The 64,149-nt window shown below is 49.6% G+C and overlaps 2 protein-coding genes across 8 annotated transcripts; both read left to right on the forward strand.

Annotated features, from left to right (window-relative positions):
• Window positions 1-5,586: 5,586 nt before the first annotated feature.
• On the forward strand, window positions 5,587-16,584 carry LOC309880890 (E-selectin-like). 6 transcript variants are annotated; one of them, XM_082766289.1, is made up of 16 exons: window positions 5,587-5,720; window positions 5,991-6,057; window positions 6,489-6,872; window positions 7,629-7,736; window positions 8,673-8,858; window positions 9,298-9,480; window positions 9,937-10,119; window positions 10,581-10,763; window positions 11,203-11,388; window positions 11,834-12,016; window positions 12,478-12,660; window positions 13,294-13,479; window positions 14,433-14,549; window positions 14,997-15,018; window positions 15,127-15,199; window positions 15,551-16,584. In XM_082766289.1, the coding sequence occupies exons 2-15, from the start codon at window positions 6,021-6,023 to the stop codon at window positions 15,182-15,184; spliced, it is 2,199 nt and encodes a 732-aa protein (XP_082622415.1). In that variant the 5' UTR covers window positions 5,587-5,720; window positions 5,991-6,020; the 3' UTR covers window positions 15,185-15,199; window positions 15,551-16,584. The 6 variants fall into 6 exon arrangements, with proteins under 6 accessions (XP_082622415.1, XP_082622416.1, XP_082622417.1 ...); XM_082766290.1 differs by having other exon boundaries at window positions 15,581-16,584; XM_082766291.1 differs by having other exon boundaries at window positions 15,130-15,199.
• A 10,914-nt stretch (window positions 16,585-27,498) lies between these two features.
• Window positions 27,499-58,430, forward strand: RXRG (retinoid X receptor gamma; the record flags this gene model as incomplete). Of its 2 annotated transcripts, none has more annotated exons than XM_082766536.1 (10): window positions 27,499-27,679; window positions 48,557-48,816; window positions 51,531-51,675; window positions 52,270-52,449; window positions 54,323-54,483; window positions 55,242-55,371; window positions 55,637-55,769; window positions 56,552-56,643; window positions 56,927-57,032; window positions 58,007-58,430. In XM_082766536.1, 10 exons carry the CDS (start codon window positions 27,499-27,501, stop codon window positions 58,152-58,154), a joined length of 1,536 nt encoding a protein of 511 aa, XP_082622662.1. In that variant the 3' UTR covers window positions 58,155-58,430. The 2 variants fall into 2 exon arrangements, with proteins under 2 accessions (XP_082622662.1, XP_082622663.1); XM_082766537.1 differs by lacking the exon at window positions 27,499-27,679 and adding an exon at window positions 40,872-41,214.
• Window positions 58,431-64,149: the final 5,719 nt, after the last annotated feature.

Genomic DNA, 64,149 nt, shown 5'->3' on the forward strand with positions numbered 1-64,149 from the left:
AATGAATGTTTACATGTAGATCATATAGTTTTTCTTCCTTACATGTGTTTGGAGGGTGGTGAGGCTCCGAGCCACTGCCATGGAATCCAGCAGTAGAGCTCTAGAAATAATCAGGCTTGCCGTGGTGTCAGCTCCGTCTGCAACTGCAGGCAATCAAGCTCTAGAAGTTAAGCCTAGCCCCACTTTGATCTTAATTCAAGGTGTGAGGAGGCGCTGCCACTCACCAAACTTTCCTTTGTTCCTTTGTGTATTTTCATGTTCAGTGCTCTGAATCACACCTTGCCAGTGCAAGTGATCCCTGGACTCGAGTTAGATTACTGAATGTGAATTTTGGCCTATCTAGAGGAAATTGAGCATGTGAGTCACATTGGAGAGTTCCTGAAATGACAAGTGGAGATAAGATTTTCTGTCTCCTGGGGTTTTGCTCCAGACAGAGTGGAGACTGTCTTAGGAAGCCTGAGAAATTCCAGCTTTTGTAGCAGTTGTATTACCTGCCTTATTCACACTTAATGAGACAGAGGCTGAGGGATGAGTATGTCTTTGGAAATTATCTTTTCCCATCAAGACCTCAGGGAAAACTTGTGTATTGTATCTTTTGTCTCCGAATTTTTAAAGAATTAGTGTTTCAAGCTCCTGTCCAAACAGGAAGCACCTTCAGTACTGGCTCCACAACTCCTTTTCCCTTCAAGGCTGGCTACGGCTCTTATTCTTCCTCTTCTACAGAATATTGCTGTGGGTAAAATTGGAGTTTTTTCTGTGACTTCAAAATTTCAGGTTTTACAGCTCTTTGCCACAGGAGAAATATCTGCTTTACAAACTATTTTGAAATAAATACTTATCAGATTTGTTCATAGTTGAATGGCAAATATGCCTGCTTTAGAGAGATGGAACTGGGTTACTCACAGAGGTGTTTAAGTGTTTTTGTCTGGCATAAAAGCTTCACTGATTTTTTTAAAAGAAATAGTGACTTAGAAATGTGTAAATGCAGGTGTAATCTTTTAATATAGGTAAAGAGCCATTCTTTAAACAAAACGTGGCAAACATCTGTCTCTTTCTATATGTATATACATACAGATATACACTAATGTTATCTAACAACTTACCATATCCTGTATTTGTCTTATTTTTGTTATTCTAGCAAGTTCAATTAAGAATTTCAATCATTTAAAATTTCTCATTGCCTCCCATTTCCATAAGCTATTGATAAAGATACAAAGTTTTCTCAAACCAAGACTTAAATCTCCAAAGGAAAGCTAGTCTCTACAAAGAGCTGTTCTAGCACTGCATGGCCTTGGCATTTAGAAAAATTTCCTTTAAAACTTTATCACGGCAAATTAATCCAACCACTACTTGTTATATATCAGTGGACTTAAAGAAATGTTCATTGCATTACTCCTAAGCACTCTAAAATACTTTGTAGGTTGTAGAAGATCATGTAGACTTTTAATCTATTATTCTTTTTTTTTTTTTTTTTTGGCTGGAGATGTTATAATGGTTAACTCTCTTCAGTTTTTACAGCGAGCAAGCGTATGCATGTGTTGTCAGGGAAGCAAGCAAAATGAGGATGTGTGTAAGAAATAAAATCAGTAATTTAATTTTAAACCTTTTTTTGTTTGAATATAATGCAGGGTATCAGGAGTGTATGAGATGGTCATCAATTCTCTTCTATATGAGAATAAATAAAACTTTGCTCATGTCATAAACGTATCATCTGTCTTGCTCAGGATTTGATTGTATGTTACCTGCCTGTACCTTCTTAAAACTGCAGTTTGGAAGATCAGGTGCAATACACCAGTTAAGATTTCGCAATGGCAGATTGGATGGAGTAATTGCAATATTTGCCTTAAAACATTCTTCTTGTTACATACCAGAACAGCATTTCCTGTTTTTAAAAATGACAACAAATTGTTAAGTTTGTTTTATGTTTGTGAGCTGTTATAACACTAGTTCTTTTTCTACAGTGTTCCTGTCTAGCCAGTGATTTCCAAGTTTGCTGCTATTTTTTTTTGTTTTGTTTTGAAAATAGTGTTTTGTTTTGTTTTTTTTTCTATTGAGTTTCCTCATTTTATTCAGATCATGTCTGTAACTGATCAAATCATCCTGAAGCCTACACTAGTCCTTTGGAACCCTTGCAATTCCTCAAAGCTTGGTGTCTGCAAAATTTGAGTATTTTAGATGATATTTTGCAATCCAGTGCACATTAGGTCATGTTAAGGTCAGCATAAGCCCTTGCACGGCTCGTTTGTACAGTCCTGAGACTGACAGTGGTCTTTGAAAAACTGCCCTTCAAGTAGTGGTTAAATGCCTTGCATGCTCATTTTATGATAATTTCAGCTAGCCCTGTGTCACTTGCTTGTAAGAATGCCTCTTGGGACAGTATTAAGTGTTTTGATTACAGCAATATATAGCACACTGCTTGTTTTTGTTTTGTAGCCTTGAACTACAAACAAAGCTAGATAGCTGTCAAGAAAATTGATATGATTGATTTATTATTGGCGCATCTTAGTATCCTTTTGCTGATTTTTCAGGTTTCTTTAATATTTCTCCAGTGAAGTTCTAGTATCTTTCTAGGTGTTTGTGTGGAGAACCTGACTTGTAATTAACTTCCAGGTGTAGAGAGGCAATCCTTGCTTTTCACCAGCCATCTGACACCTTTCCACATGCTCTAAGGTAATTACTGAGGGTTTGGAGAAAACTTCGTTGGATCCTTGAACACTAATTTGATTGTACACAACAAATGTAGCCTTCACTCCAGTCTTGCCATACTCTGACTTGTTCTCTTTTCCCAGTACACAACACTATTGTAGTGAGGATCTGCTAACCTTTCTCTGTACAGAAAGAAATGAAATTTGTTGTGTTCTCTGTCAATGGCTCTCTCTTTAAATAGCAGACCCAAATGGTTTTAGTTACTCTTATTCCTAATATGTGTATATAGCCTTTCCTTGCCTTTTTGTCCCATGCTGGGTTATCAGCTAAGCTTTCCTACTAGAAAATCAGCTGTCATTAGATAATCCTTGATAGACGCTTCTATCTGTAACAGAAATGAGGTGATCTGGAGTATTCCCCTTCACTTTGAAGAAGCTAGGCTTTCACTTGTGGAAATGAAGGTCTGGTGTGTATAAGAGCAAGAAGTGCTGAGCATTTTTTTAGGACGAGTTGGGAGCAGACAACTGCAACCAGCTCAGTGCAGTACAAGAAATGAAGTTCTTTATTGTGTTCTCGAATTAGTTGCCAAAGGAAGAAAAAATGCAAGCGTGAAAAAATGATGAAAAGAAAATAAATCTGTAATATAGAAACCAGTTAAGAGGCAGGCTGGATAGCATTTCTAGCTTGAATACCTGCAGTTTAAACTAGACAACTGTGTCAGAGGTACATTTTTCCTGAAACACCTGTGTATCTTAGGTTTCAGTATGATCTTTAGCTCACAGAAATCCCAGTCTTCCCGAACAACAATGGAGTTGAAATTTTTAAGTACCTTTAAATTTAACGAGACTTAGACCTCTGAGTTGTATGCCTTTAAATGCTTTTCATGCTTTTTTTTTTTCTGAAAATTTTGTTTGTATTTGTCTTCCATTACATTAAAAGGAGATTAAAAATATAATCAGTGGGTGGCAGAATTCCCTGGGAAAAACCAAAAAGAGCCCCAAGTCAGTGATGCACAGTGAAACACTGCCAACAAAAAGAGGCAGTCTTTTTTTAGGCTGGAGTTATTACAGGCATATTGCTTTTAGGCTTGCATTGTGGTTTTTTTTTTTTTGTCTTTATCTGCTGCAGACACTCAGTCCCAGACAGTCCTTGTGAAGGAAGACTATTGTAAACTGTGAAAACCTCTCTTCCTTCCTCTGGAGATTCCACTGGTAAAGCGATTCTGATGCAGTTTCTTCAACTCAACTTCAGAGCCTCTGCCATGAGAAGGTTGAGCGTTTACCAGTAGGAAGCTTGTAACACAGTTTGAAAAAGTGAATCTCCAGGAAGAGGTGAATTATTTTTCCCTCTTCTGGCTCTGGAGGGGACAGGAACTTCTCTGGAATTGTCTATAATTCTTCTGTGTCTACATCTATAACACCTGATTAATATTTTAGGAGAAGAAAATAGCTGTTCTATCAAAACTTATTATTATTACTATAATAGTGTTAGGATAACACAAACCCCATGGAATTTTGCCCTGCTGTGTGATATACTGTACAGATGCATTAAAAGTACCAGTCTGTTAGAGTTTACAGTCTGAAGAACACTGACAGACAGGTTGGCAGACAAGAAGTGTTTTCATTCCCAATTTCCAGATGAGCAGCTGAGGCTAAAGAAATCAGTTCTGACCTGATGCTAACTGTAAGTCTCTGGAAGTCTGGTGGTTATAAGAAGTTGGCCCAGGCCTGAGGTCACAGAACGTGGCTGTAGAATAGCCAGGAGTTAACCTCAACTTTTCAGAGTTTCTTGACAGCACGTCTGGTTCTAGCTTTCCTAGTTCACACCTGCCTCTCCCTGCAAATATTCAGCATGCTCTTTTTAATTCTCACTCTAATCGGTAGCTGATTTTGACAGGCTTTCAAGGACTTCATTGCAAGTTCTAGGAAACTGGTATTTTGATATGAACTGGTGCCATTTTATACTGCTTACTCTGTTCTCTTTGCCTTCTCTGAATGGGCAGAGATTTATCTAGCTATGGGTGTTCACAAATGTTTTACTTTTTCAACAAAAGTAAAAGCCAGTTCTTGAAACTGCTTTATGCCTTTACCTGACCTACCTGTTCTGCTGTAATATTTACCATTGCCAACTCCAGGTGGAATACAGTGCTGGTAGATGTCAGCTGGTATTGAAAGGCATATCTTAACATAACTCACTTAGAAAGAGGTTGATATATTTCCATTCTTAAGGCACTTGTTGTGCTGATTTTTAAGAGAATGTGCTACGCCTTGTCCTAGTTTTGAGGAAAAGATCTGCTGAAGTTGATGTGCTTCTTATAGATACCCTATATGCCTACCCTAGAAGATAGCCTATAGATACCCTACATGCGTACAATTAGATAATTAGATAATTAGGTCAAAGCAAAGCCTGTGTGCTTGACAGTTATCAGCAGTTGAATTTATATTGTGAACAAGACCCTGTATGGCCACTAATAAATCTGGAGCTGGTGAACTCCACCATAGATGGGAACTTTGCACAGCATGCTGTGATCCAGAAGGAAGGGCTCACCCAGTGCTGCAATTTTCATCTTTTACTCAAACTAGTTAACCAGCTTTTGATTTCAGTGCCTTTCTTACTGAGATGCCCAAAGAGCTGGTGCCTCTTGGGTGTAAAACTTTCTAGGAGAAAAGCTGGAATCTGCTTACTCATGCAGCAAACTCTTCTTGCTCTTTCCTGATATCCCGGAATTGTGTGTTTCTGTCAGTAAAACTGTAATCCAGCACTTGGCAGCTTGTCAGCACAGCAAGTCTTTGTGGGAGGGTTGATTGGCAAGGGGAAACATCAAGCTTAGTTTGTAAGGGTGTGATCCTGGGGTTTTCCAAGAATTTTTTTTCCATGCGGGATTTCCCGTACTATGAAGGACAGGCTGGCTGAGAGAATAAAAGGCAGTAGTAAAGGCAAGGGGCACAGAGTCTGGATGTCTGGATGCTTTGAGTTGAATCTTCAAGTCCATATTCAGCAGTTTAACTAATATCCAGCAGTCCCTGCTAAATAATAGAGGATTTCTATAGCACCTGACCAATACAGCTACACCTGTGAGTATAAATGGACTTTTATTATATTTCATTGCTCAGCTAGAGGAAGACTGGATAGGTAAAATTCTGTTAGTTTTTAAAAAACTATTTTAAAACTATCTTGACGTTTAGAACTGTTTTAGGTGATTAATCTCCCAAGAACTGCAGTCTTATTTAATTCTTTAGAAAGATCGTTTAGATATAGAAGAGATTAAGTGAATGATATTTTATACTGTATTGTAAAAAAGCAGCGTATGTTCCATACAAATGTGTTCCTTTGATCTTTCCCAGCCATCTGCATAAAAGACAAAACTCAGAAACATGACTTGCTTGTGGTTCCTATCTCTTCTTGCTTATGGTAAGTGTGTATGTCTGCAGAAAACTAGATGGATGGTAATGTCAGTGCTTGGGTTTAAGCTCAGAATTAAGCAGATTTTTTTTGAATGTGACCTAATTAGCTTGAGACTGGATTCCCATAGAAAGCGGTAGCTGCAATGGGACGTTGCCCTGCTTACCTGTCAAAGATGTAATTGGCTACTATGATTTACTGTGAAGTCTGCAGAGCTTTGTGTGATCAGACATAGTTTCACAGGCTGAAGTTGCTGTGCTTGATGGTGACATAACCTGTTTTGAAGCTTGCTGATTAATTATTTATAAAATAATTGCTGCTAACTTTATGCTGTTTCAGATATTGACAAACGTGCAGTACTTGTAGAGTTTTATGGATCCTATTCTAGAGAAGGAGGGGAAAAAGTCTGATAGCAACTTTTTGCCATCTTTTTGTTCCAGGGCTTACAATACTGGAGGGGGTGAATTGTTGGATATACATTTATTCAAATACAAACGAGACATTTGATGGTGCAGAGGAGTGGTGCCACAACCATCACGCTAAGTTGGTTGCCATTCAAAATAAGAGCATAAATGGCTACCTCAATGAAGCCTTACCCTTCAATCCGGGTTACTACTGGATTGGAATCAGAAAAATTAATAATAACTGGACCTGGGTAGCAACAAACGAACCACTGAACAACGAAGATAAAAACTGGGCTACAGATGAGCCAAATGGCAATGGAAACGAGGACTGTGTTGAAATCTACATCAAAAGAGGGAAGGATGATGGCAAATGGAATGATGAGAGGTGTACGAAAGAAAAGGTCGCCTTGTGCTATAGAGGTATGATATCAGAAAGTCCTTTTCAGTGAGCCCTTGTGGAGATGAGATAGTGTTGTTTAACCTGGCCTTACATACTAACTACCTAACCCTGTAAACACCAGTACATTTATCCTTACAGAGCTGAGGTTGACCTTATTCCAAGAGCTGGATTGATCTCACCTACCTTCTAGCTCCCAGAATATCATCCATCTTTTCTAAGGGAGTTATTAGACCCTCTCCATAATCAGTGGAGAGAAACAGTCTCTTCCAGAAGATGGGTGATCCTACTCTGAAGTAGGTGACTGAGCTAGATGAGAATTGTCCTTTTGGAGGCATCTGTCTCTGCTAACTACAGAACACTGGTTTAGATTTGTGTAGAGAGAGGTCAAAAAAATAAATCTATCACAAAAATAGCCAAGTGAAATCTGCCAAATCAGAGCTGTGGTGAGTTAATGAAGAATGTCTCTGAGGATTTCTGCCAACCCCATAGTATATTGTTCCTTTTACATTTTAATTATTGCTAATAACTGAGAACAAGTGGTCATGGAGTTTCCAGCTGGTGGAATTCTTTCCCTGTGAGCTAGTTTGTCAAAGCTATTGATTTCTGAAATGATTCTGTGAAATGATGGGATAGCCTTATATAGCAAAATTTCCTGATTTTCTTTTGCTGTACAAAGTGCTTGTTTAGTGCCAGAAAGATAAATGAAGCACCAGCCAAGTTTCAGTAGTGGCCATTGCTGACTCTATTTGATTGACTCTTTTTTTTTTTTTTTGCAGCTTCTTGCAATGAGTTTACCTGCAGTGGCAATGGGCAATGCAACGAGGGTTTTAACAATTACACCTGCGAATGTAACCCTGGATTCTATGGGAGGAATTGCGAACTTGGTAAGGTTGTTTCATCCTTCTTTCCAGTTGGGGAGATGGTCATGCTAACTAGTGCTCAGTTTGTCTGGCTTTATTTGCCTTGTTAGCCAAAGAGAGTGACTGTACCTTGTGCTTCTTTGAAGTTAAGACTTGTGATGAGGTACCGAAATTTGATCATGGGAATCTTGAGTGCAACCATTCATTGGAGAGCTCTGCCTATAACTTGCCGTGCACAGTTTGGTGTGAAAAAGGCTATGAGCTGACTAAATTGGAACCAGTATACTGTAATTTTTATGGGGAGTGGTCTGCCCCTCTTCCATCATGAAAAAGTGACATTATAACACTATGATAGATGGGATTTCCACGTTATACATAGCTCTGTGGATACATATACATAGCTCATAGTGGATACAAACTGAGATTCTGGCCCATTACTTTAATTCTCTGGTGAAGATGCTATTGTATTGCAGCACACAGGTCTCCCTCATCCTAAAGAGATAAAGCGGCCAATGTCCCAATCTTGGTTTAGACTACAAAGTAAGGAAAACCTTTTCTGTCTTTAAGTGGAGAACAGGGAATGGAGAAGATCTTGTCTGACTGTTCACATCAGGCCAAGTACGCCTGACTAGCTATTTTTTGAGGTGTTTGGCATACAATAAGCTATTGTTAGAAGCAAGTAAAAGCATCATACATCACCAAGCAGCAGTCAAACTGGGAAAACTTTTGATATTAACTAGCTGGTGTCATGAGCTGCAGATGAATTTACAACCTTGTCTTAAAACAGTCAGTCTTCCATTTTGAGATCTTTCAACTCCTATCTGCTTGCTGAAATGGTAGGATAATAAGTCTCCTTTCTAAAGCTGCTTCTCTGGAATGGATATGTTGCTAAGCTTCAGGAAAGTAAAAACACTTCAGTATGTCCCAGACTAATGTCTGTGCTGTCTTTTATGCTTTCAGCTGTGACCTGCCCTGCCTTAACACCCATTTCTAATGGCTCTGTGACCTGCTCCGATCCCTCTGCAAATGTCAGCTGGGGTACCAACTGCACGTTCACTTGTGAGGAAGGATTTGTCCTGAAAGGACCAGACACACTGCATTGTGGATCTTCTGGGAATTGGACAGAGGAGCAGCCATCCTGTGAAGGTACCTTTCCTTATCCCTACGCACCCGAGCACTTGGGGCATGCTGAATTCCTTAGATATCTGTGCTGACTGCTCTTGGGATCCTTATGTTACAGCTGTGAAATGTGAGGCTGTAACCTGGCCAGAAAGTTTTGTGACCTGTGACCATGTCCCTTGAGATCTTGTCTATCGCTCCTGTTGTGATTTCGACTGCCAGGAGGGCTGTGTTCTGGAGGGCCCCTCCAGTGCATGGCAGAAGGACAGTGGTCAGAGCCATTCCCAAAATGCAAAGTTAAGAATCCCTGGGTTGGGAAATATTTCTTTGTCAATGTGCAACACACTGAAATGCTATTCCCTGAGGGTCCAGGTTAAATTCAGTCAGTCTTCAGCCTGGTTGGGTGTGCAAGGTAGTGTCATGGCCTCATTAGAGGTTAGAGGTAATGGAGTTCTTATGCTTTCAGCTGTGACCTGCCCTGCTCCATCCATTGCTCATGGCTCTGTGACCTGCTCCGATCCCTCTGTGAATGTCGCCTGGGGTACCAACTGCACGTTCACTTGTGAGGAAGGATTTGTCCTGAAAGGACCAGACACACTGCATTGTGAATCTTCTGGGAATTGGACAGAGGAGCAGCCATCCTGTGAAGGTACCTTTTGTTATTCCTGCGTACCCGAGCTCTTGAGGCTTTCAGCATTAGCCTGTTGAGTTCCTTAAATATCTGTGCCGACTGCTCTTGGGATCCTGATGTTACAGCTGTGAGGTGTGAGGCTGTAACCTGTCCAGGTTTTATGACCTGTGACCATGTCCCTTGAGATCTTGTCTATCGCTCCTGTTGTGATTTCGACTGCCAGGAGGGCTGTGTTCTGGAGGGCCCCTCCAGCACTGTGTGCATGGCAGAAGGACAATGGTCAGAGCCATTCCCAAAATGCAAAGTTAAGAATTCCTGGGTTGGGAAATATTTTCTTGTCAGCGTGCATCATGCTGAAACCCTATTCCCTGAGGGTCCACGTTAAATTCAGTCAGTCTTCAGCCTGGTTGGGTGTGCAAGGTAGTGTCATGGCCTCATTAGAGGTTAGAGGTAATGGAGTTCTTATGCTTTCAGCTGTGACCTGCCCTGCTCCATCCATTGCTCATGGCTCTGTGACCTGCTCCGATCCCTCTGCGAATGTCGCCTGGGGTACCAACTGCACGTTCACTTGTGAGGAAGGATTTGTCCTGAAAGGACCAGACACACTGCATTGTGAATCTTCTGGGAACTGGACAGAGGAGCAGCCATCCTGTGAAGGTACCTTTTGTTATTCCTGCGTACCCGAGCTCTTGAGGCTTTCAGCATTAGCCTGTTGAGTTCCTTAAATATCTGTGCCGACTGCTCTTGGGATCCTGATGTTACAGCTGTGAGGTGTGAGGCTGTAACCTGTCCAGGTTTTATGACCTGTGACCATGTCCCTTGAGATCTTGTCTATCGCTCCTGTTGTGATTTCGACTGCCAGGAGGGCTGTGTTCTGGAGGGCCCCTCCAGCACTGTGTGCATAGCAGAAGGAAAGTGGTCGGAGCCATTCCCAAAATGAAAAGTCAAGAATTCCTGGGTTGGGAAATATTTTCTTGTCAACATGCATCATGCTGAAATCCTATTCCCTGAGGGTCCAGGTTAAATTCAGTCAGTCTCCAGCCTGGGTAGGGTGTGTAAGGTTGGGTGTATCATGGCCTCATTAGAGGTTAGAGGTAATGGAGTTCTTATGCTTTCAGCTGTGACCTGCCCTGCTCCATCCATTGCTCATGGCTCTGTGACCTGCTCCGATCCCTCTACGAATGTCAGCTGGGGTACCAACTGCACGTTCACTTGTGAGGAAGGATTTGTCCTGAAAGGACCAGACTCACTGTATTGTGAATCTTCTGGGAATTGGACAGAGGAGCAGCCATCCTGTGAAGGTACCTTTCCTTATCCCTACGCACCCGAGCACTTGGGGCATGCTGAATTCCTTAGACATCTGTGCTGACTGCTCTTGGGATCTGTATGTTACAGCTGTGAAATGTGAGGCTGTAACCTGGCCAGAAGGTTTTGTGACCTGTGACCATGTCCCTTGAGATCTTGTCTGTTGCTCCTGTTGTGATTTCGACTGCCAGGAGGGCTGTGTTCTGGAGGGCCCTTCCAGTGCATGGCAGAAGGACAGTAGTCAAAGGCATTCCCAAAATGCAAAGTTAAGAATTCCTGGGTTAGGAAATATTTCTTTGTAAATGTGCAACACACTGAAATCCTATTCCCTGAGGGTCCAAGTTAAATTCAGTCAGTCTTCAGAAGGGTTGGGTGTGCAAGGTAGAGTCATGGCCTCATTAGAGGTTAGAGGTAATGGAGTTCTTATGCTTTCAGCTGTGACCTGCCCTGCCTTAACACCCATTGCTAATGGCTCTGTGACCTGCTCCGATCCCTCTGCGAATGTCGCCTGGGGTACCAACTGCACGTTCACTTGTGAGGAAGGATTTGTCCTGAAAGGACCAGACACACTGCAGTGTGGATCTTCTGGGAATTGGACAGAGGAGCAGCCATCCTGTGAAGGTACCTTTCCTTATCCCTGCGCACCCGAGCACTTGAGGCTATCAGCATTAGCATGCTGACTTCCTTAGATATCTGTGCTCTTGGGATCCTGATGTTACAGCTGTGAGGTGTGAGGCTGTAACCTGGCCAGAAGATTTTATGACCTGTGACCATGTCCCTTGAGATCTTGTCTATTGCTCCTGTTGTGATTTCGACTGCCAGGAGGGCTGTGTTCTGGAGGGCCCCTCCAGTGCATGGCAGAAGGACAGTGGTCAGAGCCATTCCCAAAATGCAAAGTTAAGAATTCCTGGGTTGGAAAATATTTCTTTGTCAATGTGCAACACACTGAAATCCTATTCCCTGAGGGTCCAGGTTAAATTCAGTCAGTCTTCAGCCTGGTTGGGTGTGCAAGGTAGTGTCATGGCCTCATTAGAGGTTAGAGGTAATGGAGTTCTTATGCTTTCAGCTGTGACCTGCCCTGCTCCATCCATTGCTCATGGCTCTGTGACCTGCTCCGATCCCTCTGCGAATGTCGCCTGGGGTACCAACTGCACGTTCACTTGTGAGGAAGGATTTGTCCTGAAAGGACCAGACACACTGCATTGTGAATCTTCTGGGAACTGGACAGAGGAGCAGCCATCCTGTGAAGGTACCTTTTGTTATTCCTGCGTACCCGAGCTCTTGAGGCTTTCAGCATTAGCCTGTTGAGTTCCTTAAATATCTGTGCCGACTGCTCTTGGGATCCTGATGTTACAGCTGTGAGGTGTGAGGCTGTAACCTGTCCAGGTTTTATGACCTGTGACCATGTCCCTTGAGATCTTGTCTATCGCTCCTGTTGTGATTTCGACTGCCAGGAGGGCTGTGTTCTGGAGGGCCCCTCCAGCACTGTGTGCATAGCAGAAGGAAAGTGGTCGGAGCCATTCCCAAAATGAAAAGTCAAGAATTCCTGGGTTGGGAAATATTTTCTTGTCAACGTGCATCATGCTGAAATCCTATTCCCTGAGGGTCCAAGTTAAATTCAGTCAGTCTCCAGCCTGGGTAGGGTGTGTAAGGTTGGGTGTATCATGGCCTCATTAGAGGTTAGAGGTAATGGAGTTCTTATGCTTTCAGCTGTGACCTGCCCTGCTCCATCCATTGCTCATGGCTCTGTGACCTGCTCCGATCCCTCTGCGAATGTCGCCTGGGGTACCAACTGCACGTTCACTTGTGAGGAAGGATTTGTCCTGAAGGGACTAGCCACACTGCATTGTGGATCTTCTGGGAATTGGACAGAGGAGCAGCCATCCTGTGAAGGTACCTTTCCTTATCCCTGCGCACCCGAGCACTTGAGGCTATCAGCATTAGCATGCTGACTTCCTTAAATATCTGTGCTGACTGCTCTTGGGATCTGTATGTTACAGCTGTGAAGTGTGAGGCTGTAACCTGGCCAGGTTTTGTGACCTGTGACCATGTCCCTTGAGATCTTGTCTATTGCTCCTGTTGTGATTTCGACTGCCAGGAGGGCTGTGTTCTGGAGGGCCCCTCCAGTGCATGGCAGAAGGACAGTGGTCAGAGCCATTCCCAAAATGCAAAGTTAAGAATTCCTGGGTTGGGAAATATTTTCTTGTCAATGTGAAGTCCTGTTCCCTGAGGGTCCAGGTTAAATTCAGTCACTCTCCAGCCTTGGTTGGGTGTACTAGGTTGGGTGTATCATGGCCTCAGTAGAGGTTAGAGGTAATGGAGTTCTTATGCTTTCAGCTGTGACCTGCCTTGCCTTAAAAATGTGTGATCTTGGCTCTGTGAATTGTTTCCACCATAAATTCAAATTACTTTGAAAGTAGTGTACGTTTACTAGTGCAAAGAGTAGGGTGAAAGACAAGAAAGGCACTTTCTTAAGATGACTTTCAACATTTTTTTCCTGTATTTCCATTTCTTCCTGCATTTCAGCTGTGCAATGTGAAGCACTGACGCATCCTGAGAAAGGCTCTATGGTTTGCTCACCTGATACTAGGAACTTCACTTACAACACATCCTGCCACTTCACTTGTTCAGAAGGATGGAAGCTCAGTGGTTCTCATGTTCTGAAATGCAATAGCTCAGGAAACTGGACTGCCAGTCTGCCCACATGTGAAGGTACTTTATCTATGAATAGACACACAAAAGTGTCACTGGGTTTCTAGTCAAGTAAAGGAGATATGTAAGGGTAGAGAACATAACAGCAACCAGTGAGTTAGAACTTCTAGTGCACAAAGAAAAAAGTTTAATGAAATCTCTGAATATGTTCCTTGAAAATAAAGGAGAAAATTCCTTAAAGGTCTAGGTGGGGAATCTTGGTTTCTTAAAAACAACAAAAGCCTTAACCTGACTTTGGATGTTTTTGTTTGTTCTATAATAAAGTATTTATAATCTTGAGCTATTTGCATATAAATAAGGAGCTTTTCTAGAAAAGTATAACTTTGTAGGGATTTTGCATTCTTCAGTCTGCTTCTCAGTGGAAAAAGTATAGATTTGTAAAGTTGGTGTGATCAGTCTTCAGCTGAGCAGTTCACCCAAGAAACCCACAGAGCTTTTCTGTGAAAGGCTGTAATTTTACAGGGCAAAAGTCTCAGCCTTAGCCTTCCCATCCAAGGCAGTAAGAGCTGTCCCTGTTCTCAGTAGGAACATGCTTGGTCTGCATGAAAAGTCTTTGCTTAACATGCTAAGAGTTCAACTCCACTTTATTTGGGCATAGTTTGGAGTCTTGAATAATTTCATTGGTTTCAGTGGAACTCTTCAAAGAGGACAAAACCACAGCAGGAACCAGAATGTGAGAGCATAAATTTTAGCTTGTGGCTGGAGGTTAGACAGGCCCTGGGATAGTTAGCCTATTGCCTTGCCATTGCTTTGGCAACAGGTGGGATAATTATAATTTTTGGCATGTAGCATTTCATCTTGTGCACAGGATGTCCCCTATCTCAGCAAGAGGTAGAACAAGCAAGTGACAAGCAGCAATACTGGTTTCTTCCGAAGAGCACAAGGAAAAGGAAGAAACAGGGTTTCAAAGACCTCACGTGTGTCCTGGTCTCACTGAAACTTTTTTCTTTCAGCTTCTGAACATGCCAAACAAGTCAATTATGTCTATGTGGGTATAGCAGCCACAAGTGCCTCTGTGTTGACCACAGCATCATTATTCCTTTGGCTAGCAAGACACTTAAGAAAAAAAGGTAAGAGATTGGACTGTTTTATTTACCTTCCTGATTTGTGTGTGTGCGTGGTACCTCCAGATTCAAAAGGCTTTTTGAAAAAGTGAAAGCTCATTTAAACAAATTACCAAATTATTTTCAGAAAGCCTACATATGTGCTACACTTGGCTTTACAATGAGCATTTAAACATCCAAAAGTTTGTTGTTTGTTTGTTTTTTTAAAGTAATAATTTAAGAAAATAATTAGAGGGGAGGGAAAAGAAACAGCTATTCATCAGTAATTACTGCCAGGAAAAGTGAGCGGGAGTTTGAGATTGGGCTAATAACAACACAGTAATAACTGCCTATGAGATTTCTGTTGCTAGATCAATGTTTCTTTATCAAATATACAGTAAAGTTTTTAATTAAAAAAGTTTTCATGAGAGGGCTTTCATCTTGAAATGATAATGTTTTTCTTTCTTCTTGCAGCAAAGAAATTCACTCCTTCCAGGTAAGTTGTATCTCAAAAATCAGCATGAAAAGCATTGGAATCACTTTTCTAAAATCCATTTGATACGTAACAGCTATCGCTAAAGTACTTTTCATTTCTGTTTTATAGCAGCTGTCAGAGCCTTACTATTGAAGGCAGTTTCCAGCATGTTGGCAAGATGGCTTAACTTCAGGTGTTTCAGGTAAGCATGCAAGAGCGCTACACTTCCCAGTTGTCTTCCTTTTAATTGCAGGAGTAATCAGAACTGTTAATTGCTGTACAATTGCAGAAATAACAATATGCACTTTGGGGTACCTAATATGCATCTTGGTATTGCATAAAAGTTCCTAAAGAAGCTGATCAATTTATTTGGAAATGGTTATTCAGCTCCTAAAGGATGATTGTGCTGAGTTGCCTGTCTAGCTGTATATAACATTAGGAACACTTTTGTGCATTTTTGCTGCCTGCTGCATACAAAATTCCTCTGACATGAGAGCGAATACAAATCTATGCCAATTTTCTAATTTATAGTGGAATCTTGTTCTCTCTGCAGGAATTGAAGCCATCTTTACTTATGTCTCAGGTTTTCAGGAAATGAAACTGCATGCAGATCAGCAGCTGTCCAGATGTTTTTACCTCTTGCTGACAAGATGATTCACCTTGTGTATTGCTCAAATTTTGAACTCAAGCTGTCTGGTATTTTCATTGAAGACAAACAAGCAGAGGGCAAAATTCTGGCCTTCTGGCAAAATACTGTCTGCATTCAGTCATGTAGTTATCATAACTGGGAGCTTGCCATCTCTTGTCCAGATGGTGAGCAAATAGTAAGCTGCTGCCTAAAGAGGAGGCTGGTTTCTCCTCTGTTCTGCTCAAAGGTACCTAGGTGAGGTGAAGACATGCATTATTTCACATCACTTACTACACTGCTGGAGATGTCTTCTCTGGAGACATATGGGATATACTTGCAGAAACAAAATAATTGGGATTAAGAAACATTTGTTGAATTGCTTTGAAGTCATTGATCTGGTTTATTGTTGAAATCAGTTTAAGGTGATGTCCCTGACATAAATGGACGGTTACTTGTGTTTCTGCTGCATGTCCCAGAAAGCTTGTGGACTTTTTTGCTAATAGCACTAGGAATGTTGGTGCTTGTAATAGGTACTTCAGTTTCTGAATGCAGCAAGTAGATCTGAAATGATCTCATCCCCATGGGATTACTGTAATACAGGTGTATATTTAAATATTTAATTTGAGTGAATTTTACTGTGGGTATTTCTGTGCTGTTAACAGTAAATGTTTAAAGCACCTGTTCCTGAGTAGGTCTCTGATCACTGATCTGGGCACAGGCCATTTTAAAATGTCAGATATGTTTGTAAGATTACATGCCTGCATATAACTTGCAAATAAAATGGAAGTCTCAGATTTGTATGTGTATATATATATATATATATATATTGCAAGTATGATTTATAGAGCTCTTAAAGGACTTTAAATGAGTCGTAAGTTATGTTTAAGTTATAACCATAAATTAAACATCTGCATGACTTGGAATTTGATATGTATTGTTCTATTTGTAACATTATTTAATAAAACATTTTAAATGTAATGCTCCTTTTCTGAAAGCGTTCATCTTTTAAATGTGCACTGTGGATATGTGGTTTCAGGAGCCGAATATGAGGGTGTGGGGGAAGGACTGGTTAAACAGTAAGTCTGCGGAGCTTGCTCTCTTATTCAGCTTTCCATGTTTTCATAGCAGTCAAGGAAAGAGTAGCCGGCAGATGGCACTGACTACCTGGGAGCCAGCACAGTCATAGCTAGACCCGAAACCAGCATTCCTGGTCCTGAAAGGAAGGAGGAGGGCTCAGTGATGCATCCCATAAAGCAGGTGGTTGGACCAGCAGTGAGCTTGGAGATGGAGATGCTCAGAAGGGAGAGGAGAGCAGAAAGAAAAACAAGTAGTGACCTTGATGCACAGTTAACAGCACAAACCCATGCAGGACTTTGCCATGCCTTTCTGCTGGGACGTTAGTGGGGGGCTGGCAGAGCATGGGCTAGCTGGTAAACACAGCTCTGGGGAGTTGGGGTGACTATCCAGGGGCCTCCACCCCCACTGTGGCTTGGGCTGTAACCAGACTGCCCTGGGCTACTGATGGCTGGGCACTGCTGTAGCTGCCCTTCCCTGGCCCTTGGCACAGCCGAGGGAGCTGCGCTGTAGCTCTCTGTAGCAGCTCCTGAGGAACCATGAGGTGCATTCCTGCCCCAGGCAAGGCTCAAGAGAAGCCATCAGGCCAGGGAGCAAGGGAGATGCTCAGGAGTTGCTGCACCACGAGGGATAGTGCCCGTTCCTGTTTATCCCAAACCGATTAGCAAACGGAGTGGCTGCCAGTGCTTCCCCCCCCGCCTTGGCGGCAAGGTGGGGCCCAACCGTGTGAGCAGATGTAGAGCAGTAATCCTTCAGGTTCCCTGAGGGGACGCAGAGATTAGCCCGAAACGCCCTGCTCTGAATCCCTGCAGGAGCTGTTTTGAGAGTTAAACCACCACATGGGTCCCCCAGCCTGTCCTTGGTGTTGTCCTCTACAGGCACAGTCCTGTAGCATCCTCTGGAGACGGCTCCTCCCCTGCTGCAGTCAGGGCAGCCCTGCTTCTCTCCCAGGAGGTGACCAGAGCTGGTGCTTCTAGCAGCTTTTCTTTACCTCTCCTGGGATCTTATAGGGCCGTTCCTACCAGAAAAGAGACTAGACAATTATCCCATTCCAAATGTTCATCCTGTGTGACTTCGGGAGGCAGCAAGAGTGAGACCCCATTTGGACAGGGTCCTGCATTTCTCCCCTTCTCGCAGCAGGTATTACCCAGGACAGATCCCCTCCACCCCACTCAAGGTCCCGTTCCCTCCAGTGACATGCAGGCTACATCTATCCTCAAAATTAACATTATTCCAGGGTGTAGTTAAAACCCCAGTCTGTACTTGTCCAGGTCCCTTGGTTCTTGGTCCTCTTCTGGCACGGTTTATTCATGCTTCAGGATATGAATTGCCAGCTCTGATGGCATGGCATGTCCAGGCCTCTAGGGTCTTCAGGAAGTCATTTTTGTAACGAGCATGTCTCTGTCACCATGACTGTTAACTCGGCTCTTCTATTGTTTGCTGTCTGTCTAGATCCTGCTCTGGCAAGAGTGGCCATGGGAATGTTTGCTGCCAGACAGTCACTTCATAACTCTGTTGTGTTACTCCTATCAACAGTGCGCTGCCATGCGACCACCGAAGGTCCCCAGTCTCTGCTGGAGGGACTTTCCTTATTTCTTGTTGTTCTAATTCCTCAGTGCTTCCTGGGCCCGTGGCATTGTTCAGAACGGGATCCTTGCTTTGCCTGGCATCTTGTTTTGGAACAGATATCTGCTTGTGCTGTGAGTTATGGAAGCTGTGAAGGTGACATTAACTGGGAGGCCTGTGTGTGTGTGTGCTTTCACGGCTCTGTATGTTTGCTGCTTGGCGAGGAGATGGCTTTTGTGGTACCACTTAACACTTCCCTGATGAGCTGAGCTACCCAGGCCGCTTTAGATTTTTGCATCTGCAGCCCAACGGAAGGGGATTTAGAAACAACCTTTTACTTAAGGCATCAAAGACAAGTAGTGTTTGATTTGGGGTAGGCGTCTCTGGCCTTTGGTGGTATGGACAGCCTAAACCCTTCCCACACTGGGGTTTGCCTTGTATTTTCACAAACGATTAGCCATCAAACAAGCAGTCATTTACCAGGACCTGGCTGAAGTTGCCTTCCAGAGCTCTGGTTTTCAAAGGCTGGACTAGACCCAGCATTTGGCCACTGATTCTTAGCTCACAAAGGTAGGTCTCTTCAACAGGCTCTGGAGACAGCGAGTCTTTGCAGCTCCTTGCGTGTTTTGCTGAGGACTGACAGCAGGGACTTTGAAGCAGTAGCTTCTGCAGGAGTTGGAGTCACGAACAAATCACTAACCTGCTCAGCTCCTGCTCTGGGAGCTGTCAGCGGATATTAGGGCCAGGAGGCCAGACTGTGACATTCAATGTCCGTGCAACATGACATACTCAGGCCTTTGTGAGTCTGTTTTCTGTCTTGCTCCTGTTTGGATTCCTCTGGTTCTTGCAGGGGACTGGCTGCTGCTTCTTGGCTTGAGCACGCTGCTAATGTGGGGCTGGTGGTGGGTACATGGTGAGGGGTCTTCAGTCTGTGGGCCTGGAGGAGTATGTTGCTGCAGTGAGTGTTGGAGCTGTCAGAGACACACAAAAACATAAGACATGCTCCCTGGGAGCCAGATCTCCCATCAAAGGAGAAGTACAACGAAGGTTTGCCCATGTGGTTACCAACCTCCTGTTGGTATTGGGCACAAAAGCCCAGTAGAGGGCAGAACAGCAGGCATTGCAGTCCAGCCTGCAACGTTTACAGTCATACTATGGGGCTCTGTAGCTTGGTTTACAGCCCCTCCCATGCACACATCTAGGGTGAAATGAGCAAAATTGCAGGTTACCTTCAGCCAGTGGAGTCAAAATGGGTGGGTTGTTACTGCTACTCACCTGGTGCTAATAAATCTTGCCTAGGAGGGAGGCAGACTTGGCCAGCACATTTCAGCCATGGCTCCAGTGGTGAGAGAAATCCACAGCCCAGAAAGTGCTTCCACAGCTGATGATGGCCAGTGTTTTTTCCAGCTCAGGAAAACTCCTGCCAAGAACAGGTCTGTGTGCAAAAAAAAAAAAAGCACAAACACCTCCTCAGCAAGGCAACAGATGCCCCCGGGCAGCTGCCAGCAGGTTTTCTACCTGCCTTCCCACTTCAGGGAAGGACATTCCCTGAAAAGCCCAACAGTTGCTTTGACTTTCAGCCTGGGCCAAGTGGGACCTTCATCAACTTCTCGCCTCACCAGCTGCCATGCAAGCAGCGATGGCAGGTGTGAAATTGCAGGTGACTTGCTTGCTTCTGGCACTCTAGTGCTGTCATTTTGGGCTTTTGACAGCTTTTGAGCGGGCAGGAGGAGGGAGTTGCTCTAAATCCATGCCTTTTGGAGCAGGCCTGGGTCATGGAGCTCTTGGTTAGAAGGAAAAGGGTTAAAGAGAAGACAGGAAACACTTTGTTCAGGGCTTATTCTACAGAGCAATTTCTGGGAAAGGAGGGGCTGCAATCAGGCAGGATGTTTTTTCTTTGGGATCTTGGGAAATCAAGCCCAGCCTGGCCTAAACCAAGAGGGAAATACAGCGCAGCCAATGCTGCATGGAGCTGTGACGTCCCCACTTCATCTTATCGCGTGTCAGTGCAAACAATCCAGATAACGTAAAAATCAGACGTGATGAAATGCTAGGTTCACATGAATAACAAAATGCGCCATGGGGAAGTGATATGATTTTAGTAAAAGGCAATGGGAGTGGTCCCACAAACCCTAAGATAGATGGATAGGGTTCTACCCCATCCTCAAGGTTTTCCTTGCCACAACTCATGCCGGGGGCCCTGGGATGGTCAGGGAGGCGAGTTTGGGATGTGTCTGCATCGCAGAGCTGTTCCCAGACTGGAATCTGATCTAGATCACCCTCAAAGGCAGCAGGGAGAAGCCCTGCAGGTTAGTTAGGAACTGCTGGTTCAGTGTCAGAGGACAGAGAAGATTTTTGCTACTTCACAGCTATTCAGTTTTGGCCAAGACACAACTATTTCAAACAACCAGATGTAGCAAAGGATTCCATTTCCCTCCTAATCAGCGGACCACTTGCCACACCATTTGACAGAGGCTGAAGTATTAAGCCTGCAGAGCGCCTGCAAGTTTGGTGGGGACGGGGCCTGAGGTAGAGTTGAGACACTTCACCGTGTGCCTTTGGAGGAAACAGTGGCAGTTTGCATTGCATGGTAATTGGCAAAGCCACCGTGCATTCTGCACGCGCTACTCAGACATCCTCTTCATGCAGAGTTTGCTCAGGCTGGTGGTTTATTTGCACTAGAGCCAGGCCAGCTGTTCATCTGGACACATTTGTCACTCTGCTCTTTTGAACTGGGGCAGGTAGATATCACTGCTGAGGTCAGTACAGATCAGCCTGGTTAGTTTTCTGTTCCTTCTCTTAGCTCTTTCTTCAGGAATATTCAGCGCTGTTTCATTTGCCCTGCCAGAATAGAGAGTTTAGGTTTTGTGCAGAGTGGTGTAAAATCCCAGCTGACACACCAGAAGGTTAAAAGATCCATCTTTTCAAACACCGATTTTAAAATCCGGATTTTAAAAACCTACTGGACATAAAAAGTTTCTTGTGAAGAAACTGTAATTACTCACAAGCAAGCATCTGGCTCGCTGAATGCACGTTAAGTGCCGAGAACAAGTCAGACAGATTACTGTTTTCTCCAGACTGCGAGCAGCATTTGTTCAGTTTGGCTGCATCAGATTCAGAGGCGGTCCTTCAGGCACTGACAAAAGTGTTTCAGATGCTGCCAGAGGAAGCTAATAACACACACGCGTTCCTGTGGGCACACGCACACCAGGCTGGTCATTGCTCCTGTTTTGTCACTTTTACTTCCCGTTTCCTTGCAGATTTTGATTCTTGGCCCATTAAATGGTGAATGACTCTTCACAACATCCTTCCTTGTCTGCTCTGTGGGAGCAAGTCTGTGCCGTCTGGCAGGTGATGGAAATTGGCGACAGGGTCTCTGGGGACTTTTCAAGCACTTTATTCATGTTCCACCACGAGCTGGGGATGGTTGCAAATGGCAAACAGATTCCCTGCTTTCATATCAACGCTGAAGCGTAGCTCTGGGAGATGATTGTGCTTCAGAGAAATGCACTGGGCAGGGACCAGTGCTCCCCAAACTCCTCCGTCTTTGAGGAGTTTGGGGAGCATGGGCTCCCCTGGACTTTGCAATGAGCAAAGCTAGCTCTGAAGGGCAGCTTTTTCCCTGAGCTTGCACCTGGGAAAACAAAACAAAACAAAACAAAACAAAACAAAACAAAAACAACAAAAAAAAAACTTGTCAGAGGATCCTGGGAAATGGGATATGAGGGGCCCTGAGACGTCGCCTACTCCAAACCCCTGTCCCAGGCTGAGAGGGATGGCGCTGCAGGTAGAAATTGGTGCTGTGCACTGTGACCCTGTGCAAAAAGCAAGGGCTTTCTGAGAGGGATCTGGGGGCTGCAGAGATGCTCCAAGGAGTCCCAGGGCTTGGGTCTGCAGGTCCTGGAGGGCTGGAGCAGGTTGGTGTCTGAATCTCTGGCTGTTTCAGAAATCCCACGCTGGGGCTATTAGCTACTCTAATATTGGCTTGGAGGGATGAGTGCTAGGTTTAATTTCCTGGCATAACTGGTGGCTAAGTCCGAGCAACTTATGCCTCCACCTTGCGCCAGTCATCTGGGTTGGCCGTCCTTCTGTTCCTGTGTCTGGTGCAGGGAAATCCAAGCCTTCAGGGTGTTTGGATGCTGTAGGAACAGGTGCAATAGGGGACCCAAAGAACAACAGCTCAGAAAACATATGGGACAGCCCCAGCTCTTCATTAACCTAATTGCTATAGCTTCCACGAAGGTCTGCATGGTTCCTAGCACGTTGTTTCCGGCACAGGAAAGCACCAGGCTCCGAGATAGAGTGCAGGCACAGTCCTGTTATCAGCAGCCCCTTCCTTCCTAGATGGGGCCCAGCAACCAGACCACCTCCATAAAACCTCGCCGCTGGGCCCGGGGTGCGGGTGCTCGTTCCCAGATGTGCTGCCCTCCCCTCCAGAGAGAGCAGGGGGGTGAGGAGAGGGTTCAGAAAGCTCCAAGCTTTGAGCTGTGCGCCTGTCCTCCCTCCGAGGATGTTACTTGCTGACTGCTGCTGCACTCAGGGGCAGCGAGTTGTTCCAGCTGCAGGTGGTTGGCTGCTAAGTGTATCAAGCCAGCTCACCTGCACGTTTGATGGCATGGGAAAACCTCTAGGTATTTATAGAAAGAAATTGCAGCGTGACTGGTGAAAAGAGAACACTCCAAATGCTCTTAGGCTGAAAAGCACAATTGGGCTGTTGTGTTTTCCTTGGGATTTCAGACCAAGCAAAGGAGAGTCAACAATCTTCGCTAAGCTTGTTCAGTGCTCAGGCAACAGCAAGCTTTTTCACTTCAAAGAGTTGCTCTTCCTCACTGAAAGCATTTGGGGAGCAAAATCACTCGCAGGTTAAAGATTTGTCTTTTCATGAAATTGAATTGCAAATAAAGCTGTTGTCCTAAAAACGCTACAATAACCTCAAAGCTGCCTGAGGTTCGAACATGTCTTCTAATAAAAATCCTCGTGTTGTGCTGCAAACTGAAGTTTGAAATGAGTTGTCCAAATGTCTGGTGTAGAGGAGCCCAGCCAGCCAGCACGCTCTGTGCAAGGGAGCAGCTATTCCCACCTAAATGTTTCACTCCAGCAGAGAGCCTGGATCCTCTGAAGCTCAGGGACTTGAAGCACAACAGAAGGGGCTGCCTTGAGAGGTGCAGAGGAGCAAGGAGGGAGAGCGCAGTATCCGATGCGGGCACATCTTGTCTGGCCAGCCAAGCCAAATGTTTATCACCTTTGGATTCGCCATGCTGCCCAAAAAGCAAAACAGACGTGTAGTAGTGTTGGCAATCTCTGTAGGAACCTCCTGTCTGCCAGATTCCCTCTCCCTGCCCTCCCAGCAGGTGCCAGCTGGGTTTTTGCTGCCTTTCATCCTATGATCATCTTTTCATCAAAGCAAGCACAGTCAGGGGACGCAGAGCCCAAAGGCTTACTAAAATTAGGTCTGATCTTTGGCCCTGTTTGTAAGTTGTTTCTAGGCCTGGCGGCACCTGACGGGCAAAAGTGGCTAAAACCAGGGTTCGTAAGTCCTAAATGCACCTGTGTTTGTATTATTGTTTGCAAAGTCCCTCGGAGCTGCTGTGTGCCTGCTAGAAGAAAACAGCAGCGCCCAGGCAGATCAGAGAGCCCCCGGGAAACCGATTTCAACACAGACAAGCAGCCTACGCTATCAAAGTAGCTGACAAAGGAGGATCACGGGAGAAGCACCGAGGCTGTGATTTTGACACAATCAAAGCACGTTGATGCAGTGCCCGTGACTCAGTGCTGGAGTCACGCAGGTTCATTGTGGAGATCTCTGGATTTTCTGCAAAAACAGCTAATGAACAAGACGTTAAGTCCTAATTAAGTTAATGGGGCTTAAACAAATCTTTCAAGTTGGATGTAGTGTTCTGTGCTGTAGTGGATCTGGATCCTGCTAACGCTTCCCTTCCCCCTTCTTCCCATCAAAGCTACTTAAAAAACAGTGGTTAAAAGGGAACAATTAGGAACAGCAGTTCAAAGCACAAAGTGTGACCAGAATAGGTGTTGGGAGTGGTGGTATGAAATATCTTCAGAGAGGAGATGAATAAGAAAAGAGGCAAGGAGGGAGAGCAAAAAGTGTGCTTTGTGCCTTTTAAAATTATTATATTTTAGTTAGGCTTGTGTATTTTTGAACAAAGAGGAAGTGTTGATGTCAGGCCTGTGGTTTGTCTGTGATTACCCAACACACTGCCCAGGAAATCAGTGCCAATTGGCATCGCTGTCCTCACACCTTGATACACCAACCCTGTCTGTCCCCAGGCTAGAGCACCCATTGGTGCTGGGTCTGAAATAACAAATCATCCCAACTCCTGTCTGCAATTTGGTCACCAATTTTGATTTAGCTCAGGTCTTCATGAAACACTTGGGTGGTTGGCAGCGCTCCACCAGACCTGTGCTCAACCTGTGGGCTACAAAACGGGCTTCTACAGAGCATGGAGCCAAGGAGAAATTGGTCCTACTAGACAGCAGCCTGACTTCACCATGGTGCGCCTCTCGTGCAGAGCTCTCTGCGTTTTCCCTTCTATGTGGTGTCCCTGTGTGCTGCAGCGTGTGAGGAGGAAGGGCTGTGTGGGTTATATTGTGCCCCAGGATGGGGATGGAGCTCTGGTCCAGGATCCTTTGGGAGCAGGAAGGATGCAAGTTGAAAACAAACAAAAGGAGGTGATTTTCCCCTCTTCATTCATTTGCCCTCGCAGCACCTCCTTCCACACCCTAGAGAGATGCAGGGGAAACCCTGGTGTCAGCTCTGGCTTGGGGCAAGGGCTAGCTTTTGAAACAGGTTGATCCCAGGTTGTTAGGAGCTGTATAGGCCAAACCCAACATCTTAAACTTCACCTGAAAACAAATTTGCAATCAGGCCTAATGAACACGCTCCCAGGAAGCTTTGCACGGCATGCTTTTATTGCGACTCCGTCTGTAAAGGTCTACAGCCTCTTGCTTGGCAAAAAAAAAAAAAAAGAACAAACAACAAACAACGGCAATTTTTTTTCCTCCTAACAAGGTTTCCTTAGAAATGGATCCACTGCTGAATCCTGAGTCTGCCTGGCATATTCGGGGGGACATCTGGCGTAAATTCTTCATTATTAGATTACATTAGTTGCAGCAATAATCATTCACATGGGATTATTACATCCAAGCTTGTCTCATTGCCTTTATCCTTTCACACATTGTCTTTCCTGGTTCCCCTTCAAAGGGCTGTTGTGAGCCTGTGTTGGAGCAAGAAATTAACTCGTTAGTAATTTATGCATCATTTCCTCCAGCCACATGTATTTAGGGCAAGATCAATAAAATATAATAAGGAAGCGGGTGGGTATTGCCACTGTGGGGCTGAAATAATTCCTTTGGTATCACTGTAAATCCTTCCCTCACATATGAAAACCTGCAGTCCTGTCCATCATTAGCTTATTTTGCTGGGCTGTATCAACAGGACATTGATTCAGCTCCTTTGTGTGCTCGCAGGCAGAGTTCACGTCCCTGCTGCTCCTGCTCACAGCCACACAAAGTGCTCTGCGTGGAGGTTTCTGTGCTTCATAGCCTTTCTTCTGGCTCCTGTCGCATATTAAAGCAGTGTCACCTAACACCACAGCCTGATTCCTGGGGTGGCTCTGCTCTCTGGCATCTGCTGCTGGATATTTGGTCTGCGGAAGGAAAGGGGAACACGAGAGGGATCCGGGCACAGCAGCTCAGGGCACTGGGGCAGCAAACCTGAGTGCATCTGCAAGGTCAGTGATGGGGCCGAGAGGACCTGGAGCCCTGCACATCCCTACAGGGTTTCACCTCCATGAGAACACGAATTTGGGGAATTTGCTGCGTTTTCAGATTATGGGTTCCCTGAATATGCAAGCAAAGTCAAACCAGCAGTTTGGCACCCCTGCTAGCTTCATCTGCCTGGACTCCCTGGGGCTGTTCCTTCTGTGGGAGATGTCCTGGTGGTTGGCACCGATGTGGAGGAGGCTTTGTGGTCCACCTTGGCTTTAGCAATGCTCTGTCTGGTGATCTGAGGGGATGACAGCAAGGCAGGGGCTCTGGTTTCTGAAAGCCTCTGGAAGGAGAAGTCTCAAGATCACTTTGCACTCCAGGACCTGCGTGCTTTGCTGCTGTAAATATGGAGAAATCCAGGAGAGGGAGGGGTTTATAAACCCCTCACAGCTCTGACTCATCCCCCAGAGGAATATTCTCGGCGCGGTATGCTGGGCCGGGCAGCACACGGCGTACGGGATGGGGCAGCACAGTGGGTGCAATCCTGCCCTCCACAACCCCGGTGATGTTGACAGAGCCTGGAGGGGAGCACAGAGGAGATGAATTCCCGAGATTATCAGTGCAGGCAGGGGAGAGGAATGTTGTTTGCTTGTAGCTCTTCTCCGTCTGCTCGTAGCTGCTCTCCACCAGGACTAGCAAAACCGAAACGCGGAGGGAAGATGCAGGCGGACGCCCACGCAGGGTTTGAGAGTGTAACAGAGATAAGCAGGCACAGAGACAGAGCCAGGGGCTCTAGCACAAGAAAAACTGGTTGCAGCACAGGCTGGTTGTCTTCTGAAAGCCTTCTGGAGACAAGGGTCTGTCCAGGTCACCCATACGCAGCCAAGGACGCGGCGCAGGAATGCATATAGGACATTTCTCCCCTGTCACCTGCCCCCACAGTCCTCAGACAGCTTCTCTGAGGCAAAAGCCAGCTATGCCTGGTCTCCCCCAGCATCCAGTGGCGAGGTGGGTAGCACTACGACCTTCCTAACTGCAAAGTTTGTTGTCCTGTAGAGTGGGGATGTTTGCAGACGGGAGAAAAAAGGGCACCTGGCAGAGAGAAGGGAAGAGAGGAGGAGGAAAGCAGAACCGAGATGGGCAACTTATGGAGCTGTGATAAGAGTTCAAAGGACAGCGGCTATCGCAGTGTGAAGTCAGACAGGCTGGGTACAGCCCAAGGCTGCTCATGGTGGGATGACAGTTGTTTGCTTGGTTTTCTTCCATCAGGAGCCAGGGTTAGAGAAGGAATCACTTCCAGGAGGCAATTTCTCAGCAGAGCTGCTTTGGAGCAGTTCCTTTGTGTCGCGCAGCCTTTCGCAGCCAGCCCTCCCCCCGGCATTGCAACACCTCCTGTTGTCCAAAGGGACAGGAGCCCAAGAGCAAACACAGGAAACCCCAGCCCCGGTCAAGGTCTGGGAGGTAAATTTGTAACTTAGGACAGATCGTGAGGATGCTGCTGTGTCATGCACAAACACTTCTTTCTTTCTGATCCTCTCCTTCTCCAACAGCCCAGTGCAGATGGGAGAGCTGATCCCAAACCTCCCTTCATGGTTGAGTCCGCTGAAGAGCCAGGACGCAGGTTGGAAATGCAGCCGGGCATGCAGGCTCCTTATTCCCTGGAGACGGGCTCCTTCCCTCACTTCTGTAAGTCCTTGCTTTGTCCTCGTGCAAATAGGTCGTGCTCAGCTGCAGTGCGGGCTGCCAACTGGGCTGAGCCTTAATGGGAGTTTAATTCAGGTGCAGATTTTGGAAAGAAACTGCTCTCCTGTTCCTTCAGCAATAGTTTCTTCTTGAGCTTGAGGAGGAGAGGTACAGGTGTAGGAGACTTGTCTTTGTGAGGTGCAGCCACGGGGATCTGCAGGAAAGTCGCAAGGATGGTGGGAGGGCTGGAGCTCGGGGCTTTCAAAGAAAGGCTGAGCAGTGAGGAGAGGAGAGAGGAGCAGAAGTCTTCAACACCAGGGACAAGTTATAAATTGATGAACTTGTGTCGTAGGAGGGAAGACTCAGGCACTGGGAAGAGCTATTTAACAGGGGTGGTGGAGATGTGAAGGGACAGCCGGGCTGGGGAGGAGGTGGCAGCCCCATCACTGAACGTCCCTGGTCCTGATCTGGGGAGGGAGATGGGTGAGAGGAGCATGCCAGGTCCCTTCCAGACCTGTTTTCTGTGAGTCTGTGCCTTCCTCCTGAAGTGGAGGGCATTCAGGGTGTGGAAAGGGACACTGCACGTAGGGTTGAGGCCTGCAATGGCTCGTATTAAAGGAGTTGTGGAGATCAGCTCATAAATGTTAAAAAAGGATGGGTGGGAGTTACACGTAAAGTTAGTCGTGAATTTTCTTTGAGAATAAGTCTTTTAACAAAAGGGTGTTTCTCCAAAAAATTGAAAGTCTCCTTGGATAAATATTTTGTCAAATGTATTAAATACGTGTGTGCATATATGTGTGTATATATATATATAAAAATACACTTCCATATATGTGTGTATGTATGGAGAGAGAGAGAATTGAGGTTGAGAATTCCACTGGAATTTGTCAAAATATTCTTGTTCATTTCTGATTTGTTTGAACCTGGTTTGTGTTTCAAATGGACCCAATGTATTTCACTACCTCCACTGCACGTGAGCTCTTTATGGTGTATGTATAACCATATCCTGAGCACAGGGAATATATTGAGTTGCCTTTATATATTTCCAAGTCAAATAAGATTTAAAACAGTAACGTCTCTTGCTTCTTGCTTAGTAAATATGTGTCATGTATCCATATCGATATGGAATTTAATTAGCATCAGATGATACATGGTTCGGATGATTCCTGTCTATCGGGTACACCAGTGGCACAACACTGGAATCGATTTTCCTGGCCATTAATAACAGCTGCAGCAGGAGGTGGATGCACAGCTGCCCTAGGTGTATCAGCTGCCTGCGTGCCCCACTGTCACCTACCTTTGCTAATGTCTGCCCTGAAGGTTTTAGCACCATTGTCTGCGGGGTGAGTCTGGAAAGATTTCAGATGTGTTCCTTCTGCTGAGCTTCCTGCCCTGCCTGGGACAGGGCTTGGCACCCTGTGACCTGCATGGCCTGAGTCCATCAGTTTTGCAAGATTCCCTGCCTTTTTAGTGGAGTGATTCGCTGCATACTTGAGAAACTGCAAGTATATTTCTGGTGCTGACAGCTCCGTTCCTTACCGAACCCTGGACAAATAGGTGTGCGTGTAACTGAAGGACAGGGAGTGACGTCCAAGGCTCAGAGACCTGAAGAGCTGGGTCATGAGAGCCAGGAATCCCACTGCCCTGCTCTCATCCCTCGGGATGAAGGAAGGCTGCTTGGTGCTCAGCCTCAGTCCCAGTCTCAGGCTTTATCCCCAGCCCCTGTTGTCAGCAAACGAGCCACGAAGGATTCATCACTGGCTACAGCCACCAGAGCCCGGAGTTGAAGCCTTGCGTGCACTGCCAAAAACAGCTCACAGGTACTCACGGGTTGGCCCCTTCCACTCTGCATCTGTCCATAAAGCGCGTGTCCTTCCCCCCCTGGCTTTTCCCAGCTGACCTTTTGAAGCACGGCTGCGGGTTCGGCCCCCTCTCCCCTTTGACAGCTCTGAAGATTCACCCTGAACTTTGCGGTGACGACTGGTTTATGGCAGGGACCAGCAGCCTTCCCTGGGTGCAGGGCTAGCCTGCCTTCCTCAAAACTGAACTCATGCATGCCTAAAAACACTTCAGGGAGATGCTGCCTATTCAAAAGGGCCCTTTTCAGCTGGTGAAGCTTGGAGCTGGCTTTTGCATGAGGAAGAAACTTCTGTGTTGAAGTTTGGGTACCAGGAGATCACTGCTGACTGAAATAAAGGGAGCAAATGCTGCTGCTACTACTTTCCTGTAGATCTGGCGAACTTTTGGAGAGAAACCTTATTGCTTGAGCTGTTCCTTGCAGCAGAGAAGAAACAATAAAAGGCCTTTAATTCTCTGATGAGGGGCAGGTTTCTCCTAAGCTGGACCTAAATTGATGTAGTAGGGACTCCTGTAGTGGTAGGGGGATTTCTGTGAGAGTTTGTTGCAGGTGTTTTGAGTCTTGATCTACTCCAGCTGGCAGCTCAGGGGGGCCTCCCAAAGGCTTTTTTTACCCAGAGAAGGAGATAAGAAGGTGGTTTGGAGGTAGAGGTTCCTTCTTTTTTAGGGGTTCTGCTTGGTTTCTCTCCTTGCTCCCCCTGCAGTGGCTAGCTGGGGCGATTCAGGAGCTGAGCTGGAAGCCCTCACTGTGCCCTGTGGGACACCTGGCTCTGCTCTTCTCAAGAGTCCCTGCTTGTGCTGAGCAGCATCTTTCAAGTAGGTTCCCTTGGGAAGGGGCAGGATGGGTGGTGGGGTGGTACCTTGTGGCTCATCCACGTGTGTGACTGCAAGGGCAGAGGGGAAACTTCTGGGAAACTGCAGTATTACAAAAAATGAGAGCAAATCTGGAAATGCCAGGATGGAGAGGTACCGTCTGGCACAGTGATGTGTTGCTGTGCCCTGCTTTCTCCAAAAGCACTGATGGATCCTGAAGGAGACGTTTTGGGGCCAGGTATGGGGTTGTTTGTTACCTGAGAGCAGTGTCAGAAGTGATGGCCACAGGGCAGGGAGGCCAGGCTGCTCCATACCCAGCTGGCAGAGATTCTGCACCTTTGGGGCTTTCACAATGGTTTTATCTCTGCTTCCTGGTGTAGTTTGTATCGCTGTGGCTGTACACACGTATTTATGATGTAAAACCCTCTGTTTTCTGTGCTTTGAGGAGGGGAAACATTGCATTGCAAATCTGGTGGAGGAAGCTGTGCTCAGAGACCGAGTGAGACGTGGGGGTGGATCCTCCTCCCGTTGGCACCAACCCTGCTGGGCTTGAGGGCAGCGAGTCGGAGTGCACGAGGGAGCTGGGGCTCCTCTGGCAAACAAATAAGAGCACGCAGTCCCTCAGCACCCCGAGAGCTCGTGGGGTATGTGTTGCGAGCACAGAGCAGACAAAATTTGCTGGGGGATCTGGCTGATTTGAGGTGCTGTGTCTCCTTGGGGTCCTCAGCCGAAAGGAAAGGATCTGAGCGAATGCCCGTGGTGTGGAAAGCAGCAAGGTTATAGGAGGATAGAGCCTTGTTTTGGGAGGAAGGGCAGCGAAGGGGTTAAAGCGCAGCAATTCTGCCCAATCAGTCCGCCTTGCCCATAATAAGCAATTAACAGAGTGTAATTGTGCAAATCCATATGTGGCAGTAATTACCAGGGAGATTAATGGATTCCTTCCTTTCCGAGCGGACCCCACCGCAGCTTGCCAGCGTCCTCCCGCCACCCAAAAGGACTTGGCGAGGGGGCAAGCGGGAGCTGCTGGGTGCTGGGCACTCCGTGGTGACCCCGGCTGGCAGGGAGGCCCCTGTGCTGGTTTAACAAACCCTTTTCATCTCCCTGCCTTTCCTTACGGGCTGCCTGGCTTGGACCTGGCTTCCCGAGGACAGTTCGTGCACGGCCCGCCGTGTCCCTGCCCTCCCCATTGTGCATTCATTCCCCTCTCCCCCGTTTAGCCCTAATTGCTGCAGAATATCACGTTTGTTTCTCCGCTTTTTTTGGTAGCTTTGTTGTTTTGGCTGCCGTGGGTAAGCCAGCACGCTGCTGAAGGCATACAAGAAGCAAGGAGGGATGGCAGCCAGGGAAGCGGGGTGCTTGGCACTGGGGCTTGGGGCAGGTTTGCAAGCCAAAATGCCTGGTTTGTGTTTGGAGAGGGGCTTTTCATGGGCACGCTGAGCCTGCCACATCCCTCGGGATGAGTTTCCTTAGAGGTGTGTGCAACAGAAGCAGACAGTGACCCTGCAGCAGGCGAATCCTTCCCCTCCAAGTGCTTTTGGGGGAGTGAAAAGGGGTGGAAGGGTATTGATCCCTGCTGGGGGAGAAGAGAGTGAACTGGGGAACCACCCTGGGCTCCTCCACAGCTGCACCTTGGGTACTCGGGATGCAAAATCCCCTGTCTCATTCAGCAGCCTCACGGCCAGCCTTGCCTCTGCACCACGCATGTGGGTCTGAGCCGTGTGGCTCCACGGAGAGCTCAGCCCCGTGCCAGGCTGTGATCCCTGCCCTGACAGCTCGAGCAGGAGCTGGGCAGCGTGATCCCGTGGGGAGCCTGGCGTGCCGGCCGTCTCCGCACGCATGGGGCCGCGGGTGCCCCGGGGTGGCTGGGGAGCCAGGTGCCCTTTGGAGCCTGGGACGGCACGGAGAGATCGCATCGCATCTCGTGTCAAGCAAAGGTCTCATCTCCTCACTGCCGTCCTCATCAGGCCAAAATGGCAGATATGTGCATCTTCAAGGTCCCCAAAGCAGGACAGACCCAGAAGTAGCTCGTGTCTCAGCAGAGCAGTCTTCTTGGAAAGCTTCCCACCTGGCACACCTGCCCTGCGGGGCTCACAGGGATACTTGAGGCACTGAGGGATGTCTTGCACAATTTCTGGGATGCTTGAAGCGTTGGGTCTTGGCTGCCCTGGATTTAGGCTCCGGGGTTGCGAGATTTAGTGGATAGAAATGATGTAAAAGCCTTGCTGGTGGAATGAGCCCGGGGAGGCTGTGAGGGCAGCCTGGCTGTCAAAATTTCCCTGTGGAAAGAGCCCTTGGCCTGTGCTGACTCCCAAACTGCTCTTGGGAATGATCTGATGGAAAATGCCAGGGCCTGTGATTACAACCAGCAGGACAGACCCTGGGACCATGCCCGGGAGCTGGTGAATTTGCTGGTACAGATGTAGCCTTTGGGGCTGGGCTGCTGGGAACAGTTACAGCAAAGAACACGAAACGCACACAAAAAAACTCTGTGGAAAGTTTGAGGCCTCTGGATTTTGCAACTGGGATGTGTTTGTCTTACAGAGACAGGACAGAGCTGGAGAAGCTGCTCAGGCATCTTCAGGGCTTGCTTCATTAAGCAGCGTGTGGATTTGTTAAGTCGGTGCCCAGAAGTGCATTGCTGTGCCTGCATTTCCCCAGCCCCTTCCCCTCCTCCTGCTGCATGGAGCTGCTCCTTCTGCTCAGAGGCTCGAGCTGAAACATGTGGCTGCGGGCAGGCGCTCGCTGCTTCTTCCTCGGCCTTTCTACTGGGAAGAGGTTGGGGGAAGCAAGCAGATCCTTGACAGTGCCAGCAAATGTCACTGCACATCCCTGCCAAGTCTTCATGCGTTTGCTCCTCGCTGCTGCGCTGTCTTGGCTCTCTGCATGGCGTGCTCTGTGCTTGCCTTGATCTGGGACTGTTGCCTTTTTGTGAGGCAGAGGGAATTTTGTCATGCTCACAAGGCTTTAAATAGCAGTGGATTTTCTGTTTGAGGGGGATCATGTGGCTTTCAGGAGGAGAATGTGTTTGAAAGATGATGGAGGCTGTTGATAAGGAAAGGGACGCTCGCTGCCGCTGGCTCCTTATCTGCCCCTTGGCTATGCAGGTGGGTGAAGGGTTTTGAACAGTTTCTGTGGGGAAACGCTGAGGGGAACAGCTCCTGTGGGAGAAGGTTTAGGCTGAGTTTCGTGTTGTGCTTGTCTCCCTTTGGCTGCCACAGAGAGGGGGGTCCCAGGGGACGGGCGGCCACAGACGAGGGATGTGCTCATCTGTCAGAACAAGGCAACGATGGCTCCGTCACCTGAATGTCAAACAGAGCAGGCTGGCTGTCTCAAACCGATGTTGCTTGGGCAAAGATGTGGTCTTCATTTGTTTTTCTGGTGGCCCAGAGGCATTATAGGTGTGAACTGAGGGACCAGATAGTGCTAGGCCAGGGCTGCTGAATCTGGGTACTCGCTGCCATGCAAACTTGCTCCAAGACTTGCCTGAAACTCCGTGGAGCTCAGGAGAGCCATCCCCAGGAAGACCACATCATTACAGAAACAGGTGAGGTCTTTGTGCGTCAGAGGAGACAGCAGAGCACTAAGAAACCTGCCCCTCCTTTTTCCATGCAGACACATGGGTGTATGAGTGGGGCTGAATTTCCTTCTCCTGGCCCAAGGATCGCCGTGGCATCTGGAGAGGTGCTGCAGAGGTGGGATCCAGGTGAGCACCTTGGCTCCTGAGGAGCAGCAAACATCTAAAGGAAGGGAGGGCAGCCCTGGCGTTCCTCTGTGCCTTACAGCCAGGGCCTCACCGCCTGGAGAGGACAATCCCAAAGGCAGCTGGCTGAGAAGAGCTGGTGGAAGCTGTGGTACGGTAGATGTGGCTTTAGGGCCCTTGGTTCAGATGAAAAGCTCTGCAGCCGCGTGACACCAACTGCTAATTTGGTGTAAATGCCTCCTTCCTTCTTCAGATCTGTCTAAATGATAGCAATGGGGCGGCTTGATAAGGCAGGCTTTGTCCTGCACCAGATACAATCTGCTCTCCTGCTGCTGGGATATTGGAGGCATGAAAACGCTGGAGAGGCAGCCAAGGTTTGGTACAAGCCCTTGCTGTGGCATTGAGGATACACTGGGCAGTCAGCTGCCTGCACCATGGCCAGAGAGTGAGCTTAATGCCGTGGCCTTGCAGAGAACATGGGTTAGAAAGCCTGTGGGGTGTGTTGGTCTCCAACCCATGTCCCTCTCTACCATGCCATGGAGAGGGAGGTATCCTACAATAATCTCAACCTCAACTCTTTCACATCCATGGTGCTGTGGCTGGTGCTTGCTGCTGCGTCCCCAGCCTTTAAGGGGTGGGTGCCAGCCCCTGATGTGGAGTTGCTCCTCTTGGATGCTTCCAACCCTTCCTCCCCTGAGAAGGGAGCTACTCGGAGCAGAAATAACCCCTGTTACCTTGAACTCCGAGCTCCACGTTTGCCTGGTTGGTATAAATAGAGCACGCGAGGCAGCCAGATGTGATGGAGATTGACAGGTTGTCTCTGGAGTTTTGCACTTGCTGGCGCAGGAGGAAACATAAAAGCACAAACGTGGGGATGCACGGAGTGAGAGCAGCAAGCAAAGCCCCCGGCTGCATGGGGCATGGGTGATGTCCACCCCAGGGGACGCAGGTACATCACAAAATGCAGGTCTCACAGAAAAAGAGAGTGAAGAATTGAGCAGGATCTAGGAAAAAAAAAAAAAGGCTTTTTGAAAGTTTTCCAGGAGTTCTGCAGGGATAGGTGGGAGGACAGAGTTTTATTTAGGTAGTTTGTTTCTGGGTAGTCAGAGAAGCCCTAAAATCATGGGGATTTTTATTTGAGGGATTTTGTTTTTATGTTGCTGTCCTTACAAGCACTAATGCAGGATTAACCCAGTCAAGGATCTATCTCCTATTGAAAAATTTCCTCCGAGGAATGGTCGCTGAGGGAAAGCAGCAGCATTGCAGGCAAGTGCATGGGCTGTGTATTCTGAAACCACTCTGAAAACTTGGGGGCTGCTCTCAGACGATGAGGGAATGTCGTCCTTCATTTTTCCTTGAAGGGGGCCACCCTAGCTGTTCTCAAGCATGCAGAAACGCCAGCTTCACGTCACGTCTACAGCAGGGTTGGAGTGGGCTTGGATTTGCATTACAGCTTGGAGTTACTCAGGAAGTTACTCGGGGATATCAGGGAGGCATCAAGTGAACCTCATCTTAGCGTGTGCTTTGAGAGCCCCTTGCTGAGCACCAAATGATTTATCAGAGCGGGCTTTATTAAGAGCTGAGTTTGTTTCCAACCCAACTCTTTGTAACAGAGCTTTTGGTCAGGGACCTGCCTGAGATCTGAGTGATTTGGGCACTTGCCAGTGGAAATCCTGGCTCTGTCCTGTCCTCACCCAACCTGCGGTCCTGTTTCCATAGCCCAGCTGGGTGCCCTGTACCCCTAACAAGTGAGGGGGGGTGCTTTCCTTGGGATGCAGAGGACGTGTGGCTCTCCCAGTCTTGCAGTATTGTGGTAGTGTTTTGTCTGCATGTGCTTCTCCCTGGCAAAGCCCAAAAGGTGGAGGCACCTGCCTGGAAGGAGAAAGAGCCACGAGCTCCCAGGCCCTGAGCTAGCAGACCCAGCATCGCCCCTCAATGCTATCTATTCCCAAACCCCTTAATTTGGCACACCAAACCTCCCTGCTACCAGCCACGCTCATTCCCCCACGAACCCTGACCCCAGAGCAATGGATGCTTTTGACAGAAAAGGTCCACATGGCTATTTCTTTGGATCCACCTTCCCGGGAATATTTGACTGCATGCTTTTCCATGACGCTGCTGCTGCTGACCTTTCTGCTCCGGCAAGGGGGAGTCGCTGGGAAGCACATAGGCACTGATTCTTCGCTCTTACAAAGGCTGGGATTGTTGGCAGCTTGACGCCCCAGAAAGTGTCTAATTGACTTGACTCTCCCTCGCTGGGCTCCAAATGGATTTTCTGCCTCAGGATATCTCGGCGTTATAGTGGACCTGTTGTTTTTGCTCCTCGCGTGATATTAAAAAGTGCATTGTTGGAGCAGAAAGCCTGAGTCAGAACGGATGTGCTGCCTGTTGCCCCACAAGTGAGTGCCAGGACAGAGAAGCAGAGCAGGACAGGGTCACCTGCCACCCACCACCAGGGGCCAAAAAGCTTCCTGGAGCATCCTGGAGAATGAGCTTGGCTTGGTGGCTTAGAGTGTTAGCATTAAAAGATCTCCTTGTTTGTTATTTTTTAGCTGATTTCGGTGTGTTTGCTTGGTCCTGGATGCTCTCTGGTACCATGCCTGGAAGAATCTTGTCTGCATCTGTGTCCAAAAGTGCTCGTGCTGCACTGGTGCCTGCCGGGGGAGGTAATTCCTGGGAGGAGTGGGCAGCTGGGCCCCGCAACCAGCAAAGCTGCTGGAGGCGCTTAAGCAGGCATAAGAGGATTCAGTGACACCACTGATTAGCGTCGAGGGCCTCATTATGGTGCTGATAATTGAAGGACTCCCGAGGTTTAAACAGACTGGGAATTATCTGCCCTCAGAGCCCGCTCTTGGCTGCAGGGGACGGTGCTTTCTGCAAGGTAGGCAGTGCCCTCGGAGCTGGGGACAGTGACCTGTGCCCTCCGGACCCTGCTGGTCCTGGCCATGGGCAGGGGACGTGGTGGCAGTCATGGGGCTCAGGGGGAGATGGGGAAGGCGTGAGGAGGAGGAGAGGGGAGGCTGTGCTGCTGCAGGTGTGTTGGTGCTGCTGCTGCTGGTAATTGCATTAGCCCGGTGGGGCTCTGGGGCTAATTTCATTAGCTTGGTGTCTGTGGTTATTGCTTCACCAGAGATAGTGGTGGCAAAGGGCAGGGCTGGGTGGGGAAGGGCTGGCGCAGCAGCTCCCTTCCTCTCCATCTGTGAGGAATGTCCAGATTAACCTCGCTCTGTCCCATGCCAATGCCAACCAGTAGAGCAGACACCGAGAGTGGGTCCATCAATCAATTTGCCTGCAGAAACTCAGCCTCCAGTCCCTGCTCTGTCACCAAATCATTATTTGCTCTTGAGCACATCACTTGGCATCTGCCTGTCCTGTTTTGGCTCATGGGGCATCTGGCCTGGTAGCCCCTGATGCACCCCAGTGGCCATCTGAGGGGAGCCCCCGTGGGTCTCTGCAGCTCAAAGCAGTGTGATGGGGGGGATGAATGTGCAGCTGTGGGGTTAGGAGGGCTGCAGCCTTGTTGTTTGCATACGCTGTTGCCACATACATGGCCACAGACGGCTTTTAAACAGAGATGGGATGGGAGACTGGGATACTTGATACGTGTTTGGGGTTTTTGTGGTTCAATCGCATGTGCAGGGAATGGGGATTGTATTTAATCTCTGCTTTCCTGGTTCCGGGGCAGGGTGGGATAAAATGACTCAACTTGGGGCCTTCACACATTTAGGGCCTGGATCCAGAGGCCAATATCTCAAAAGTCTGGGTGGAGCAGTGCTGAGAAACCTTTGGGATGCTATTCCAACGTGCTGCCAAAACATCGGCTGTGGTTTGGTGGCCTTGGGGAGTTGATGGGGACCCAGGGAAGGCAACATTAGCATCTCAGGTGGCTTGAACCAGCACCACTTTGTCAGGAGTCCTGCTCTGACTGATGTCCTGGATGGCAGTCAGCAGCACGGAGTCCCATCTGGGTGCAGCGTGGCAGTGGTTTTCCTTTGTAAGACAGCAGTGGTGGTCACGGTGTTGTCATTTACAAAATAAGAGGGGAGAAATGGCAAGCTTTCGAGAACACGGAGCAGTGTCTTGTAGAAGCTGAGGGGCTGCCTCTGCATGGTCCCGCAGCACTTTGTAAGAGAAGCTGGGCTGGTTCCTGGAGCCTGCCAGACTGATTTGTGTACAGGGGCTGGAGCCTGCCCCAAAACCCTGAAATGAATTTCCCAGTGCTTGCTTAGCTTGAGGAAAGGGCCTGGAGGGGTTCCCTTGGAGTTGCTCAGCGTGCATGTGTTCTGCAGCGCTAAGCGCTGGCTAACCCAGATCTGCTAAAAATCAATAAAGTAATCCACTTACTGCTTGGGACTGCCAGCCTTTTTAAGGAGCTCAGGGCTGTTTTGTTTCTCTTCTCTCCCATTTCTTATAAGCTGGAAGAAAGGAGGAAAAAAAAAAAAAGGACGGGATGTTGGCAGAGCCGGGCTAAAATCAGGCTCTTTGCTCTGGGCAGATCAATAAAAATAATTCCCTACTAAAACGTCATTAGCACGGAATTAAGGCTGCTGAGATCCTGCGTGGTGGGTGAGGATTAATACCCCCGCTAAAACCCGGCATGGTGGGTGCTTAAAACACAAAGCGGCTTCGCTGCTCACACCTCCCCGTCCCAGCTCTGCTCCGTGCCTGCTCGTGGGGGTAAAAAGCATCACTTCTTCCCAAGCAATTGTTTGCTGGTTTGTTGTTGTTGTTTTTTTTTGATTGAAAAATATTTTTCAGACTTGTCACGGAGGGCAAAATGCTTTCCCTGCTGAGAAATCCAATTTTCCGTCCAGAGATTGAAATGAGGCACCTTGCAGCCGGCTCTGCAGGGCCATGGGGCATCCTGCCCTGCTGCCTCTCGCCTCCTGGCCTCGCACGGAGCCCTAACACCACACTAAAAGACCGTGCTGAAGTCACAGCCAGCGTTATCCCCTAATAGCCCGCCTTGCCTACAGGTTAGAAATCCCTGTGGTTAGTGCAGGGTGCAGAGGAGGGCAGGACGTAGCTGCTGGGGAATGAAACCATCCTGCAGTGCCCGCCTTGTCTGCAATAAGGAATGTGAAGGGTGGCCTGATGGAAACTAGGGGAGCCATCTCTTGTTTGTATTCCCTCTGCAAGACCGCAGTTACTTTCTTCCTTTGTATAAGTAAAACCTACTCTGAATACTGATCTCGTGTCTTACTCTGAGAAAACTGCATGCGTGTGCCTGGGACAATGCAGAGTACTGATGCTGCTGCCTGCAAGCCTCCTGGCTCCTGGCAGCAGTCAGTTTTCTGCTGCATGGAGATGCCCAGGTGAAGGCCAAGTCCTGGAGCTGCTGCCGTGTACCTGCTGCCCGTAAGGAGCTGTGATTGTGATCTGGTGTCCTCCTGATATTGTGCATTACCTGGTAATGGGAGGAGGCCAAATCACCTCTATAAATTTTTGAAATATTAATATGAGGAATAAAAACATTTCCTTGCTTGAACTATGGTTAGAGAGGAAGGAGCATAGTGATGTCTGAGAGTGAAGGGAGAAATAGAGCTAACTAGGGTAACCTTTACCCTCCATGCCAGGTGTGAGGGTGATGCTTGGCCTCCATCACCAGCCCCCTGTCCCTGTTCTCCACCATGTGCTGGTGGCAGGGCTGTGATCCTCCTTCCTCCTCCTCTTCCTCTTTCTCCTCCTCCTCCAGCACAGCTCTGCACACCAGGCAGTGCAGACCTGGGCCTCTGCTCGCTTTACAGCCTCGGGTAAAATTCCTCCTTCTCCCATTCCTTCGAGGTGACTTCATCTGAGGTCACTTGCATCAGAAGCACGGGGCTGTGCCATTGCCTCCATCCCTGCCTCCATCCCTGCCTCCCCCCAAAACTGCAGCCACAGGGCAGGGGGTTCCCAGGCAGGGAGCTGGGATGCTCCCCCCACAGAGCACTGGCTGCTAGAGGCAGTACCAAAAATCTTCATGTGGCTTTGCCCTGCTCTGGCATCTGCCTGTTTGTTCCTCCTTATTTCTGCAGTAGTTGATGGTCCAGGTGGGTGGGCATGAAGTGAGCATTAGGGATGGATGGGAGCTGTCTGTGCAGCCTGCTGCCTTGTGCTGCTGTGGCTGTGAACTCTTTGCTGGCGTGGATTGAGCCCCCTGGGCTCTGTCCTGTGTGTCCCCCCCTCCTCATCCCATGCAGCTTCAGCAGACAGCTGTAAACCAGCTCCTTGCAAGTGGGCTCCCCATCTCCACCGAGCGGCTCCCCACCAGCCCAGCTCGCATCCTGGCACCCCGTCCTGGCTCCAGGAGGGGTGTGGGGACCCTGCACCTAACTGGGGTGCCCAAAAGCAACCCCCTGGGTGCTTGATGCTGTGAGCGATGCCCCTGCCCTGCGTGGTGCAGCAAGGAGGCTGATATTTGCACGTGATGCTTGCCACAGTGCACACTGGGTTTGGGGTTTGGGTTTTTGCCCCTTCCAGCTCCACCCGCCGCTTCCTGGGGGCGACCACGACCCTGCAGCGCGATGCCAGGAGTGCAGGTAAAGCAGAGCCAGGGCAGGAGCACGATGCTCCACGTCCTGCACAGCCCCCAAAGCCCTTGGATAGCTGTGGGGGGGCTCCTGCTCTCAGCACTGCTGGCCCTTGGTGTGCCTGGAAAACACCTCCACATGGCTGGGGCCAGCATAACTAATAACCTGCACCGAGTCTTGACTGGTGGAAAAGCAAACAGCCGCCTCCTTCTCCACGATGCTCCTCCCCTAAACAACTTAACCTCCCCTCCGCCTCCCAATTTTTGATCTATACCGGAGCCTGCCTGCATCCATCGGTGTCTTAGCCGGGCGATTATGCTACCGGGACGCTCTGCGGTGAATTCACAGCGAGCCGAGACAGCTGAAGACAGGAGCCAGCCCTGAGTTGCCAGGAACGAGAGCACCTCTCATCCCAGCCAGCAGCTGCTGCCGGCGTGAAGCGAGGATGAGGCCGCGGGAGGAGGCAGCTGCCCCCGTGCCCCCCGAGAGCCCTCGCTCCCGCAGAGCCATGTCCCGACCCCGGTGGGCTGCGCCGCGCTCCGGGCAGCTTTGAAGTGAGAGGAGGTGGTCGTGTTTAGAAAGGCGAGAGATGAACTGAAGATTCAACATGTACGGGAATTATCCTCACTTCATTAAGTTTCCCGTGGGCTTCGGCAGTGAGTATTCTCCTTGCGTTTGCAGTCGGTGCCTGCTGGGTTAGGTGGGGAATCTGATCCTGCAGTAGGGATCCGAGGGGGAAAAGGGAATTTAGAAATGTGTTTAGCCTAGCTCACGTGTGGCGGTAACCTACAGTGCCTGTGTGCTTGGGACTGAAGTTGTGCTGCAGTTTACTTCAGCACAGCCAAAGCAAGCTGCCTGAAATCAGGCAGGCGTGAATCAAAGCCAGGCTCTGCTCTGAAGTTTGGTGTTCGGGAGATGTGTGTGAGTTGGATCTGTTCTTTCAAAGAGCAGAAGCAAACGAAGGAAGTATCTTTCCAATTGCATTTTTATTCATTAAGTCATTGGAGGAAAAAAAAAACCAACACTTTTAGACATAAAGCAGCCTGCATCGTGGCACTGCCACTGGGACATGGATCCCCCCGTAACCACCAGGAGCTGCCTCGGGTTTGCCAAACGAGGCTGCAAGCAGGGAGATGGGGCTGTGCAGGGGGCTGTGCCTGCTTGCAGGGCTAGGGGCTGCTCCAGTCCCCTGCACCCCAGCCAGCCCCAGTGCAGAAACCAGAACTGCTCTTGGGAAACAGGCTCTGTAGTTCCTAGTGCTCGCTTGTTGCCTTTATCTGAAGGTATTAAGCTGTTTTCCCTTGCCCTAATGTGGGGGAAGTGGAGGGAGAATGGGTTGAGGAGCTGTTGGGTGCTGCTGGGTGGGATTTCTTTGCTGGAGATGAGGTCTGTACAGATGTTGGATTGCACACAGGATGGTCCCACCACGTGTAATTTTCCCTCTTGCAATGGATGCTCACCTCTAGAAATTCTCCAGCTCCAGAAAAGCCATAGGCGTTGCATCGTCACCCCCTGCGTTTTGCAAGCGCTCGACTTTCCAAAGTAAGTCCTTAGCCAGGGTCTGCAGAAAACAGGCTTCTTGTTGGAAAAGTCTACTGCTCGCTGGTGTTCTTAGGGAACAAGGAAAGCAAAGCCAAACTCTCTCCTATTGCTGCAATAAGAGGGGAACAATGGAAGTGTTATTTGTGCTTAATTCCTTGAGTATTACGAATGTACAAGGAGACATTCAGACTGATCTTCGCAGGAACCAGGCACGGATCCCTGTGGAGGCAGGGGTCACAGCGCTCTGCGGAGCATTCGGGAGGCTTCTGGGAAAGGGAGCTGGTAGGAAGAAGAGGTATTTCTGCCCCACCAGTGAAGACCAGGGCACCAATCCAACATCTGGCCGACAGTTCGATATATTGGGGCTTTAATTTCCATTTAGAAGTGCATTTAAGTGGTATTTTAACCTGCTTCTAGCTTGGTTTAGAAAACCAGAGGAGTTTTCTGCTGGTGAATCACTGGCAAGAGATGGGAAAGCATTGGCTGAGTTTTGTTGAGGCTGCTTTAAACCATGCCTCTTGCCTGCCCTGTGCTCCCTGGGCATGATACAGACCTGGGGTCCCTGCTCACATCCACACTCCCCTCAAAGCTGGAGGGCTCCTGTGCCCCTGATGCAGCTCTGGTTTCCTAAAACTGTATTTGCTTCCTTTTTTTTTCTTTCTTTTTTCCTTTTTTTTTTTTTTTTTCCTCATTCAAGTGACTGTTACATATGCTTTAACTTCGTCTTCATTGACCTTAGAGATAAAATATGCATTTTTGATGGTGCGTATAGCTGTCACTATGATCCGAAATGTCTGAGTAACACCAGGTTTGTGTTAGGGAACAGTCATGCATAGATTGCCCAGAAGCACAGGGTTTGTGCCGAGAAAAGGACTCGGGGCCGTGCAGTGCTACTGAGGAGTGCAGAGAGCAGCAGTGCCAGCGCTCAGGTTAGTCACCCTCACACATCCAAAGCAGAGGATGTGTGCTAAGCAGCCAGATTTGCCTTCACAGCCTGGGCTCCTGGAACATGGAAAGAGTTTCAACCCATGGTCTCGTTCCCCAGAAGGATGCATTTCATCCAACGCCTCGCTCCCAGGGCGAGGAAAGATGCTGCGCTGGCCATCCCCTCTCCGAGCACTCTGGCACAGTTGGTTGGGGACAAGAACTAACTTGGCTCCTCCACAAAGTCTCTTTTATGAGTACTCATGTAACTTGGCCTGCGGCCACACCACCTCCGGCTGCGATCTTGTCAGCTCTCCCAGGCAAAGCCGGGGTTAGGCCGGGTCGGCTGGGGGCTTGAGAGAGCTGTGGAGGAAAACCCAGGCTGCTGCCCGGTCGCCTGGCACCTTTTTGCCCATGGTGCATGTGCCACGGGCTGCTTCTCCTCTGGGTGCCCCAGCTTGCCGTGGCCAGACCTGTGAGCGTGCTTTTGTGAAGGTGGCGGAGGTCTTTGACCCAATGGACAGAAGTGTGAGAAAATCGAGCAATGGGGAAAAATCCTGCAGCTACTGAAACAGATTTTGTTTTAAAAGTGGGAGAGACTCGCTTTCACCTGTCTTCACAGGGCCAAATGGGATGTTTTCTGATTGGGACCTGTAGCTTCTCCAGGAGCCCAAAGACCACTGTAGGGATCTGTGTGTATGTTTTGTCCCTGGTGGATGCTGTGATGGAGATCCCAGTGAGAAATCTGATCAGACAATCTCAAAAAGCCCTTCAGGCCTCAAATTCAATGACTTTTTTCTTTGTGAATGGGGAACTTTTATATAACTCTCGTGTGTTACCATTGTCACCAGGGGGAAGTGATACCTGTAGGGGTAGGTGGTGGTGAATTTGGCATCCAGTCTTTATTTTAATTACCTGACAAGCAGTTGCTAGGGGATTCTTTGATTGGTAAGGTCACCATAGCCATAGAGACACCTGGTCCAATTTCAATCAAATCAGCCCAAAATCTCAGCATCTGATGCAGAGTTTGGACCAAGCCAGGTGAAAGCCTCACGTGCTTCCAGCCCACTGCTCCTCCCGGGTCAGGTTTTGGGTGGCCCTGGCTTACAGAGGCAGCACAGGAGCCATGTAGCTCTGTGCTATCTGAGAGGAGAGGTGACAGCTCTTTCCCACTGCCAGAGGGAAACCTTTTCTTGCTTGCTCATCTCTGTCTCCATGCAGATCCCCGTTGCGGAAGCCCCTGCTCACCTCCAAAAATGTTTGCTCCTCTCTGATGTCAGCTGTCAGGGGAGGGCTGCATTATTTATTGGCTCGCAGAGTTGAGTGGGCAGCTGGAAGCACAAAGGTTGCTGAACCTTAAAAGCGAGGCAAAACCAGTAACCTTGCTGTAGGATATTAGCGTGTGGATCTACTGCCCATGGAAACCTGCTTGGACAGTTAAAAATACCACCAGAAAGGGGATAGTTTTTTGGGTTAGCTTCCATGTATTGAAAAAAAAACGCAGTCATAGCAGCAAAACTTTTATTCTAATTAACTCAGGGTCCTTGCTACACAACTGCATCCAATTTCAGGAGCGTTCCTTGCAGGTATTTCCCCACAAAGGCTGTCTCCAAGGATGAGCTGCCTGCCAGGCTGCACCTCCCACTCCTCTGCTGAAGCCCTTCCCTGCACGCCTCTGCCTGGTGCTTGGATCTGCAGAGGAGGAGGTACCTGCAAAGTTCTGCTGTCATCCTTTATGCCAGTGAAATGAACCCTTTCCATGCACGCCTGAGACCCCAGAAGCACAGGCATGTTGTTTGGTATTCAAAGGGTTTGCTCCAGATCTTGGCTCTCTGAGGCCTGCCAAACAAGGCTGGAAGCGTGATCATCTACAGGTGATCATCTAGGCTTGGATGTTTCTAGTCTCTCTGTTCTCTTTCCACTTCTCCTCTAATGCAGTTGGTGAGATTGGTGTCTTCTGTCATTATTTGGGTGAAAACCAAGACACTTTATGGGTTGCAGGCCAAGCACTTCCCTTCCTACTGCCTTTACTGAAATACCTGTGGTCATTTGTGCACTCTTGCAGCTTGGCTTCCCTTTCAGGCACGGTCCAGCTTTCCCCTGGGAAGTGCTCATGGCACAGGGGTGTCCAAGCTGGCATCAGTGAGCCAGCACTGGTCCTGGGCCAGCTCAGCTGCGTTAGCCCAGCCCTGGCTGCTCAGCAGTGAATGGGGGGGTCCTGGGGCTTTGTGCCCTGCAGCTGCCAGGCACCTGCAGCTGTGCTCTGATGGAGATGGTGGCCCTGTGCTCCCAATTTCGTGAGGCTGGCCATGCAAGATTCCCATCCTGGGCTGGGATTTTGCTGTGGTGGAGATAAAACCCAGATTGGAGTGGAGAATCAGAGCTTTGTCATGTGCCTGCTTGCTTTCAGTGGCCATTAGGTGAACGCAATGCTTTTGCTCAAGGGCAACGTTATTAAAACGCAGAGAGCTGCATGGTTCCTGGGGTTTCCTCTAGTTTCTTTCTAATGCCAGCAGAGTCGTCAATAATCTCATATGATCTTACCCCGACTGCTGCAGCAATAGGGTGCACGTTGTGTCTGTATGCCCAACCCTTGGCTCCTCTCTGCAGCCTGTGCTGCACCCACAGAGGCAGCTGGAAGCAGCAGAGCACACAGAAACTCGCTCCATTTTATTTTTAAACTTGGTTTCTTACAAAAAGAAGGCTGCTGTGTGTGAGGGGGGCATACAAGAGAGCTCGTGAAGAGTTGATTGAGGCACTGGGTCCTCCAGACACTGGCACTGGGCTGCACCAGCCTGGCTGGGAGCTGAGCCCTCTCCTCCCCTTGGCTCCACGGGGCCCTGCTGCAGCTGGCCGAGTCCCCAGCACCACTTGTCATCTTGCATTACCTGATGGATGGGCTGTGGGCCTGTGTAAATGTCACCTGTGCCCAGTGCTGCCGGAGAGGTGGAGGCAGCCCTGGCTGGCTCCTGGCTCCGCGGTCCCCCCCGCGCCATCCCAGGGCCACATCCCTGCCGCGGAGCAGCTCGGATGCTTCTGTTCATCCCCCAGCGATGGAAGAAAATACCTTGAGGGAAGTCCCTGCGAGATGTTCAGGTCACTTTCTGTTGGAAGATGCGTGACACAAATGGTATTTTCCCATGGAACATTTCATTTAATCTTCCCAAGCCATTTTCAGCCCAAATCAGCAAGACTTGCAATCTCTGCCATTTGCACTGTCTGAACCAATCTGGCTCCTTTGGATTGAAGCAGCTTTGAGGGTGCTCAGCTCAGGGAGTAAGTAACCCCACTTTCAAGGATGCTTTGGCATGGTCTGTCCTGCACACAAGGTGCAGAGCCTTGCAGTCACTCCCCATATCCCTCCCAGTTTCCCATTCCCAGGCTGGAGTGCTCTGAGAGTCCTCCTGGTGAAGGAGGATGCACACGGGAGCAGTTTTGCTCCCTTGAAGACTGACTTGATGCACTTTTGGAAGCTTGGAGCCTTTCTAATAGGGAAACTTAGTAGTGGCAGAGTTTCTGTTAGGTCTTGTGGAAGTGTACACGGGTAAAATATCTCACCTGGGAGTCTTTTCTTATTTGCTTACATTCTTTTGAACTGTACTTCAAAAGATGCCCTTGGAAAAGGATGAAGAATCACCCCTCTTCTCCTTATCTGTTCCGCTGTGACAGACTTCTTCCCAATCCCCCCTTTGGTGGCTTATTCTCCCAAGCTGAAGAATCCTAAAAGGTAATGCTGTTATCTCACTGTTTAAAGTGACATAAAAATTAATTTATCCATAAGCCTGATGCTGGGGAGGACTGCACACTCTGGAACCAGACTAATTGGAGGCGATGAGAAATCCGTGCCCATTTCTCCGAAGCTGTTGATGGCACAGGTCAGGATGCTCCTCTCCAAGTCCCAGGGAACAACCGAGGTGCCTCAGAGTCAGGTCCCAGGGGAGGTGGGATATCTGCCCCCCTCCAAAGGCTCTCCTAGCATCTGTCTCTGGGTGAAAGGCTTTGTTACGTGGAAGCCACTCCAAGGTAGGCGTTTTGCTGTTGACTAACAACCCAGGCTGCACATGCTGCTGTCCCCAGGGGGGGTGACAGGAGGGCTTGGGGCATGTCCTCCAGCAGCAGGGTGCAACCCTGGGGCTGCCCACAAACCTCTATGCTGCCCCTGGGGCTCTGCTGTTGTGCTGGCTTCCTCTTGCCGCACGTTGCTTTCCCACTGGGAGGATTGATCCAAAAAGCCAAAGCAAGAATTGACAAAGACCTTTTCTTCCCCTCCCTCTGCGGAATTAAGTCTGAAGTGGGTTGATAACAGCGGATCGAGTCCTCCTTGACTCTGACAAATGTCTTTAATGTTATTCAGCAAGCTGACCTTTTCCCGTCTTTATTGTGCATCTTCCTTTTGAATCAGATTTGATTGTTACTTCAGGTAAAATAACAAACACTGTCACGTAAATAACTTTGCAATAATGTTGAGAGGGGGGGGGGAGGGAGGGAACCACCAAACCTCTGCCTTCCTTGCAAACGCAAGGAGAGCATCCTCCGTGCCAGCCATGGAAAACCAGCTGTGTGACCTTCCCACACAGCATCTCTGCCTTGCTGCTCCGGGGAACGGTCTCCTGTGTTGAAAAGCCAACAGAGAAACAATGCTTCATTGAAATGCTAATGACAGCTAATGCTAACCGGGGTTGCTAAATTCTAGGGAAGGGGAAAAAAAAAAAGGTCGCGAGTAAATCCTTAAAGTGCAACTAGATACAGAACCCACCGAGGCTGGTAGGCATTTGGTGCCCAGACACTCTGCTGTCTGTGTGGTCACAGCCTCTGCCTGCTCCCTCTTGTACCAGTAAGTGAGGGCAAACAATGGATAAAAAGTTTTCTGGGTGCCTTGCCCTGTTGTCTGCACTGCTAAATAATTATGGGCAAAACCATTGAGCTGGAGCTTGGCATTTTGTGGGTTGTATGGTTAATGGGTCCCAAAGCCTGATGAGGCATCTTGAAGAGGAACAGGAGGAAGGTGTGAAATAGCAAGGTGAGGAGGTACGTGGGGGGAGTGAGGAGCTGAGCCATGGGGAAGGGAAGAGGAGCCTGCAGGGTGTGACACCGAGAGCCATCATCATGGGAAGCAAGGGAGCATCCCAGTGAGTATTTGGGGTTTCCAGCCTGGTTGGTGGGGATATCATGGCTTTAGTTGTGTGCTGACCCCAAAGTTGGCTTCCCAACAGTTGTGGGACCTCAGGGAATAGAAACCCAGCCCGAGGCAGGCAGCAGCGGTGCCTTGTTCCACGTCAGCTGAGGCACTGAAGCAGCGAAGGGAGATTTGATTATTAAATATTATCTTCATAATATGTTTTGTTGCTGTGTATAACCCTATTTCCTGTGCCATAAGCGATGTTTTGCTCTTTCCCCTTATACAATAAGGCACGTTTGCTGGCTGGTGTTGAGCCTCGGCCAGCATCTACGCTGACACGACCGAGTCAGGGCAGCAGATCTCTGCACGGCCAGGCTCACCCATCGTGTCCCTCATCTCTGCCTCTCCTGCAGATTCCCCCGTTCACGCCAGCTCCACGTCCGTGAGCCCATCCTCGAGCCTCTCCGTGGGCAGCGCGGTGGACGGGCACCACAACTACCTCGAGGCACCCGCGAATGCCTCCCGGGCGCTGCCGTCCCCCATGAACGCCATCGGGTCGCCGGTGGGCGCGCTGGGCTCACCCTACAGGGTCATCGCATCCTCCATCGGCTCACACCCCGTCGCTCTGTCCTCAGCCCCGGGCATGAATTTCGTGGCGCACGCCGGCCCACAGGTAGGCAGAGGCGCTCGCTGCCTTTGCGCCAGCTTGGGGTGCTCTGAGGCTGGCGTGGGTGGGCTGCTGGGGAGTCCTTGGTGTGCTTTGGCCACTTATGGAGGTTGGATGTAAAGAACAATCAGCACGTGAGCCTTCCTGCCTAAATCCCCCTGGCACAGACACAGAAAATGCCTGTCTACATTTCCAAATACCCTGCACAGTGAGGGGAGAGAGCTAATCCCGATTTCTGATCCCCACCACTGCATCTATTGCCACGTGAATAATTACTACGAGTGGAAATACACGTACATGTGTTGTAAATGGAAATAGTCATCCCTATTTCTCCTGCAAAAGGGTATCTACTTTGTTTCGCTCTAGCTCCTTCCCATAGACTTTCTGGAGAGACAAATGCTGATGCTAAATGCCAGCCACATACTCTGGGCTGCAGGTAAACTTTGCCTGAAGAAAAACAAAGCGCTCCTGTCCTCGCTGTCTGAGCTCTCTCAGATGCTGAGGTTTCCCTTCCAGACAAGGGGGGGATCCCTGTGGCTGGGGTTGGTGTCCCCCAGAGCCAGGGGACACCCTTATGGGGTACCTGGTCCAGGCAGGGGCAGGACCAAGCTGCCAAGAGCCCACAACCACCTCAGTCAGGTGGCTGTGTGGGATTTTGCTCATGTGCTGAAAAGCTCTGGCAATACTTGTGCCCGTGGCACCCTGAGCAGGTGCTTGGTGGTGCTGGAGATGGTGGCAATGCTGGCTGTACAGAGACCCTTTCCTTTGGGGCAGGGGATGCTCCAGGAGGCAGTTTCCCCAATCCAGGCACCGTGCCAAGCTACCAGCTCCGAGGAGCATTTCACTTTTGTTGCCTCTAATGCAAGGAGACAGCTGGGCCTTGGGGATTCGGCAGGGAGGCTGCTAATGGATTTGGGTTCAAGCAGTTGTCCCAAATATCATACGTGATTGCACTTAACCTGCAGGAGTCAAGCTCCAAAGACACTGATGGCTAAAACTGCCCCACTTCTCCCCCGATGTGCACCCTGTTATTGCCTGGAAGTGCAGCCAGAGTGAAAGCAAAGGTGATACCTGAGCTCCGAGTAATATTTTAAACCATAAAAAGTTCCTCCTGCCTCAGCATCTTGGCAAGAAACTTGCAGAGTTTTTTAAAAACTGTGGCTGGTTACTCAGAGGGGAGGAAAGGTTTGTATAATCCTTTCCTTGCTCCAAGTTTGGGTTTTGGAGCTTTTGGATTTACAGCTGCCCATTGTCTGGGTTGGGCCTCTGCTGGGGACAGCAAACCTTTGTTACCCAGGGCAATATTTTTCTGTAGAGCCCTATTTTTCAGTGGGAGAAAACAAGCTGGCTCCTAATGTGATAATTTTTGCTTGGTAACTTGTATTTTCAATGCTATCAGACCTTTGAAGCTTTGAAAATGAAGGGCCAGTGGTGACAGAAGATGAAGACAGACCTCACGTTTTTACATATCTAATGACGGGTCCAAAAATCCCAGCAGGACCAACTCTCCTTGTTCTAGGCTGAAATTCCCTGGAGAGGTTCTTACACTTTTTCATGGGAAATGGATGGTTTCTTGGAACAAACGGAGAACCTGCAACAAGTGGTATAAAACCAGCTGGTTTAGTTACTCTGAAGGCTCACTAGAGGCGTAGCTCGACTTTCACCCCAAGCCCTGTTTTCTCTCCCTGCTTCTGCCCTCTTGCTGGGAAGCAGAGATTTAGCTGACAAATTGTGGTGACTGTTAAAAACCAAGCTCAGTGATGAAGAAACCGTCCCTCAAAGCATGGCGATGGGAAAGATGATCTGCCCGTGGTTTTGGGGAGACATTGGTCTGCCCGGGCAGCTTTTGCCAAGACGTGCTCAATGGCCCTTACTCCTTGCTGCCCTGCCAACAACAGCAGAGCAAAATAGCAATAGCAAATAGCAATAAAAGGGAGCCCTGGGCAACATCGGGCTTTGGTCTCTGATCGATGTCAGTTTGTAACCTTTAACTTGCAGCAGCCACGAGCAGCTCCAGGGGATCTGAGCTGGGAGCTCTGGGCCCTCCGCCTGTGTCTCGCTGCAGCACATTTTAGATGCTCAGCTTGCTCCTTTTCTTGATCTGGCAACCCCAAATGTGCTCTGATCGCCCGTCTGTTACCGAGTTTGGGAACCTGAGCCCCAGAGAGCAACTGTGATTGCTGTATTTTCACGTGTTTCTGCAGATTTGCACATCACGAGGCAGGGAAGCTACCCCATTTAGCACTCATTATTGTTATTAACATCGTTACAGCCTCCCCAGCCACGCAGGTTGAATTGCAACAAATCACCTGGCTGCAGATCCCTTCCTTACTAAGCAGTTAGTGCTCGAGGCCCCAGGCAGCTGGTGACCAGCATCCCCTAATGAAGCAGGCAGGATCCCACCAGCGCTGTCGCTTGGAGGCTGTAACTGAGCAGCTGAGGGTTGCTGCCTGCCCTTTTCCAGCTCTGCTTAGCGCTGTCTTCTGGTTACAGCATCAGGGTGGTGTGGGAGTTGATCTCTGCTACCCAGCTTCTGCTTAAATCCCTCCAGCTGGATTCACTGGAGGATGTCAGTCTGCCCAAGGCAACCTCCTGGGGCTGGGGATGAGCTTGGGGATGAGCCCAGCCAGCCTGGGCAGGGAGGGGGGGCTCAATTTGGGGATGGTTTCACTAGGATATGGAGCTCAACACTCTCAATGCGATGTCTTCTGCTTCTGCAGCTCAACGTCCTCAACAACGTCAGCAGCTCGGAGGATGTCAAGCCCCTGCCAGGTCTCACAGGGATGGGGAACATGAATTATCCATCTACAAGCCCAGGTTCCTTAGCCAAACACATCTGTGCCATCTGTGGGGACAGGTCCTCAGGTAGGAGGTTTTATTCCTCGTGGAAGGCTCTGTGCAATGAAAGCTCCCCTGATGCTCTGGAGTGGGGCTCGTGCAGGGCTGTGCTGGTGTTGCAGGATTTGTAGCTGGCCTGGCTTACCTAAGGGCAGGCTGTCTGCTTTGCAAATTAGTTGTGCTGTGCACAAAAGAGGGCAACCCCAAAAAACAGGCTCTGCGTATCATCTCATTTTACACCTTGTGCCTGTTTATCAAAGGTAAAACACAAAATCACCATGTTCTTGTTCACCTGTGCCTTGTGTTATCTGGGCTGTGGCTGTGCCTGGCTCTTCCCTCCTGCCCCAGAGTCCTGCAGCCTGGTGAACTCCACCATATCCGCGTACCCTATAGATTTTCTGCCCTTGAACCTTAGCGAAGACGTGGCTCTGCATTCCTCCCTTTGGGTGCAGGTGGATGTGGTCTGTCCTTATCACAGCAAAGTGAGAAGTCATTATTCGTGCTAAAAGCTGCTAAAGCCAAGCCAGACCTGCTGAGGTCTCACCCTGCAACCTCTTCGCTCACATTTGGGGTTGGGTTGAACTCCTCCATGCCTGCTCACGGCCTGTCCTGCCTCCCCAGGGAAGCACTACGGGGTGTACAGCTGCGAGGGCTGCAAGGGCTTCTTCAAGAGGACGATCAGGAAGGACCTGATCTACACCTGCCGGGACAACAAGGACTGCCTCATAGACAAGCGCCAGCGCAACCGCTGCCAGTACTGCCGCTATCAGAAGTGCCTCGCCATGGGGATGAAGAGGGAAGGTAAAAATCCTCCTTACACACATATTTTGTGCGTTAGGGGCAGTCTGGAGCGCAGCACTGCTGGTGGCATGAGGGGACAGCGTGGTCCCATGGTGTGCCGCCCTGGGTTCTGCGTGGCAGAGCAAGAAGCATCATTTTTACTGCGTACTGCAGGAGGATGTGGGGCAGCAGCGCTGGTGTTCATGCAGCCTTAGGGCTTGCTGTGATGTAGGGAAGGGGATTTCAAGAGCTGCAGACTCACAGAGCTGGTCCTTGGTGTCCCACAGTGCTTATGCAGGTGCCCTCTCACAGGACATCTTGTCCTTCACGTTCATGGGGGGTGACTTTTTTCCCCCCTCCTTCCTCAGGATATTGACTGTAAGGTCAGGTAGTGACATCCAGTGTGGCTTTTAAGCTGCTTTTTTGTTGTTGTTGTTGTTGCTCCAAGGCAAAAAACCCTGTCATCTCCAGGGTTGAATGCCAGCAGGGACATCCTTTAGCTATCCCTTTCAGAGGCCACGCCGTCCCCATGGAGAGCACACAAAACACTCCAGTGCAGGGCAAAGCCTGGGCAGGCAGCTGTGATGCCAGGCAGAGGCTGAACCTCTGAACCTCAGCCTGTTCCCCATAGCACAGTCACTGCCGTGCTGCCCTGAGCACTTAGGGCAGCAGGGGACTGTGAAATGCCAGGCTGGAATCAAAAACCTAATCTCAGGCACAGCTCTCCCTTCCTGCTAGGTGCAAAGTGGCTCAGAGGACCATGAGGTCAGTGCAGCTCCCCTTCACAGAGCGTGAAAATGGAAACCCCAGGCTGCTGGTGGATGCAGCTTGCAGAGCTGGCCCTTCCTCAGTGTCCCCTGCTGCAGGTCCCCTCTCCTGGATAAAAATGGATAAAAGTCCCTTTTATCTCTTAGTCTAATGGTGGTTTCCCTACTCCTCTGGCTACTGACTGCCCGGTGCACAGCTAAGGGGAAGTCTTTAAGGTGCTGAATCTCTGTGGCAGGGCCCAGCTTTACTGAACCTTTATCACTTTGGGTGTATAAATGCCTACAGATCATCACGGGTTATCTGAGACCAGCCCATCTGCCTACTTGTCCTTTGGGGGCTGTGCTGCATGGCTGGTGCTGTGTGCTTTTGTACAGGAGTGGTGTCAGTGGGGCTGCTCTTCTGGGACACTTCTCCCCAGTAATAAGCTAAACTGTTGGTCACTTGATTTTTTATTTTTATTTTTTTTCCTTTTTTAAGCAAGGTTTCCATGTTTCCCTTTGGGATTCCTCAAACAAAAACGTGCACCCAGGATGTTGTACTAAGCACGAGGTTTGGCATGCCATGGATGCTCATCCTACATTGACCTGTCCTTCATACACCCAGCTGCCCTGAGGGTTAACAGCTGAGATCTGTAAAGAATTTCAGTGGTTCTGTTTCTCCTATTGGCAGATATTTTGGAAAACGTAGATGGTGGAAGAGAAGGAGAGATCCAAGTTTACAGCAGGAGGAATTCCTGCTCAGCCCCATGCCCCCTTGTGCCAGCTGCTGGAGGCCTCAGCTTGGGGCAGGACTTGGGCATGCAGCAAACCTCAGCAGCTGGGTGCTGGGGGCCCTCCTGCCTCCTCCAGCATCCAGAGACGGCTGAGTCCAGGCTGCCACCTGGAGGCATGAGCTCCTCCTTCCTCTCTGCTGGAGCTTGGAAGTCACTTTTGTCAAATTTGGAGGCCACTGGACTGCAACAACTCCAAAGTTATTGCGGAGTGATGGGGGCACCCTGAAGTATCTGTCTATTTTCTGTTCTCCCCCTACTAGGAGGGTTTCTCAACCTTCCTTCCAGAGGAAAAGGAACCCAAAGCGAGCAGGTAAGTGTTGTCTGGGTGTGAAGAGATGCTCTTCTGTCCTCCAGCTGTGCAGGAGGAGAGGCAGAGGAGCAGGGAGCGGAGCGAAAATGAAGCGGAGTCCACAAGCAGTGGCAGCGAGGACATGCCCGTGGAGAGGATCCTGGAAGCAGAGCTGGCGGTCGAACCCAAGACGGAGGCATACAACGACGTCAACACAGAGAGCTCAGTAAGGGGATCCGTGCGGTTTCAATAAAATCACTCACATCTTGAGATGAGAGCATTCGAGGTGTGATTTGAAAGGACAAACCCGAGGTGTGATTTGAAATGACAAACCCATTTTTGCAAGATACTTTTTCTTCACAAAATCTAAAAACCACTGATTTTTAAAAGCAATTCTGAATGACTGCTATAAAACAGTCTGTATGTTGTTTTGCTAGATTTTTTTCCAGTTTCCTCTGTGGTTTCAAGGAGTAGATAGGACAACAGCTGGATGCCAGGGAGCTGGTGCCAAGTGCTGGCCTCTGTGCCTGCACAGCCCTGGGCACAGATTGCCTGCCCCAGCAACCAAGGCTGAGGTGGAGCTGGACACAGTGGGTTCACTGCTTTGGTTTCCCTGGGTTTGGGTAAAACTGCTGTTCGTGCCTGTTCAGATGGCTTTGAGATGTGCCCTGGGGAGCAGGACTCCAGCCTGCCACGCAGAACTTGCCTTGTGAAGAACAGAGAGCAAACAAATGTCTGGCAACCTGCTAATTTGGCTGATAAGAGATGATGATTTAAAAATAAAATAAAATAAAAGTCTCCTCTATTCCAAAAGCACGCAGCTGAAATTATTATGATTTGATTGTTTTACTTGCGGTTTACTTTGAGTATTGCTAACTTGATTTGATGCTGCATGATGTGCTGCCGATGACTATCAGTGATTTTACACTGACCAATTCTCCCCTTTTCCTGTGCTCTTTCCCTTGGATGCTGCTGCTCTGTTAGACAAATGACCCTGTCACCAACATCTGCCACGCCGCTGACAAGCAGCTCTTCACGCTCGTGGAGTGGGCCAAGCGCATCCCCCACTTCTCTGACCTGACGCTGGAGGACCAAGTCATCCTCCTTCGTGCAGGTAACATCCCTGATGCGTGGCCTCCGGGGCTTTTCCTGTTATCCCCATCCTTCCCCTGGCCTCTGTGAGCCCATGAGGAATGGGAGGAGACCCTGAGCTTGCAGGGTGAGCAGGGCCAGGATGGGTGTTGGGCAAAAACTGTAGATGGAGCCCTGGGAATCTGATGGTGGAGCCAGTGGGCAGAGACCAGCTCCCCACTCCACGTGGGACTGATGCTTTGAACCTGTCCTCTTGTCTCCCACACCTCCTTGTCCCTCCAATCCAGGCTGGAACGAGCTGCTCATCGCCTCTTTCTCCCACCGCTCCGTGTCGGTGCAGGACGGCATCCTCCTGGCCACGGGCTTGCACGTGCACCGCAGCAGCGCTCACAGTGCTGGCGTGGGCTCCATCTTTGACAGGTTTGTGGCCAGTTTGTCACCCCCAGCAGCTCTGCCTCTCCCCTCTGAAAGGGAAGCATGTTCTTTTAGCAAGAGCTAGGGAAAATCCGTGGAGACTTGGGGCAGAATTAGCTAGAACGAGGAGGAGATGCTCAACTGGCTTAAAAGAAACACAACCAACCAACCAAAACTCACAAGAAAGGGTTGAAAGCACCTTGGGAAGGGATTTCCAGCTGCAGAATCATCTCCTCGTTTGGGCGTGTGTTTCTGCAGGAGGAATGCCTCTCTGCCCTCCCCTTGCAGCTCGAAGCTTTTGCCATAACTGGATCTAGAGCTAATACTGATCAGCAAGAGCTTTAGCCAGCAGAGCCTTAAGCTGCAGCTTGCAGAATTTGCTCATGTAACAGCCACGGGGATTGTCTGTGCCATGTCTGCTCGCAGCCTGGCAGGGTGCTGTGTTGCTACTCTTACACAACTGGCCACGTTTTACAGAGTGAAATGTGGAGAAACACCCATGTGGTTTTCCTCAAGCAAACACAAATTGTTCTTTAAAATCCAAACAGTGCAGAGGGCCAGGTGCTGAGCAGAGCAAGACCAGGGGTGAATTTGGTGCTGGGGACGCCAGGTGCTGCTAATACATATGTAAAAGGGCAGTGTGGCATCGCTGTCCCTCACTGCTGCCTCTCCCTGCAGAGAAGAACTGGGGGGATTCCCAGTGCCCATCCCAGAAACTCTTCAGCCCCTAGCCTTGCTGTCCAAACCCTTTCTCTGATGATCTGCCCACCCGTGTCTCCTAAATGCAGGGTTTTGACAGAGCTGGTGTCCAAAATGAAGGACATGCAGATGGATAAGTCAGAGCTGGGCTGCCTGCGAGCCATTGTCCTGTTTAATCCAGGTAAGCTGTGGGGCTGCCATGCGGTGCCACCATCGCTCCCCTGTGTGCTGAGGGCTGCAGGGGAGGGAAATTCCCTGTGAAAATGCAAGGCTCCAGGCTTCTGCAGGTCATGAGCAGGAGAGCTGTGGCACTGAGCATCAGGACCGTGCCCAGATCTGCCCCAGTCTCTGGGTGCTTGGCTAAAGAGGGCCCGAATCCTCTCCCACCCATGCATCTGGTCACTGCCAGCAGTAGAAAGGTCCCTGCAGTGACTTCCCCTCCACCAGAGCTCTCTCTCATCCAGATGCCAAGGGCTTGTCCAGCCCCTCAGAAGTGGAGTCGCTGCGGGAGAAGGTCTACGCCACGCTGGAAGCCTACACGAAGCAGAAATACCCCGAGCAACCAGGGCGGTGAGTGTCCCCAGCGGGGCAGCGGCCCTCCAGCCTGGGGCTGGGTCCAGCAGAGGGCCCGTGGAAGGTCATAAACGCCACTCGATGGGTCCTGTGGGGCATGGGGACGTCCCTTTTGAGCCTGGGGACTCCCAGGTTTGCACAAATGTAGGATCATCCCCAGAACTTTTCCCACTTCCCTTAGTCCGTGGACACTTGGGTTGCACTGAGAGCATCCCACAGCTGCTTTCCAGCTCCCTGCTCACCCCAGTACCCACCCTGGAGAGGAGAGGCTGGATCAGGGGAGAGGCTGAGGCCCCCGAAGCTGTGCTGGAGCCTTGGGGCCGCCTGGGAGAAGCCCTTCTCCTGCTTCTCGATCCGATCCCACCCTCTGCTGGCCGCGCCACCGAAGCGCCGGTGGCTGGATCCGGCCCCTGCGCCCCGGGCGAGCGCTGCGCCCCTGGCACCTCCTGTGGTGCTGAGCTCCGGCCGGGGTCCTGCGGTCAGAAGGGAAGGGGGGAGCAGCCCCTCGTTGCACCCCAAAACAGGAGGCAGAGGCACTGTCGGAGAAATAGGGGAGAGGCTTTTTGAAGGCTGTTTCAGGATGTGTTTTAATGGCATAGTGGTGGAGATGCAAGTCACCAGTTCAGGCTCATGCTGGGGGGAGAATCCAGATTTTTTTTGTTTTGCTTTTCTTTTGGAACTTACACGTGCAAAATTATTTTAGGGAAGATATGTTTTCCGTCTACGCATACAGAGAAAAATGTTTATTTCTTTACTTTGAAGCACAAGGGAAGGAAAAACAGAGCTCCCCTTTTCCTTTGTGCCCTGCTCAACCATGGTAATTCCCCCTGAAGTGTCTGACTGTGACTCCACAAGGCATTTTGGGGAGGACTCTGGCTCTGCTCTCCCAGGTCTCTGTCACAGGCTTGGAAACAAGCAGGACTGTGTGCTCAGCACCTTCCTCACACCTCTGACCGCTCCCCTCCTTCCAGGTTTGCCAAACTCCTCCTGCGCCTGCCAGCGCTGCGGTCCATCGGGCTGAAGTGCCTGGAGCACCTCTTCTTCTTCAAGCTGATCGGCGACACCCCCATTGACACCTTCCTCATGGAGATGCTGGAGACGCCCCTGCAGGTCACTTGAGGAGGGTCTGGCCTCACCCCTGTCCCCGCACAGCCTCCCACCCCTCTGCTCCGGGTCCGTGAAAGCTCGAGAGATGTCCTTCACCCTCCACTCCTCCTCGGTGGGATTGTCGTGTCTTTGTACAGCTGTAAATCACCCCCTCTAACCCTCCCCGGAGTGGTCACCGATCCTCCACCCAGCTAACCAGCCACCTGCCCCCCCTGTACAGATAATTGCTTTAAATTATTTTTTCACTCTCAATAAAAGCCAACAGAACAAATAAAATAATATATGAGAGAGGCACTGATGGGAGCCTGCAGAGCAGTGTCCTCCTTTGCTGTGGTCATGGCTCTGGGAGGGAATGGGGCTGAAGGGGACCCTGTGGAGGCTCTTGGGCAACCCAAATCAGGGCAGAAACCTCACTTGGGATATAGCTGCTCCTGCTGATGGATCTCTTGGTGGAAGACTTTTCCCAGATATTGTTGTTCCTTGCTCCTGCTAAGGGGAGACCTGGAGCAATTTTCTGCTTTCAATCAAAAAAAATTCATTTTGGCATCCTAAACAGAGCTCTTGGACTTTTTTGAACTCTTAAAAAATGTAAAGTTATTTGGAAAGCAACCCTTTTAATGTGTTTTTTTCTTTGCTAAGCTGCTCCACACCCTTGCACAGCCTGGATGGGAAGGCACCTCTTGTCCTAGCCCTGGTGCTGGTCGGTGTCCCTGGTGCGTGCCCAACACGGGGCAGGGTTGTGCTTGTGCTGCTGGGATCGCCCAGGGACCTTATGCTTGGGGTGGGGAGGAGGTGGAAAAAAAAGTCCAAAAGGCTAAAAACTCCTATTTTGGCAGCTCTCACAGGAGCACCAGGCTGCCTTGTGCACCACAATGATTATTATAGCTTTAGTATAGCTCTTATTTTTCTGAGATTTCATGGATCCTGTTAGGGTTTTTTCCCTTCTTTTAGCACTAAAACCATGCTGTTCAACATCAAATCTGTGATCGAGTGCATCTGTAAGTGAAGCTTGCAGAGAGGGGAAAGCTCAAGGAGCTCACAAAACCTGCCTCAGAGCTCCACCTGGCCTGTCCCCAGCTCACACGGCACTGCTGGAGCTCCCCGGTACAACGCAGCTAACCAGAGTCAAACGAGTTAAAGACACGAATTTGTTCGATACGCGGAGCTTATCCTGGTGGGAAAACGTCCTCCCAGGAACCCAGCGAAACCGCCTGTATTATTATTCATAAAACAGGTGTAGTGTTAAGTGATCTGCCCCTCCTGACCCTCTCAGCAGACAGTGCGCTGAGCTGCAGCCGTGCTTCGTCTGTCCGCGTGACAGATTGCAACGCTGCCGCTCGGCGGCTCGGGGAAGTTCAGGGGAGAGGAGGAGTGACAACAGGAAAGAAAGAAGGATAAAAATGAAACGGTTTGTTAAAACTCCCACACAGGGACGTGATTCATTCTCCGGCGTTTCACTGTGAAAAGGAGGAAGAGGATTGAAAGAGCAGGAGAAAGAAACAAAAAGAACTCTAATACTATTTTTTCCCCATTTATACTGAAAAAGAAAAACAAGCAAACAAAAATTTTAAATGAAGTGGAGAGCATAGACCAGGGGAATTTTTTAATTGTAAAGGTAATCTTTCATTAAAATGGAAGTGATTAAATTAAAAAAAAATGTCCCGTGCCAGAGTTTCAGGCCCTGCACGCAGACTTTGCTGGTTTCATCCAGGAGGTTGGTTGGCATTAGCAGGCTCAGCAAGAGAAAGGCTGCAGAAGCGATGGCACCTCCTGAAGACTGACCATGTGCTTGATGTGTTTTGTTGAACTACACAGAAAAAGACAGGTTCCTCATGCAGACCTCTTGCCAAGGTGGTGTCCGGGTGCCGTCCTTGAGCCATGCAGTGATAACTCAAGCTGGAGAGGAGAGGGTGCTGCCATGCCAATAGTGCTGGCCCTTTCAATCCCTGTCCCTGGAGATGGGGCATTGGAGCTTAATTTGGCCAAAACATCTGATAAGGGCTTAACGTAGCCAGCAGGATGCCTCTTGTTGGCTTAGCTTGAGCGAGTGATGAGGGCTTCAGGCTCCTTGATCCTCCCCATCAGCAGAGCAGCTCAACACGTGGGTAACAGCAAAATAAACTGGACAGCAGAGAGAGATTCAGAGCTCGCTACATCCTATAAGCGTTTCACCTTGACTGTCTTCGTGCTGGTCTCAATCCACTGTCTGGGAACAAATCCAGACCACTGCCTGCAGTGTGAATTTTTGAGGTTGGAAGTTATGGGAGAAAACGAGCAAGGCTGGGGCAGAAAGTCTCAGCGTGACCATTTGTGGCTCCTGAACAGCCCTGCTCTTGGCAGTCTACCTCAAAGCCCTGGAGAGGTGGGCTCTTGGCTTTGGGTCATGTTTCAAGCAGGGCTTGTCTTCTTTCTTCAGATCACTTTTGTTTTGTTTTGTTTGAAATTTTGGTGTATTTGATCACCTGCCTGACACTTCTCCCCTCCCAGAGCTGTTAGGGCCATGAGACCATGAGATAACCATCACGGCTTCTGTAAGTAAGAGGCCTCTTGCTCCTCTGGAAGTGTCAATGCAGGGACTTCTTCAGCTTGGTCTTAACCCTGGGACTTCTCATTTATATCATGGGTCTCCATGCCATGATGTCTCGCTGCTGCCCAGAGCACTTTTCCTACCCTAACAAGCACTGGGGCTGGTCACAGCACACACCCCAAGGAGCAAACCCACAACAGGTCGTAATAATTCACTGGTGTGGTTTTCCTCCAGGATGAATTGCTGCAGGAGAACGTCAGTGTGGCATGGCTGGAGCTTACCAGCTCTGCAGCCCAGCAAACAATAAAATAAAATAAAATAAAATAAAATAAAATTGTAAAACATTAAAAACCTTTGTCATTGATAAGTCAGAGCAAACTTCCATCCTTGCACATGCGTTCAGCCCCAGCTCGTGTGGTGCTATAGCTGCATGCTGAAGAACTCCAAAATCAAGAGAGACCAAAGGTTAAATCCCATCAAACATGGGCATGGTGCCTTCAAAGTGCAGGCACATCAGCTGCTTCTCAGGCATAACGAGTCAGGGTGTGACAGGTCCTGCCACCTACCCTTCCTCCTGGCACCCGGCTCCAATCTCATCCGAATTTTGCTCTTTCCAAATTCCAGTTGCTGGCTCCTGCCACCACTTTGAAGCACTCAGCCATTGGGTGCTCCATGAAAACCCTCACGGTCTCTGCTTAAGCTCTGACATTTTTTTCCTTTCCTGAATGAACCAGGCCCTGTAACGACTGGCACAAGCAGAGCGATGTATCCTCTTCCCCACTGAGCATCGCGTCTCATGAGCCGTCTGAGTTAGCAGCATCCCCACACCGTGGATGAGCTCCATTTTAGTGCATGAGCCAAATATTTCAAAGCATTTTTTAGCTCTGGATTGCTGGCTCTGTAGTGCTCCATGGAGTTGAACTTGGAAAAACAAAAAAAAGTGGGTTTAGCCATTTATAATGATGAGCGTGGAACACGTAAAAAAGAAAAAACAACAACAACAACAAAAAAACACTTAAACCCCATTGCTTTCACTAAGCTGGGTCTGTTTCTCACCCAGTAATGAAGCCCGTGTGTTTTCCTGCCCTGTTTGGGTTCTGTAGTAGCTGCTTCGTTTGCTACTGAAATTCAGCATAAACCTGGAAATAGCACTTCTGGACTGGGAACAAAACCAAACAGTTCCCAAGCCATAAAGGTCTGAGCTGGTGTGCATTTAGAGGGCCAAGGGCACGTCCTATTGATGACTTCAGCCACTGGTGTGCCTGACCTCAGGCACCAGCCTCTTCTTTGGTCTCCCGTGTGCCTGCTTCTGGGTCCAGACCTTCCTGCTCCTGCTTTGCTTTGCTGGGCAGAGTTAAGGGGATGCTGGAGCAGGGATCTGGGTCTGCGTCTGTGAACAGGGCCCCCTGTGCCCTGCTGCCCCCAAAGCTCCTCAGCACGAAACACGAGGGTTGGGCAGGTTCAGGGGGGAGATTGCCAGGGGAGATGCTCGGCTCCCCCACGAGCACTGCAGGCTTGGCACTTTGGTGGGCAGCCCCTGCTTGGTGCTGGTTTTCCTTCCTCACCCAGATGCTGTAGCACCCGGCTGCCTGCAGGCCCTAGAGCTAGAGGGGAAAGCCTGGTCCTGCTTCTCAGAAATCCTATTTAATTTTCTTCAGCTGGGTGCTGGGGGCTGCTGTACCTGGTTCAGCTGATCCTGGAAGCCCTGGCCCTTGGAGGACACAGTGAGGTGGCTGAAACGCTCCCCTCATCTTCTGCGGAGACATTTCTCAAGGTGAAGCTGTGCTTTGGGAGGGGGAATTGCCAGGTGACCCCCTAAATCTATCAGGGAGGGGTTTTTGAGCACACGTCTTTAATTTTCACTGATTTCTGGGGTCACCATCCTCGCACGAGGCAGGGCGGGCTGGTTTTGCTGCCCCACAGCCGACCAGCAGCACCCTGCGTGTCCCTTGGCATAGGGGCAGTGTGGGACCCCCGAGCCCCTCTGTGGTTTGGGGTGCTCAGACCTCACCTTACTGCTTCCTGAAGGGAGAAAGAAGGGAAACTGAGTCAGGCTTTGCTTGCCCAGCGCCGGATGCTGTGCAAACAACCTCAGGGGAATCACCAGGCTGTGGATGGAGGTGTGCCAACCACGGGAGCGATGTCCTGCTGCAGCCCCTCAGCATCACACCCCGGGACCATCCCTCAAACCCAATCCCGTGCAGAACGAGCTGTGGCTGTGCACTACAGCTGCAGGGTAAGGCAGTCTCCAGCCCCCTCCTGGCCTGGAGAGGAGGCCAGGGAACACGTCGGGGTGACAATAATACCTGCTGTGCCATCACCGCAGCCTTTCCTGATGCCTGCACTGGTTTATGCAGGGAGGAAGAGCAGCACGCAGCTCCTGCAGCCTCTGCTCGTGCCGCAGTCCTTGCCGGCCTGGTGCCTTGGCACTGGGGCCAGCTACCTCGAAATTTGGCCGGAGCTGCTCTGAGACCTTCAGGAGAGACAAAGCCGGGGGTGGCAGAGCCCAGCGCCTCCCTGCTGCAGTCACAGCTCAGCTTTCCCAAATGGGAGGGCTCGGAGCTCCTTCACACTGACCTGTGTGTGCTGGGACCAGTGCTCCCGTGCCTAGCCTCCCAGTGCAGGTATACTGGGCCATACTGGGTCTGTCCCGGGATCCCATTCCCCTCTCCCATGGGATGCTGGCAGCGTGGCCGTCCCCCCATGCCCACCCAGGGCCCTTCTCCTTCCCACGAGCTCCCCAAGGACACGACCTTGCCCCCTGCGTTGCCCACGCCACGCAGGCCTGGGGACCTCCTGGTGACAAGGACACCCCGCGGGGGGGCCGCCAAGGTCACCGCTGGGCACGGGGAGGGGGGGTCCCCAAAAACACCCCCCCTAGTCCCTCACAAACCCATAGCGGGTCCCTGGCAGCTGCAGGCAGGAGAGGGGGGACCCGGCCCCACTCCGTGCCCAAGGTGTCCCGGGGGGGCTGGGACTCCCCGGAAAACATCGCCCCCCCCGGGCTGGGGAACGGGGACAGCCGGGCCCGGCCATGGGAACCCTCCGGGGCCAGGGGAAGGCTCCGAGTTTCGGCTCCCCCAGCCGGGGGGGGGGTCTCCCCCCGCGGCTCTCCCCTCCCCAAATCCGCCGCGGTTTGGCGGGGCCGGAGCGGCTCTGCCCGGAGCCGCCTCCCCCTGCAGCTCCCCGGTACCGGGGCCCCTCTGCGCCTTCGGGATTTAATTTTTTTGTCCCCCTCCCGTCGCTCGTTTGCCTCGAAAACCCCGCAGCGAGGGCTCCCGGAGCGATGCGCATCCCTCGGGGGCTTCCCCAAAAAAACCCACCCCGGGCTCCTGCGGGACCGGGAGCCGATTTCCAGCCTCTTACGGCACCGGGAGAGCCGCGGTGGCGGGGCACCACCCTCCCCCTTTCATTTTATTTTGATTTTCCCCCCCCCCCTTTTTTTTTTTTTTTTTTCCTCTCCCTCCCTCCCCCCCCCCC

This window comes from Aythya marila, assembly GCF_965140915.1.
Source record: "Aythya marila genome assembly, chromosome: 8".
Classification (NCBI taxonomy): Eukaryota; Metazoa; Chordata; class Aves; order Anseriformes; family Anatidae; genus Aythya; species Aythya marila.

Excerpts from the sequence above, each read along its gene's own strand:
- LOC309880890 (XM_082766288.1), top strand. The coding sequence starts at position 6,021 with ATGACTTGCTTGTGGTTCCTATCTCTTCTTGCTTATG. Across the intron at positions 7,737-8,672 it reads TGGGAGGAATTGCGAACTTG|CTGTGACCTGCCCTGCCTTA; the intron begins GTAAGGTTGTTT and ends TTATGCTTTCAG. Across the intron at positions 10,120-10,580 it reads GGAGCAGCCATCCTGTGAAG|CTGTGACCTGCCCTGCTCCA; the intron begins GTACCTTTTGTT and ends TTATGCTTTCAG.